Here is a 72,089-nt window from a genome sequence, read left to right on the forward strand (position 1 = left end):
CTCACCATTACCAGGAAGTGAACAAGGAATAATCTCCTATCCGGAAAACTAATATGACCACTGACATGTCTGACTCGTCAACCCTCACCTTGATTACTTGATTCGAGAACTGGAAGAAATCCAAAGAAATGCAGCTTGATTTGTTCTGGGTGCTTTCCGAGAAAAGAGTAGAGTTACAAAATTGTTACGAAATTGGGCTGGGAAGACTTGGAAGAAAGAAGACGAGCTGCTCGACTACGTGGTATGTTCCAAGCTGTCAGCGGAGAGATGCCGTGGAATGACATTAGTAGACGAATTAGTTTGAGTGGTGTCTTTAAAAGTAGGGAAGATCACAATATTAGGATAAAGTTGGAATTCAAGAGGAACAATTTCGGCAATTTGGGATTGCAACAACTTACCAAGGGAGATGTTCAATTAATTTCCAATTTGAAATCATTTAAGAAAATGCTAGCAAAGCAACAGATAGGGAATCTTCCATCTGGGTGACTGCCCTAAATGCAGATCAATATTTGTTGATTGACATTTACTGTTTCAGCAGTCACAAGTGGTTCTTGACCTTCGGGTAAACAACAACAGATGGCACTACGTGAGGTCAGAGTTCATTCATCCATCATTATTCCTGAATAATAGTCTGTGGTATGCCATGGCTCAGTTCCAGTTGAAAAGTCGTCATGGCGCATTCAATTCCAACGAAATCAATCAAAATACAGATCCCGTTTGACTGACTAATATTACCAGTTACGGCAAGATGGCGAAGCACGACACCTCAGTACTCAGAGCAATTCTCTGGAAAGGGGCAGGCTCATAGTTCGATCCTGGGTCATGCTGTGTCATTCGAGATCTGTAATTGAATTTATATAGCATATCTTCAATGTCCGCAACATGATTTATCGTGGAAGAAAGAAATTGTCTTGAAATGCATTTAGTAACTTGTGGGAACTCTATAATTTTGCAGAAGAAAATACGCAGCTCTATGATCCTTTGCGGAGCCAAGGATTATCAACGTTAGCGGCAACGTTTAATGATGCCCATGATCTAAAATTATTCGTTATAGTTCAAGTTTCACTAAATATTACCGTCAACTTGGGTGACTTCGGTCAAAAACTAGTAGGCCTACTTATGAACTAGTACTTAGATTCACATATTTATCACATAAAAAGAGAGTAATCTACCTCCAATGGAAAAAATAATATACAAATACACGTTTCAAAAATGTATTGCATAAATAGGCCTCTAATTACTTTTAACTAGTTTTTTTTTTACCGTAGTCACCCCAGTTGACGGTAGCGTTCGGTATTTCTTGTGAAGTATATCCCAACAAGGATTTATCCCTTCGTCTGAAGTAGTCTTAGTGTTTCCATAGATAGAACAATTCTATTCAAATTATAGTGCCACAGTGCTGACCGCTAGTGTTTTAGTTGCGAAAACACAAACTCCGTAATCACTCCGTCCTCCGCCAAAGGCCTGCGGGCACTTCCAAACCCCACCGCAGAGGATACGGTTTAAACACATCACATTATATCTTCACTGAACACAAAGGGATGTGTAAACCCAGCTCACCTATAGAGTGGACACAAAGTCTGTTCTTGAAGGAGTCTTAAGGGGACTAGGAATGCCACATATTGTTACAGTTGATTTTACCGTATCCACGTCCTTATGTATATTGTATCGCTGCAGCGAGCATCAAGATTTACTGAGAAGTTTCTGGCAACTCTTGTAAGATCACTGTATTAAAATTATTTTTTTTTAATTGTATGATTTGCTGTCACCTGAAAATATTTTGAAGGGAAAATATATTATACAGTCCGCCTCTGTGGTGTAGTGGTTAGCGTGATTAGCTGCCACCCCCGGAGGTCCGGGTTCGATTCCCGGCTCTGCCACGAAAATTTGAAAAGTGGTACGAGGGCTGGAACGGGGTGCACTCAGCCTCGGGAGGTCAACTGAGTAGAGGTGGGTTCGATTCCCACCTCAGCCATCCTCGAAGTGGTTTTCCGTGGTTTCCCACTTCTCCTCCAGGCGAATGCCGGGATGGTACCTAACTTAAGGCCACGGCCGCTTCCTTCCCTCTTCCTTGTCTATCCCTTCCAATCTTCCCATCCCTCCACAAGACCCCTGTTCAGCATAGCAGGTGAGGCCGCATGGGCGAGGTACTGGTCATTCTCCCCAGTTGTATCCCCCGACCAAGAGTCTGAAGCTCCAGGACACTGCCCTTGAGGCGGTAGAGGTGGGATCCCTTGCTGAGTCCGAGGGAAAAGCCGAACCTGGAGGGTAAACAGATGATGATGAACAGAAATATATTATACAGGGTATAACTTATATGAAATAATTTTAACGACTTCTACAACGAAATAGAGACGAAATGTTTCTGTACTAATGCGAAGAGATGTTTCGTTCTGACAAAATTAGACCACAGATCCATTCCCTCAGGCCATGCTCCTAAATTGCAGAGATGTGTTGTATGAATGAACATTAACACAAAATTGTGTATTACACGTATACACTAAGCACACTTGCTTTGTGACAGTACAGTTTGTGACTGTATCAACGGCGTATAAATCCTGAAACTCATGAGAGGATCATATTGTAGCAGCATATGAAACCAGTGGTTCTCAGTATTTCGACTGTCTGGAAAGAATGAGTAAGAAGGTATGAACAGCTGTAAACAAACCTGTGCAACCGTAGGCTGTGGAAGAGTAGCTATACGTGTTACTCTATACCTTGAGCCAACGGCCGTAGCCGTGTTGAAACACCGGATCACGTGAGATCTCCGAAGTTAAGCAACATTGGGCGTGGTAAAGATTTGGATGGGTTGCCACGCGCTGTAGGTGGGGGGTAAGGGAATGGAGGAGGGGAAAGGAACTGGCCGCCCTACCGTACGTAAACTCCGGCTCAGGCACACCTCTGCGGAGGTTCGGACCTACCTTCAGGCAGAATACATCCTTCCCTTCCCTTTGCATTGAGATATTCATCCCTTTAGGACAAATACCACCACCTGTTTCAAATGTTTGTATTTTCACTCTAGCCTGTTCGGTCTTCGCAAACAAAACAAAAATGTTTTAATGTGTGGCACAGGGCTTTGTCACTCTAAAATCCGAGTTGAATTCGCGAAACAAAAAGCCTCATGCATTGTACTTTGTTTTACGCTTATCCCGTTAATTTTGTAATTTCGTTCACACTCGCATAATCCCCTATTAAATCTACTATAAAGTTTATCTGATACTCATAATTCTACAATCGTTGCCTCCTATTGCTTACATTTACGTCTTCACGGTCTCCGCTAATCATAACATATGGTACATTACCCCGAACTTAACCCCAACAACGTGCGACAAAAAACGCAGTTCCAATTAAACGCTCTGAACGCCTCGAACACAACAACGTAAAGAAACAAAAGACGAACACCGTAAAAGTGTTCATAAATCTCTAGGGAACGTGTTAATTTGTCTCTAGCCATGCGTTCGTGTAACAGACACGTTTAGCCGAAGTGTTAGATTAATAACAATTGTTAAGCAAAATTAAAACAAAGCTGAAGAAATCGGGCATGAGTGTATGTTTCTCCCGTGGTTTCTCATATCACTGCCTACTCCACTACCGCTACCGGCCACAGGCTTGCACAGTCATTCTCACAACCTGTTTCAGAAGTTTTGAAACATATTTAAAACCACACATTTCCTCGAAATATGTCGCTTGCACAGTCTGTTTCCTATTGCTTCAAAGACGGCTGACCTGACATTCGTTAGAAGTATTTCAGATGCACTCTGTACCTCTCTGATTCATCATTGTCTTATTTTGGCCGTTTTTACAGGCGTATGGTGGCTGCAGTGTTTTGATGATGTCATCCTGCTACTCGCCATCGTTTACGGCATAGGTTTTCAAGTGGTTCAACGTGGCAGCCCTGGGGCTACTTGAATGACCTCCAGGGGCGCCGTGGAGATTTCCGTATTAGCGATGAAGATGATAGAAATATCACCTTACAAAGAAAACTAGGAATGAAAAAAAAAGGTTTTTTTTCGTTTTTGTGAAATTGTCACGTATTTGCATTTTGTATTTCCCCATTCAATTTCATTTTCTTCCGTCGCCTGCTCTCAAAAAATTGCGAGCCTGGCAGAGTGGCTTAAACGGTTGAGATGGCCTTCTAACCCCAACTTGGCAGGTTCGATCCTGGCTCAATCCGGTGGTATTTGAAGGTGCTAAGATACGTCAGCCTCGTGTCACTAGATTTACTGGCACGTTAAAATACTCCTGCAGGACTAAATTCCGGCACGTCGGCGTCCCCGAAAATCGTAATAGTAGTTAGTGGGACGTAGAGAAAATAACCTTATTGCGAGTTTGTGTACACTGGATTGCACGTGAGGTTGCTTCGGTAACCTGAGCAAAGTGTTGATTTTAAATTAAGTCCTGCAAACTGTCATAAATGTGGTGAACTTCACTAAAACTAGACGTCATAAAACTAGATTCTTCAGTACAATGTGCCAAGATACGGAAGATGAGCATACGTCTCTCTTATTTTATAGCAGCACTCCGGAGGAAATATATTACCGTGCGTTTTTTGAACTTCGGTTATAATTCTATTCTTATCAGGAAGAAGAAAATAATGCCAATGCCATGTGCTTTCTGGACACTGACTTTCTGTTGAACGTTGCTTATTTTGCAAAATTGAACTCATAGGACAAGTCTCTGCAAGAAAGCGCAACTCATTTGATTCAGCTTTATTTTTTTTGCTTTACGTCGCACGGACACAGATAGGTTTTATGGCGACGATGGGACAGGAAAGGGCTAGGAGTGGGAAGGAAGCGGCCGTGGCCTTAATTAAGTTAGAGCCCCAGCATTTGCCTGGTGTGAAAATGGGAAACCACGGAAAACCATTTTCAGAGCTGCTGACAGTGGGGTTCGAACCTACTATCTCCCGAATACTGGATACTGGCCGCACTTAAGAGACTGCAGCCATCGAGCTCGGTGATTCAGCTTGTTATGAAGTTTCGGCGTTCAAAAAGAAGCTTCTTCTTTGGAGGAGGAAACTCAATGAAGGGAAGAGAAATGGACTAGTTTCGAGGTTTGCAACATTTCATAACAGACAATGAAATGAAATGAAATGAAATGAAATGAAATGAATCTCTGCGAGTGTGAGTTTTCAGCAGTGGCTGTCATAAAAACCAAGTACAGATTAAGACTGTGTGCAGAGAGGGAATGAGAGTACGTGTATCTCAATTAGTAGAGTATTTGACAAGCTGTAAAATAACAAGCAAGCTCAAGTGTCACAGTGATAACAGTTTCTGAGGTGAAATGTACTTTATTCATAATACTTCATTTATATTTTTTTATTCATTTTTGCTAGTTTTTAATTTTCAAAATTACGAAAGTGAAGAACATTATCTGTGCTGCTTTTTTCATAACTTTATGAAACTGCAGTTTGTGTATACGATTTTTTCTTGTAGGTTGATTAGTATATTTTTTCATACTTTTTTGGAGTAGGCTAAATGTTAAAATACGGATAGTATTACTGGGTATTCCACTGGGGAACCGCGGAAAAAATGTTGTTGTTTATAGGAGTCATGGCCTCAAAAAGGTTGAAAACCACTGGTTTACGGTGTTCAGCCAACCAGCCGGTTCGGTTGTTTCAGGTTGGTATTTAATAGGGGTTCTATGAGGTCAGTCCAGCGTATTGGCGTCCTGCCAAGTCATTGCTTCCCATTAGAATATAATGCTTGTTGCGGTCGAGTTCTACGAGAACGGATGCAACAGTTCTTTGTGTTGATCACGTTGCCGGCAGCAGATTTCAAACGTCTCGACACGATGACGGTCAGCGGAGCGTCTAGTCCATGTCTCTGATGCATAGAATATAAAGGATAATAATAATAATAATAATAATAATAATAATAATAATAATAATAATAATAATAATAATAATAATAATAATAATTATAATAATAATAATAATAATAATAATGGCGTATTGCCTCGGGAGAGGCCTGGTGCGGGTCTTTTTCTCGTAGACGGCCCTCTGTGAAGATGACGGCCCTACCTAGGATGATTTCTAATGCTGAAATACGCCACAAACACCCAGCCCCCGAGACATTGGAATTAACCAATTAAGTTTAAAATCCCCGACCCGGCCTGGAATTGAACCCAGGACCCTCTGGACCAAAGGCCAGCACGCTAACCATTTAGCCATGGAGCCGGACGGTGTGTTAATAAAATTGGTAGATATGAAGTTGTGATCCATCGTTAGCAATGACGGTAGATGTTAACTTCTCATACGTAGGCGCATATAACTGGGGCGTATTCCCATAATGCAATTCACCAAAATCTGGCGAGACAAATCAATAACTAGTACCTAATATTCTGTTTATCAAGAACAACCTACCTGGGGGATGTATTTGCCAATATCTCTGATACTGATATTTATGATATACCCTGTTTTCCCTAATAGCTTAGGTCTCACTTGGAAGTACTTCACGTACCTAAGGGATTAACTTGAACGCATTTCATAATGTCGGCGAATCTGTACTAAGATACAAATTCACATATTATTGCTTTACTAAAACCAGAGAAACTGGAACTTAAAAAACATAAAAGGAGTTATATTTTTGGAACGTACCCTTGATGCAATGAATATTTTGATTGTCTTGGTTATGAAATGAAAAACTGTTCCTCTAGATCAGCGATATAACAGCAGTCACTGGATTCTAGGATCGCAAGTTCAAACTCCGCAGAATTTTTGAAGTGCTGAAAGAAGTTCATTCGACACTCCGTGTCGTACTATATCGGCATGTAAAATATTTCTGATGACACATTTGGTGTGTTTTTTTCCCGACAAAATCCGAACTCAGCCATACATCAGCAAGAAGAGATCTAAAACGTCCAAACTGACGCGCAGGCAGCCAAAATCGCATTAAATTAAAATGTGTATCCACGGTAGCTGAGGCCATAGATTATTATTATTATTATTATTATTATTATTATTATTATTATTATTATCAAATTAAGAGGTTTATTTCAGGCTCTCTTGGTCACGGTCAGTGCTCCGGGAAGTGAATTTGATAACTTTTAGGCACGGTGCATGTATCAAACTTATATTATTTTTCAAAACTAATTCGAACTTATTTTCCAGTGCAATGTGCAATCTTGATGCAAGTAACTAGCTTGCTTGAGGGACTCGATGAAGTGTCCGTAATTTCTTCCATGTTGTCCGACAGAGCGTCTACTACGTCACTGTACTTTTTATCACCCAAACTGAGCTGCGAATTTCCTCCACGACCTTCCTACAACTGAGAGATTGATGATGTTACTTCATTAAAGTAAAATCATTAACTCAAGAAAGATGAGGGTTGATATGCTGGGGTTTCCAAACCAACCACCATTATTAATCAAGGGTGTACATAGCTTCTTACGCACGTATGAAAGTTCGAGTTTTTCTCTGTCAGCTCAACAAGCTGAACATTGTTGGTCGAGCACGGCTCCCTGAGCAAGAAAAATGACCGTCGCTTTGATGCTATCCTTGATAATTAATAAGCAACTGCTAATGAGAAGCCAGTGCAAGCACCTACTCCAAGAGGCTCCGAGCTTCATGTACTGCACAAACACATGAATTCATTAACGGGGAACAATATACTTTTTATTGATTCCTCGTCTGTACGAATAACACTTTATTTATCTATGTTTTTTGTATCAGAAAAATTTCTAGTTTACCACTGTGCTCAGGGCATTATTTCACAAAACCTCAACTAGTTCATGGTCATATAAAATGGAACACTCAAAATCATGACAGAAGTATACGAGGCCAGTTCGGGTGCGGTCCAAACGAAAAGTTGACCAAACAAACATATCGAAGTGTTTTTTTGTTGTTGTTTGAGTCATCAGTCCATAGATTGGTTTGATGCAGCATCCAAGCCATCCTATCATTTGCTAATCTTTTCATTTTTACACGACTCCTGCATCCTACATCTGCTCTAATCTGCTTGTCATATTCATACCTTGGTCTACTCATATCGTTCTTACCGCTATAATGCGGTACATTGGTATAATTAAATATGGGTATGTATTTCCAAGTACTTGCAGCAATCGCTCGGCAAATATCAACGAAAGTTCAAAATAAAGGAAGCGAAAAACTCCCAGTAATATGTGCTGGTATGGCGCACAGAGAACTTAGCAAAGCCGAGCGCAGAGAAACGTGTAGAATGGAGTAATGGCACTATTCAAATGTCATGCTTCAAATAACCACAATCAGTGCAGAACATATCCTAAGTCATGTGCCGATTGCAATTATGGGCCTTTTCCCAAGAGGAATTTCCGCGGTAGGTACATATTAAGCAAAACGAAAGGGAACACAAAACTAAGAACTCCCAAAAGCACAGGTTTAGAAAAGATTGAAACAACTTCAAAAGAATAACAAATGTTTACACAACAGAGAGTAAAAATCGGATCGTTTGATGCACCATAGAAAAGGGGAATTATACAAGTTATTGACAGGTCTTATTTTGGTTCATACAGGCACTAAAAAGGGTAATCACACTAATCACAATAAATCTTTGGTATACTCAGGTACAAGATAAGGGCCATAGGAATAAATTAATGTTCTCATTACATTCAAGTTCCAATATGACAACGTACACATAAAAACTGCGCAAAAAACAGCAAGAAATTTTGAAAAGGAACAAGTAAAAATTACGCAAGTTAAAGGGAACTTTCCAGTACCTAAAATGGTACGCAATAAAACGACATATCCCCCAAAATCTAACACACACTTGTTTAAGACAGGAAGATACTAGAACATTCGAAATGTAAACAGCAGACGCAGTGCGAAATTGGCAGAGCACAATGTTACCAAATTTCATTAGCAAATTATAAGAAAATACGAATGGGAGACGAAAAGGAGAATGGAAAGAGGAACAGGAAAAGAAAACCAAGAAACAAACAGCGGGGAAAGGGAAATGATCAGGCTGTCAAGTCCCACTTCAAAACAAGGGAAGGCAAAGTTCATGCATAACACTTAGAAGCTGAGGGCCAACATGATATCGCTAGTCCAGTACACTTCCTCCTTCACATTTCCACCACAAGTCTAAAACCAATAGTTTGGCACGGCGCAATTAGTAGAGTCCTTAAGGGACTAGAGTTCGAAATCCAAGCATTAGCCAAGCCCATACGGAGAAAGAGAGGGCATAAATTGAATGGATGACAATAATAATAATAAAGGTCTGCTCACCCAGTACGTAAAGAAGAGTGAAGTAAAAATTGAAATGCACACGGTCAAGCCGTGTACACTGCTCAAGCTTTCACTGCCGATCACAACATGTCAATCACACCTGATCGCCGAACAGGAGAAAGCGGCCAGTATATATACGGAAGCGAAGCGAGCTCGAGAAAACACTAGAACCGGGTGACGTCACGGTGATAGCGCGTGGAGGGAGAACAGTCCAAGCAGTGGCGAGACAGACTTGTAAGCAGAAAGTTCGTGAAGCAGCGCAGTGTAATGTGCACCAAAATCGGAGCGGAGAAGTATGCACAAGGTAAGCGAAGTTGAGCTCGTAACACCGCATATACTTCCCTCAAACACCAACTGCACAAGTCCTGGGTGTCTTAAGATGCGTCCTATCATTCTATCTCTTCTTCTCGTCAAATTTAGCCACAACGGTCTCCTTTCAGCAAACCGATTCAGTGTCTCTTAATACGTGATTCGATCTATCCATCTCAGAAAAGACTGGGAGGACAGGAAAACAGGACTCACTAACCATTGATAGATCTATCGTACCCCAAAGAGGGTGAAACGGGCAATAAATAATAATAATAATAATAATAATAATAATAATAATAATAATAATAATAATAATAATAATAATAATAATTCCAATTTTACCTCCTTCTAAGTACTTCTACTGTCCTTGGAAACGCTGAGGTGCTGGAATTTCGTCTCGCAAGAGTGCTTCGCGTACCAATAAATCTACTCAGATGAGACTGATGTATTTGGCCACCTTAAAATACCAATGGACTAAACCAGGATCTAACCAGCCAACTTCAGCTCGACCATATATTTTTCGAAACATAGCATTCTTTTATTTGATTATCAGCCTTAGATATAACTGCATACCGATGGTCTGCACAAAGCCAACAACCTCTTCATGGTGCAAGATTCTTTAATTTATTTATTTTTTTGTCAGTGAGTGTAGGTGAGTGTTAAGGACCAACTTTCCAAATTTCAACTTCAAAAATGAAAGAACTGTAACGGAATGAGCACGTTCCGTGTTGCATGGCAAACGCAATGCAAATATCTGTAGGCCAGAAACTGGTCGATCAATATTCACAAAACTGTGAGTGATGATTTCTCATGACTATGTACTGTATTAGTGATTACATTTATCTAGAAAACTGAGGATGTAAACAATCGCCATGCTTCCCTTAAACAGATATATTAAACTCACTGCCTTTATAATTGCATTGCTTTCGTCGAATTAGCCTACAGTTGTAACTCCTTGAATGTTACAAGAATTAATCGCTAGAAATTATACATTGTTCTAACGGGCATTATAGAATGCTACTAACAATAGTACCTTCTCAACTGACCAAGATTTAGGTTAACAGTGTCTGTTACATGTTATGTTTCGGTACTAAAACATTAAATGCTTCAAGAGCAGCACTCAAGCAACCACAAAATATTCCATCTTAATACGAGGGTCCGGGCATAGGCCATGGAAAACAAATTTTTGCTCACATTTGTAGTGTGCAACCACACAATGGTCATAATGTCCTGAAAAGCATTACACTGATAGTCCATGGATACAGCTTGAGGCGGCGGCGAGTTGACAGTTAGCATGCAGTGGATGGTATGACTTCAGTAGTGAGTCAGGCTCCGTGCACGATTGATGCGGCCAGGGCGTATGAACCAGAGTTCAAACGCTAGTCTGCAGAATGACGACGTGCAGGAACACGACGAGGGCAAAAGTTCCGAAAAAACCCTTTCACCCAGAAGCTGGTGGTCATTGTGGCTTACGACGTCAGAAGCGTAATTGTGTGTCACTTCGTTCCACATGGCACAGCGGTGACAGCAACTAACTGCAGAACCTTTCTGCAGAGAGAGTTACGTCACACAGTGGTCTAAACACCGATTCTAGCCGGCAAAATATCGATAAAATCGAAGTCAAGAAATAGCTGAAAAAAGTTTGGGAACTCATTCTAGAAACCCCAGATACCTCATATCTGCCCTACATAAAGTGCCTGGAGTGTGTAAGTGGCGAGGAATGAAGCACAAACCTGACAATTTTAAAAACTTGGAAAAAAATTAACCATTTATATCTTATTGGAACCAAGCAGGATATTGAAGAACCCCTGCTTGGAGGGTATTTGTTGAGTAAATTCACAAGGATAAGTCCTTCTGCACGCACTAAAAAGACCATGTCAACCAGTTAACTCCTCCATATTTCAGACTTCCCTGTACTCCAATTTTACGGCGTTTTCAGGGCCGGAAACCGACATTATGGGTAGTTATGTGTTACTGATTGACTTAATCGATATTATACATTATACTAAAGATTTTCCACCAAAAATCAACTGCCACTTCTTGCAACTTCTTCTTTTTTTCTGGCGGTATTTGCTTATAAGCAACCCGAAAAAAATTCACCGCACTACTTTTCCTTATCAGTGTCATTCCCCCCCTCCCACCCTCCACACACAACGCAACACCCACTGTCTGTAACTCATGGCCTACCGCTCTCCGAGCCTTTCTATACCATGGATCTGACTGTATTTCTTTACATTGAAGTTGGTTGTTTAAAGGTAGTTTACGAAATACCACGGATGAACAAAGGCAAAGTGTCAAAGACCGAAAATTCAGGAGGCTTTGTGGAAAGAGCTGGGCCTGAAAGTTGACAGCGTAGTTCAAGAGACTGGGACCACGAACACCGGCAATATATCAAGAAAAAGGCAGCGGAAGCAACTGGAGTGAGCGAAGAATTAATCATCAGATTTACTGTTATATTGCAGGTACAAAAACAGAACCCAATTCAACTATATTTGGACTTAGTTCTTTCGCTTCACGATATTCATACTCTTCTCTGGGTTTTAGGTTTTGTCCAGTGGTCATCAGGTGAACGAAGAGGCTTTCAGCGCGTACGTTTTAGACACTGCAAAATTGTACGTGTCCTTATATAATTGGTATCCTATGCCTCCGACCGTCCACAAAGCCTTAATTCATGATACTCAGGCGATCAGTTACGCCCTACTTCCAATCGGAAAGGTGTCCGAGGAGGCCCAAGAATCCCGGAACAAGGATTGCAGGTTCTTCCGGGAGCACCAAACCAGGAAGACCTCAAGAAAGTACACAACAATTGATCTTAATACACAGTATCCTGTTTTCGTCGGACGTAGTAGTTACAAGGCACCTCATCAAAGCCGAAATTCACTGGAATGAACTGGCCCCAGAAGTACACGTTTTGCTCGTGTTCGATGAGGACACAGATGAAGAGGAGGTTTCGGATGAAGAGAGTTCCGAAGAAGAGACCTCCAAAGCAGAAGAAGAGGACGTTGCAATGTCAAATACAGATGGTGAACCCAAGGGGTGATTCGTAAGGAGTCTTAATAATAAATAACATAGGGCCAAAAGGTTCACATGGGTCCACGCCCCAAAAAATAGCATTAAAAAAAACAAGTAAGATGGCTCTGAAAAATCGAAACATTTCAAATATAACGTAATATATTCATACTCTTTTTCAGGTCTCCTTCCTCGCCAAACTGGCCTAATTTTTACAATCGTTGATAGGTTTTACATCATGGATTTAGATCATTGATCCTTATGAAATTAAAATCATGACATTTGTCAAGGATTCCACACGTTTTTCTTTATAAACCCTGTTCATAATTTTATTAAAGAGTTAACGGGAGCGTAGCGCGCCGTTATCCATGATTCCATACGCGGAATACTACATTTTGTCGGGCTACTTTAAGTTTTGCGAGTTAGCGGACGCGTAGTGGATCCACTACTTCGTTAATCGAAAATCCGTTAACGGATTCGTAATCAGAGACCTCAAAAACCCCCATGTATGAATTTTCATCGGCTTTTGTGAACTCGGAAAGACGATACGTTTTATTGCCGGCAAAATTTATGTTTACTAGCATAGAGACTTATACTTAAATCACAGCGGTAGGATTTTCAATAATTAACCATTAAGTATCGCCTGAGAAAGAAAATTAACGCAATATAAAATAAAATGAATTTATTATACAAAAATGAGGTGAATCGGAAAAGTTCCTTAAAGCTTGGAGGGATTTTAGAATTTACCTTTCTGAAATTAACTGGTTCTTGCTTTATCTAATTGAGGCTCACCAATTACAACTTCCGTTGAGGTCATCTGGATTCCGTGGTTACTCATTCCCCTCTTCTCGTTGTAGAATTGGCTCCATGGACATCATTCCTTCCTTCTGTGATATGGTTTGGGCTATCTGGACTAGCACTCCCTAATTGCCTAGTCTTTAAATTAGACATTGGCCCTGTACTTATGAAAATTGATCACCGTTGATCGTAGGAAGAGAAAATTCAGAGATATGAATTTTTCCATGTTAACAGAGAATCTCAATCCAAATTAGCTATTCTACTGATACAATACAGGCTTGTACCAAATTCCGTGGACTTGAACTAAACGTAGTTCTTCGTCCAATAATAATTACTGAATACTGTATATCACAAGCCGTAAGTTTGTTTCGTCTCACCCTGAACCGACAACATAACAGCAGCTACGTACTGTGACGAAGCGACAATACACTGTATGAAAAATTAACTATGTCTCGAAGAGACCACTCACTGTCTAAAAAATAATAAAGTAGTTGTTGTTCTGGTAGTGTCGTGAGTCGAGGGCTGCTCCGCGCTAGATAATATATCCCCGGGCTCTCCCCACTCTTGGTAGCAGCTCAATACCAAATGTCAATACAACGAAGCATCTGATTCGTAGATCGTATTATCATCTCCCTCTCTTCATTCTTCACATATAACCAGTAGGCGTGGCGATGATGTAGATGCCTGGCTTGTTAGCCTCGCGCGCGTGTCGCTCTATACTACCTTTGCTCATGAGTTAAACCCGTGAGTCATCCAACTTCCCCACTTCAAGAATACTTTTCCTTGTACACAAGTATGAGATGAAATGACACCAACTCTGTCTCAACTTTGACCATATATACAGTACATAATGAATTCCTATCCTACATAATATAATAATTTAAATAATAAATGATGTTCTAATATATACAATATGATCCCAAAAGCCTTATTTACACATGATTGAAGTTAAATTAATATCTCATTATGAATAATTTCCGATGGTGGATAATCTTGATATCGAGTGATATCGCGTAAAAGGATTGTACACTAATTTAATATGGCTGGAGAAGCCTGGACGGTTACACTGTCTCCGTGCGATTTGCCCCCCCCCCCCCCACCCAAAGTGAAAGAACCCTTGCGTAGGAGACGGTTTGGGATACGGAGCACATAGACAACGATGTTATACATGAGACTGCACATTCACACATGTTGAGGTAACTGGTATTCGACGTCTTCCGCATCGTTCGCAACGTGTTGTGGGCAATCTAGGGAACTAATTCCAGGATTTATCATAAAGGTTACTGTACTTTCTGTGAATCAATATTATGTTGCACGAGGATTTCATGGATAACAGTTTCCTCGCTTTCTATCTTACATCCGGTAAACCTAGTTGGCATTATTTATACATTCCACAGCACCGTACGCACCCCTCTCTCCCTCGTCCGCATATTTCCATTTGTCTGGTAGATCCTGCATTGGTATATAAAAAGTAGTTGCCATGACCTAAGCTCCAACCCTTGTAGAGGAAACTGTGGCAACATTCTTTTACAGAACCAAGTCCTGTTCTCAATAACCCGTGAAATATAGCTAGTGAAATATATTCGAAAAGTCAGAGAATATTCTCATGACACTGCTCCTCGCTGATTTCGTCCAGACAATATTCACGGAACAATATCCAGTTACGTGCTCTGATAACGCATGAAGCTTCGTTGTAATCATCGTCACTGTTATTGGTTTTACGATCTACCAACCAGTTTTACGGTTTTTGGGGATACCAAGCTCCCAAATTTTATCCAGCAGGAGCTCTTTTTCTCACCAGTAAATCTGCCGACAGTCGCCGGTCCCGTGGAGTACAGGTAGCGTGGCTGTATCTTGTCTGGAGGTCCTGGCTATGATTGCAGGTCTGTTCAGGGATTCCTTACCCGGATCTGAGGGCTGGTTCAAGGTTCACCCATCCTACGCGATTACAATTGCGGAGCTATCTAATGGTGAGATAGCGGTCGAGGTCTAGAAAGCCAACAGTAACGGTCGAGAGGGTTCTTCGTGCCGACCACACGACACCTCGTAATATGCAGGCTTTCGGACTGAGCAGCGGCCTTCCGGCAGGCCATGACCCTTCGGGGTTTTTACGCCATATTTTCTTAACCAGCCGATACGAGGTTGCAGTAGCTGAGCAACATCAAATTCAACTGTACTGAGTTGCGATCGAATCCGCCTACTTGGGCTGCTGTCCAAGCCACTCAGGATTCGCTAAACCTCATGAGGTTAACTGAGTAGATGTCTGGTTCGAATAGTAGATAAACCTGTTATTTATGCTAATTAATACGTCTATGGCTACGCCACACTGATACACTAATATCTGAAAGCCGACTGACAATCTTCTAAGAACGAATGTCGGATATCATTCGGTCTTTTAAAATGCAATGTCTTTGGTGCAAAGAGCAGGCAGTTATGAAAACAGAACTATAGCTTCAGACCGATGCAATAACATCAGATCCCATATCCATTTTCTGCTAGAATTGAAACTGAGAATCTACGGCGTGTAAAAATGTTTCGAGTGTAACTTTCTGGAATCACCTTAGGAATTATCACGGTTTTATTTTACACTTATATGTTCTTTATGGAATATATTTTACTCTAAAAAATCAAATTGAAAATATAATATTCTAATCCGCAGTTACCGCAGGCAGAGATTCTTGTTTCTCAATATGATTTGTTACTGAGCATAGCTATTTTAACCCCTAGTTGCTTGCTTGGTGCGCAATGATTACGGGGTATAAATAAGTTCTCTAATAATAGCTCACAACCATAAAATATAACCATCTATTATTCTTCATATGCTCCGTCTATTATTTAGTTTTAGATCCATGCCACGAGATATTTCATCTCTGTTGCCGAGTGACAGCCTTCAAGGTTTATAACGTATGGGCATGGCCATGTTCTATGTATGGACAGATTTAGTTTTGGGCCTTTCCAACCAACCAGTGCGCTGCCTGCGATGAAGTCCAGTCGAACAAAGGAGGTTTTCTGACACACAAGATGAATTTGACAAGGCCTAGACAAATGTGTGCTTTGCGTGACCGAAATGATCCATTTATAAAATACGCCAATGAACAATTACGTATACCTTTCCGCATAAAAAGTGATTTATGATGCTCTGCTAAATCATGAACGTCATTGTTGATCAATTATTTTCCTAATATTATAAAATAGTTACTTGAGCTCTTAAAAGAAGGATTGGAACATTTCATAGAAGTATACTGAGTAAAGCATGCTACTCACTGACAGGTAAAGAGATGGCAATATTTTGTTGAACGGATACACTTGTTCGTATCCGATGTCCGAAAAGCGACAATTTCGTCCTTAAACAGTGAATTCCAAAATATATACGGCCTTTGCATGGACGTAATAAAGTGAGAAATATATATTCTTACCCATGCAATAATATCAGTATTTTATAATAACGTTCAGAAGCTTAAATTAAAGAAAATCAGTTAGGCACCAAGTTTCAATTTCTATTGAAATTTTCTAGCAGATGACAGAACTGTCTTCCGTTTAAAAGCGAGTGTTTGTACATTTATTATTTATGAGAAATTCATATATATTTATACATTTTGTGTGTATCAGTGATCATATTCAGTGTTGTTCTGAAGGGCAAAATGTCGCATATAGTTTCCCCATACCCGTTAGTTAGAATTTACAATGCAGGGAAAGATGTTATTGTAAACATTATTTCAAAACCACAGGGTAGACGTGGGATTATTAGCAGCCCAAAGCAGTTACTTTGCTCTTCCGCAATTATTATTCGTCTTATAAATTGTAAGTAACTTTTATCAATATCTAATAGAAAAGGTATCGTCGCCTGCTATTCCAAAATAACGAATGTGACAAGGCTCTTCCTATCGATAATTTTACTTAAGGCTGGTCACGCCTCCCAGCCGCATATTGATATGCAGTCCATCAGAACAATTTTTGTTGAGGTCGTTTCCTATGCGGGCATGTAAAGGAAAATAAACCTTAAATACATCATACTCTAAGTGCTCTATGTCATGCAGACAGACATTCCTACAGTGCAGTACAGTAAGATACATTTTCCTTTACACACGTGCATAGCAAAATGAACTCGAAGAAAATTGTTCTGATAGACCACATATCAATATGTGGCTGGAAGGCGTGACCAGTCTTAAAGGAAATAATGGGTACAAAAAGCATTGTCACATTCGTGGATTTTGCACAGCAGCGACATTATTTTGTTGAAGTCAGTAATTTGAAACGTATTGTGTGAAGTTGAAATCTCGGCGGTATGACAAAAATCAGCAGAGGAAAACAGCCCAAACTGATGATCCTACATTAACGGATAATGAAGCAATAGTAGTGCTTTCATTAGCCCTTTAATGAAAAATATTTCCAAGTGTTCTCTGCTTCAGATATAGTAATATCCGCATAGTAGGTACTTTAGTTTAAGTGTTTATCCATACGCTGTAATGGGAAATCAGCAGAGTATAGTGCAACTAAACTTCATACTTGGAATAAGATAATTCTAATACATGATAAAGTAGCTTTCGGGCTTTTGACATGTCAGGGAAACAAGGCAAAATACTGTAATTAACTTTGCTCCACTTCTTCAGGAAAGATAACACATCTGTCCGCGTGGAAGACTTCTCTAATAATGACGGTTTGAATCTGAGATTACTTTACCGTTGGTCTGCTGTGGAAGTGGTGCTCTCATTCGTCAACAAATAGCTCACTGTGCGCAAGCCATCCGAGTGGGAAGTGACGACGCCAATTTAGATCCAATTAAGAAGCTACCTTTTCAATATGTAAATGAGTTGCGAAATAGCAAGGTCATCAGATGAATCAATTTCATGCAAAGGTATTAGCGTGTCAATGTATGAACCGAGTTCTTTAGATGATACGTACAAAAGTATTCTCCTCCGTTGGCTAATGGAGATAATGGCAACTATATGAGAAATTTGTATTCAATACATCATCACTGCAATATGATGTACACGTTGATGTTAAGTTCGTTTACAACCTTTTCTGAAGTACTTGGGTTACATGCTCTCTTAAACAAAAAAAAGGATAAGAATAAGAATAACCTTTATTCTCCGTTACTTTCTGCACACACCGAGCTCGATAGCTGCAGTCGCTTAAGTGCGGCCAGTATCCAGTATTCGGGAGATAGTAGGTTAGAACTCCACTGTCGGCAGCCCTGAAAATGGTTTTCCGTGGTTTCCCATTTTCACACCGGGAAAATGCTGGGGCTGTACCTTAATTAAGGCCACGGCCGCTTCCTTCTCACTCCTAACCGTTCCCTGTCCCATCGTCGCCATAAGACCTATCTGTGTCGGTGCGACGTAAAGCAACTAGCAAAAATAAACAAAAAATTCCGCACAACCCGGTGTGGGATTGTGGGTGCAATCTGTATCATATATGTGGATTTGGCCTTGTTTTACGACCGGAGGTCTTTCCTGACTCCATCCTTATATAGAGAGTTGCTGCAGTAGTTGGTGGTGTTGTGTGTAAATAAAGAGGTGAGTATTAAGTCAGACACAAATAATAATAATAATAATAATAATAATAATAATAATAATAATAATAATAATAATAATAATAATAATAATAATAATAATAATAATAATAATAATAATAATAACACGCATCGTCTGATAAATGTGTTATTGTTGTTAATGGCGTTATGGCCCTGCAGGAGTCCTTCGACGTGTCACAAGTGAACCTTAACGAGATGTCATGTTAAACACCCTCAAATACCACTTAATTCAGCTGATGAACGTCTCAATACGTATTTTCATTTTTAAACAGAAGAAATGTCGTTCAATAATCATCGGTTCACAGAGTTTGGAAGTAACTGAGTAAAAGTAGTCTAATTAGTTATAAGGACTACTATTTTAGTAAATTTTACTTGACATCGTTACATTTTACAAAATGTAATATTTACCCTAATTTATTTATTAAGATTAAGTTTTAATCGTTACATTCTAGTAATCGTTTCGTTCTAATATAATCTATATACATCTCATGGAAGCAGAAACAGGGAAAACTTTCATGACGAAGACATTTTTAGCTCTAGTACAACAAAACCAATAGCTTCACCAGTACTGTATCAAGTACTTCCAAAGACATCAAACCTATCCTAAAATGTCCCTGACTGATAAGGATGTTTAAAAATTAAGAAATATATTCCTTTAGATGTCCCTGTATAGTGTCATTTTAGCAAATGCTAAGATGTACTTTCCCCAGAAGGTCGAGGCTTAGCGATGAAAAGTTTAAGAAGTAATTATTTTGCGAAGTACATAGCAAATTATTTCAAATGCTGGAAGTTAGCAACAAAAATATAAATTACGGGAAAATATAATTTTAAACTACTTCTTTGCAAACCTTGGTACCATTCCAGCTCCATGCGAAGAGAAAGATGCCAGTGATACTTTAAGACTTTAAGAAAGGAAAAGTAATTTGTAATAATTAAGCAAGATAATTCTCAATTACATTTTCCTTGAACTATTCCCATAACTGATGGCGGAGATAATAGACCACGGGGAAACTGATACAAAAAATGAAATCAACCCTCTAACTGGCAGTTTTCACCCAGAGTCAAATGGGAAAAGTAAGGTAGTGTAGATATGCCATAATTTAACAAGTGGGTGTACTTGCAGTCGTCCTTTTTGTTTAAAATTCTATATTCTGTTTCCTTTCACAACGGTGTGAGTGGAGGGGTAAATTTTTCGTGCAACATTTTAACATGTGTTTTTTTCTTGCTAGACAACTAGACCAGGGCCTCTCAGGGTGCATGCGCGTGGTGCATGCACTGTGCACGATGCAAAAGACGACTTGGCTTGGTTGACCAGAGTGCAGACCCCCACTCCTCGATTTGGAGCAATAGCGCTTACTTTCTCTTTCCTCACGCCTGTCTCGCTCGCTCCGCCTGTCTCCCTCTGCCCCACTTGCGCCGTAGCGCTGCAAATCCGGGCTGACTTGAGCCGAGTATAGGCGAGTTGAGCCGAGCTTAGCCGAGTAGCCCAGAGACGAAGCGTTGATCCGAGCCATGCCGAGCGGCAGCGATGCACAGTGCACGGAGCTCTTGCGCCTCTATCTGCACGCGTGAGATTTTGGGCGTTTGAGAGGCCTTGAACTAGACTATGAGACATTGAAAAAGTAACTATGATATAAGATGTTATGGGAGACCATCCTGAGGCATTTCAGCCGCGGAACTCGTGCGAAAAGGCAATACATTACTTTCCTTATTTAAATCTGCATGAAAATGTGAATTCGAGAGTTAATTCCTACCCTAATTTGATTTCCCCTGATTCCCTTTATCATGGCCCGTTATTATTCAACGGCAGTTTTCGTACTGCATGTATACAGTACCATTCCTAAGCTTAAGGCTCGCCGACATTGAAGATAATTTAACTACTAGAACTCGGTACCATACTCGTAAATGCATTCGCGTGCAAATATCACACTGAAAACTTCCCGTTTTAACGTACAGTGAAATAAGTGCTAAACATCCGATATAAGAACTTAAACTGTTCCCAAATAACATGCTACATATTCAGTATTGACTAGCGTGGCAATACTAGCAGCCATTCACTACGAAACTCTACCGCAGGTAGAATGCCTCTTACCACATTAATGATCGTGAATGAGGTTAAAATTACAGGAGTTCCGTTCACACTTCGTGGGTGGTTTATCACGAACTTATCACGGCACATTCTATGTTCAGGGCAAGTGGCAACGAAACAGACAGGACGGAAGTGCTGCACCGCTGCATACCAAATTACAAGCGACCGCCTCCACACAAGTATAACAACAGTTTTGTGGGCTGAATAAAGGATTTCTGCAATCACTACTCAGTTCGTGGATGCCAACTCTTTGTGGAGGAAGTCGCCCTGAGAATGGGGAGGCTAATTATATGTCGACTAAAAAATGTTCACATAATAGCTAGCTTACTGGTAAGATAAAGAGCAACGGGAGTGAGAGGAACTGATTTTGAAAGTATTAATTCATAATTTTTCGCATAGGGTGAAGAATTCATTATTGTTGTGTAAATTAAATGAGAAAGATTGCGTAACGTATTTGGTAGAGACAACATCGCTGCACTCCGTCGTCTTTTAAAATCTATAATACTTAAGCGATATTGAACACCTGTCATTATTTATTATTATATGCAACACACAAGGACGGGAATATATTGGCAAAGAGAAAAAACGTGGAATTAGGAACTTAAACATTAATCAGTATTAACATAAAATTACATTACATTTAACTAATTAGGCGAAAGTAAAATTATAACGTGACCAGGGCTGATTTTGAATACACTGTATGGTACCGCTCATGTCAATTGCATAATAAAATGTGTAAAAAATGGACCAAATATGAAGCCAATTTTCAGCCGGCAATTTTGAAGTTTTAATAAATTAGTTGTTTGATGTATCTTGAAGCCTTCTAAATGTGGTACATCCGTGGATCACTGAAGTTTCGCGGATAGAAAATGTGTAACAAATACATACATACTGTAGGTAATGCAGAGAGTAAAGCAGAAGAGATCGCTGATAGATTTGATTTGCAAAATACATCTTTCTTGGCCACACCTTACGCCACACCTCACTCCATTCTCAGCTGATGACAGTTATTGTGGAAGAATTCATTAACGGAAAGTGACCTCGAGGAAGACTAAGATAAAATATCTCAAGCAAATCCAGGAAGTTACCTGAATGGAAAACTGCGTAGAAATGAAAAGCACTGCTAACAACCGTGCAGCTTGGCATCATCTTGTGACAACAGACCAGTCTGTAGACTTATTATTATTATTATTATTATTATTATTATTATTATTATTATTATTATTATTATTATTATTATTATTAAACTAGCGAATGTACCCGTGCTTCGCTACGGTATTCTACATTGTATTCGAATATCGAAGTAAATAGTGTGCATGCAGTAAATAAGATTGTTTTAAAATTGCATGTCTCTTAGCGTTATCCGAGAAAGAGCATGGGGAGGTCCCCGTACGTTGTTTCCAATGTAAAGTGTTTGTTATGGATTTTTGATATAACGGCAGGCTCACTTGCCTACTGCCATTCACAATCGAGTTGGGAAGTTTACATTATAATTGCAGGTCCCATTGCCTACTATGCGGACAGAATCGATTTGGGGAGTTTTCGCTAAAATGGCAGCCCCCCTTTCCTACTTCCAGACAGATTAGAGTTTTTATTATAATGGCAGGCAATTACCCTTCTATCACTCGAAATTGAGTTGTGCAGTTATCATTATAATGCCAGGCCCATTTTCCTACTTCCAGCCAGCTTACTGCCAGTCACACCAAGTTGGTGAGTTTCCATCAAAATAGCAGGCCACTATGCCTAATGCCAGTCACATTTTAGATGAGGACATTTCTTTATAATGGCGGGCACCCTTGCCTACTGCCAAACACAATCGGGTAGGGGAGTTTTAAACAAAACTGCATGCTCGCTTGCCTTCTGCAAGTCAAATCGAGAAGTGAACTATTCATTACAATTGTAGACCTTCCTTACTAATGACAGTTACACAGGAGTTGGAGAAGGAACCCTTTCATACTGCCAGTCAAAGTCGGTGTGGGGAGTACTGATTACAATAGCAGACCCACCCTTTCTCGATCGCTACAAATCGACATCAGTGAATATATATAGATCGACATACGAAAGTATATGCGTGTTTACAATATTGAAGACCTTCATTTACAGATTAACTGCTACTAAACGTACGTCATATCGACAAAGGATTATACCATAAGACACGCCGGATTTAGTGGCCTAAATGGCTGGTCCTATGATATGTCATCTATTCTTGGGTCAGATTGAGTTAGAAACGTGGAACAGGGTAACGTTCTTGTAAGATTATCTCACATTACATTACTTTTTGGATAATTATGTGACAGCTACATACATAGCATTTGGTTGATATATGGCTACTGGGTGGGCCAATTTTCGTGAAGAGTTTGATGATTCTGTATTTCATATAAGTAATCGAAGGTATGAATTATGCATGTGAAAATTCCAAATTGACTTAACATCCATTAATAGAGAAAAATCAAACGTAAAAGGGATACAGATACGGCAAAAAGTCATAATACCAAGGTTGTAGATCATTCCAAATTGAACGGAGATTGTGCAATCCGTTATGTGAAAGGAATTTCCGAAGGTCTGCACCATCATTAAAATTGCCTGCATATTTCGATATTTTTCGGGGATAAAAAGTAAAAAAATGTATGATCTTGGATGTTTTCCGTTCGTTACAGGCTAAAACGTATAATTTTGTCTAATTTCAATTATCTTCTTTTTCTTCTGGCAGATTATGCCGCAATCTGGATTTTGGCGCGAGGCGGGTAAAAATTAGGACTTTCAGGAAACTAAACCAAAAATTATGCAGATGGTCATTATTACCCCTTAAACGGAAAGCTGTACGAAAATTTCGCCAAAATAGTCAGTGTAGAGGCACACAGTCGTTACGATTTGATTTATGTAGATAAGGAATCTGCTCCATGTAAAACACCTTTTTGGCTATGTCCGCTGGACTTAACCTGCAAAACTGACCATTCATGATATCTCCCTTATTAATCCTCCTGACGAAAAAATGCACATGAAAAAAAGGTTTAGAGGTGGAATTCCATCACGTTTGGTAGATTTCCAGTCAGGTTGGTCTTGTTCTGTATATATTGTGGAAGAGTAAAATCACCATTTCGGTTCCCTATAAACCACCAGTCCATTCCGGAACATGAAATGTTATTTACGTTTAAAACCTACCTCTGGACAGGTGGATGCTAAATATGAATTTTGGTTCGAATGTCTTCAGTACTTTTCAAGTTGTAAGGAATACGCTTTACACGCACCCGCTCGTGAGTTAAGTCCGATGGGACTTGTACAAAAAAACGGTCCGTTAATGATATCTCCCTTATTAATCCTCGTATCGAAATGATGCACATGAGAAAAAAAGTTTAGGAATTAATTTGTACCAAGGCAGGTAAATTTAAATTAACGTTGGTTGTGTATATTTTGTGGAAGTGCAAAATCACTGTTTCGGTTTCGTATAAACCCCCAGTCAGTTCAGGGATTTAGAAACAATATTTGCCCTAAAACCTATCAAGGACAGGTGTATTCTAAATATGAGTATTGGTGGAAATACATCCAGTAGTTTGTAGCACTCGCGTACATACGGCGTAATTAAGGAAGAAAATAATACAGTTAAGAAAGTTGAAAGTAATATAAAATGGATTATAATTGAGGACAGCCGAATAACGACAAATATGTAAATGCCAAGTTAATGTATTGGAAAATCAAATGCCCCTCAATAAATTATGCTAGTGTGAGTTATGGATATAATAAAGCGGTAACAGAGGAGAAATTTAGGTCCATTGATTCCTAGGTAAACAAATAATAAGAAGATGACTAATGGTGCTATTACTTAATCTATTCGAAGGCGGTTATAACATCCAACGATATTCCGCCAATATCCCGCAGATAGGCCGATTGACGCCTCTCTTGCCTTCTACCTAAGGAACAACCACGAATTTAAAAGCATGATGAGGAAAATGGCAATACGTTACTTCCCTGCTGACATGCAGTCAGAGACGTTGCCATCGTAACCTGTAGGTTCGTTGTCGGTCTGTCGGTCACTCAATGCAGAGCATGGTACCAGCAGAAAATTGTAAATTTCTCCGTCATCTAAAGAGTAAGGTAAATTATGAACATAACGAAAGTTGTTTATAATGAAGAGACGTTTCACGTACGGTAAACGAAGTTTACAGAAAATCAATAGTATAAGAGAAAATGGAGGAAAACCATTCTGGTTTTCCTATAAACCCCCCGTCTATTCAAAGATTTTAAAATGATATGCATATTCAAACCTTCACCGGGATGAGTATACTCTAAATATGAAGTTTAGTTGAGATCTATCGAGCCGTTTCGACGTGATGGTGGAAAAACCATTCTGGTTGTCCTATAAACCCCCGTCTATTCAAAGATTTTAAAATGATATGCATATCGAAACCTTCCCCGGGATGAGTATACTCTAAATATGAAAATTGGTTGAGATCTATCCAGCCGTTTCGACGTGATGGTGGAGAAACCATTCTGGTTTTCCTATAAACCCCCGTGTATTCAAAGTTTCTAAAATGATATGTATATCGAAACCTTCCCCTGGAGGAGTATACTCTAAATATGAAGTTTGGTTGAGATCTATCCAGCCGTTTCGACGTGATGGTGGAAAAACCATTCTGGTTTTCCTATAAACCCCCGTCTATTCAAAGATTTTAAAATGATATGCATATCGAAACCTTCCCCGGGAGGAGTATACTCTAAATATGAAGTTTAGTTGAGATCTATCCAGCCGTTTCGACGTGATGGTGGAAAAACCATTCTTGTTTTCCTATAAACCCCCGTCTATTCAAAGATTTTAAAATGATATGCATATCGAAACCTTCTCCGGGATGAGTATATTCTAAATATGAAGTTTGGTTGAGATCTATCCAGCCGTTTCGACGTGATGGTGGAAAAACCATTCTGGTTTTCCTATGAACCCCCCGTGTATTCAAAGATTTTAAAATGATATGCATATCGAAACCTTCCCCGGGAGGAGTATACTCTAAATATGAAGATTGTTGAGATCTATCCAGCCGTTTCGACGTGATGGTGGAAAAACCATTCTGGTTTTCCTATAAACCCCCCGTGTATTCAAAGATTTTAAAATGATATGCATATCGAAACCTTCCCCGGGATGATTATACTCTAAATATGAAATTTGGTTGAGATCTATCCAGCCGTTTCGACGTGATGGTGGAAAAACCATTCTGGTTTTCCTATAAACCCCCCGTGTATTCAAAGATTTTAAAATGATATGCATATCTAAACCTTCCCCGGGATGAGTATACTCTAAATATGAAGTTTGGTTGAGATCTATCCAGCCGTTTCGACGTGATGGTGGAAAAACCATTCTGGTTTTCCTATAAACCCCCGTGTATTCAATGATTTTAAAATGATATGCACATCAAAACCTATCCCGGGAGGAGTATACTCTAAATATGAAGTTTGGTTGAGATCTATCCAGCCGTTTCGACGTGATGATGGAAAAACCATTCTGGTTTTCCTAAAAAAACCGTGTATTCAAAGATTTTAAAATGATATGCATATCGAAACCTTCCCCGGGATGAGTATACTCTAAATATGAAATTTGGTTGAGATCTATCCAGCAGTTTCGACGTGATGGTGGAAAAATCATTCTGGTTTTCCTATAAACCCCCCGTGTATTCAAATATTTTAAAATGATATGCATATGAAAAACTTCCCCGGGATGAGTATACTCTAAAGATGAAGTTTGGTTGAGATCTATCCAGCCGTTTCGACGTGATGGTGGAAAAACCATTCTGGTTTTCCTATAAACCCCCCGTCTATTCAAGGATTTTAAAATGATATGCATATGAAAACCTTCCCCGGGATGAGTATACCATAAATATGAAGTTTGGTTGAGATCTATCCAGCCGTTTCGACGTGATGGTGGAACAGACAAACAGACGAACAGACGGACAAACAGAAACAATTTTTTTTATATAGATTAGTAGGTCTATCATTAAGAATGCACTTGGAGTGCCAATTGACTGTGCGTTGAAGAGATCTAAGATGATTATGACGACACAGAGAATGAGCGCGGAGAGAAAGAACTACTGTGGTTTCAGTTTTCATGACTGAGAATCTCTAGAAAGTAACAAGTTACTGGCAACATTCTTAGCTTGTACTCAGCATGAAAGAGCAGAGGGTGCACTAAAGAACAAGAGACAAACGAGTATAGTAATTCGAATAACCGACTCTATAATGGGTAGTGTAATCATCTAGGGACTCGCGTCCCATGCATAAAGATGTTGGATCGAATCCTAGATCCCGTGACGAGTGAACTTACGGGAGCGAGGACGAGAAAATCTTCTCTTCTTTTCTTAATCCGTTTACCACCCAGGGTTAGATTTTCCCTCGGACTCAGCTAGGAATCCCTCCTCTATCGCCTCAAGGGCAGCGTTCTGAACGTGAGACGTTGGGTCGGGGGATACAACTGGGCAGGCGGACCAGTACTTCACCCAGGCGGTCTCACCTGCTATGCTGAACAGGGGCCTTGTAGGGGGATGTGAAGTTCGGAAGGGTTAGGCAAGGAAGAGGGAAGGGAGTAGCCGTGATCTTAAGTTACCATCCCGGCAATAGCCTGGAGGAGAAGTGGGAAACCGCGGATGGCTAAGGTGGGAATGGAACACCCCACCCGCGCTACTCAGTTGACCTCCCAAGGATGAGTGGACCCCGTTCCAGCCCTCGTACCACTTTTAAAATTTCGTGGCAGCCGGGAATCGAACCCGGGCCTCCGGGGGTGATAGATAATCACACTAACCACTACACCACAGAGGCGAACACGTGAGAATCTAATAAATCTTTAATAATTTCGAAGTGTTTTTACTCAAATCTTAATGTTTATAAAATGCAACACCCTTGTTGCAAAGTATCCCTTCAACCTATTGTTTTAAACATAATTGATCAATAGTAAATGTCTTACTTTTTTATAACCAGAAACATTAATCTACTTTTCAAAAATGTCAGATCTGGAAGGATTCTTAGGTACACGTTTTTCAATAATTAATGAAGTTATACGGAAGTTCACGATTAACACCACATCACATCAACATATCATTTCTGTAAATGTTATTAATCTAAAACCCTAAATAATGGAAAAATAACAATATTTTATACTCAAAAATTATTGTACATTTTGCACTTATTTACAAAATGAAATGCTTTCAACTAAATTGGTTGATTTTTTTATAAGAAATAGAAAATTCCAATACCTATTTTCCAGTAGGCTAACTGGGTATCTATATAGCAGGAATACTTCGAGAGATAAATGCACTTTAGGTTGCAACATATTCATTTTACAGTAAAGCAAAAGGAACATGACTGTTCTCACAACAGTAGTTGACGTAGTTAAATTGAAATTGCATGGGTTATAATACAGGATGATTTATAACGAATCCTACAACGCTTAGTATGAGGTTACTGGAAGAAGTGTTGAACATACGCCCATCACTTTAATGACCCGTGGGAAAGTATGGCTGCCGACAGTGGGAATGCAATCCACTATCTCCCGAATGCAAGCTCACAGCTGTGCGCCCCTAACCGCCCGGCCAACTCGCTTGGTATAAAATACGTGTTGCTGCATTTGTTCTGAATCACTCTGTATAATGGAATATTAGGTATTTTTTTTATCGAGCAAAGTTTACACATAGGCGATAAAACTGCTCATGATTGACGTCTGGGTCTCCTTAAATGTAAGAAATTATTGTTATTAAATAACCTGGCTTAGCGTGAACTTGAACCACTCCAGCATGTTTAAAATATTTACCAGTCGAAGGGAAATAGCAAAATAAAAATATTACTGATAATAATCTTCAGTGAGATAGTGTGTTTAGAATGCGTAATCTCCGGGTATGGGCCAGAATATTCCTTTCATGAATTTTGGCCTCACCCTTTGCTTTGAAATACGAAATTAACATTGGTACGAATGATGCTAGTTCACTGTGCGGTTGGATGCTGGGATGAGTGATGTGGAAGTATCACTTATAGGGTCAGATGATGCATGCACTTTAGCTGATTGGTTTTGTAACTGTTTCTGGCTCAGTGAGAAAATCAACGGAAAATTATTTCATTCCTGATTTTTCTAGTAGGTTTATTTAGTTATGGCAGCTGTTGGAGGCTAACCAGCCTTCGGCATGAGTACTGATGATGATGATCATGTTTCTTCTTCAAAATATTCCCACTGCATAGATGCTTCTCTCTACCCAAAACTAATTTTGCTTCCTTATGAGATTCTGTCGACAGTAATTTCCTCACTCAACACATGAGAGTTCGTAAGGAATTTCACTCCCGTCCTCCATAATTCACATCATCTTAGTCATCGTTTTTCACTTACTGAAATTTCCCACGATGATATGTGTCATAACAGCTCTACTATGTACCTGCTACACCTTCACCGTTACGTTGCTTTTTATTTTTATTTTTATATGCTTGTTTTCATAGGGCAAATTTTCACGTAGTTGAATTTTCCTATTTGCCAGTCAGAAATTCATTTAAGTTACAAATAGCTCTTTCATACTGATTTACTGTTTGTAATCTCAGTATCCATACGAAAATGACTGAATTATTATTATTTCCGGCTCGTTGGCTAAATCGTCATCGTAGTAGTATTCGGATCAGAGGACCTTGGTTTCGATTCCCAATCGGGTCGAGGATTCTAATCTTGTCTCGAGGATTGGGTATTTGTGTTGTCCCCAACACCCCTGCAACTCAGACACCACACACAACACTATCCTCTTCTATAATGAACATGAAGTTTCTCATACACGGCAGAAGGTGCTCATTCTCGTCGGAGTGTCTGCATCACAAGGCTAGCAATATCCACACGAAATTATTGTTATTGCTATCATTATGATTATTATTGATCTTAGTCGGCTTCTTGGCTGAATCTCAGCGTAGTGGCCTTCGGTTGAAAGGTCCATGACTTAGATTTTCGGACCGATTGGGGATTTTAACTTTGGTTAATTCCTCTAGCTTGGCTGATGGATGGTTGTGGTCATCTTAACACACAGCTTCATTTAATTAAAACATATCACACTAATAACTACCACATAACAAGAAATAATGAATACATTCCTCCACACAGGGTTTGGAACGGTGCCTCTGGTTCAAATCTAGGTCACTTCATGTGAAATTTGTGCTGGACCAAGCGCAGGCGCTGTAGAATTTTCTCCGGGTACTCAGACTTCCCTGTCATCTTTTATTCCATCAACACTCTCCAATATCATTTCATTTCATCTGTCAGTCATTAATCATCTTCTCAGAGGAGTGCGACAGGCTTCGGCAGCCGACACAATTCCTATCCTCGCCGTTAGAGAGCGGCTTCGTTCATTCCATTCCTCACCCAGTCGAATGACTGGAAACGGCCTATAGACTTTCATTTTCACATACGGTTTTGGAGACAGGAAAGTCATCCAATCGTAAAAGTACACGGTGCCAACCCCAGGTAATTGTGAAGAGGCCAGAAATAATAATAATAGCAATAATAATAATAATAATAATAATAATAATAATAATAATAATAATAATAATAATATCCTAAATTCATCACCTAGTCATGAAGATGCTTATGGATACGGCTATTCATATAGAGCATCAGAGGGAAAGGAATTATGAGAAAATTGTTTAATGATATCCTAAGTTCAAATAAGGCACACACGAGTAGATTTGCTAGGTGAGTTTGACGCGCGGCATAAGTTATTGTAAGTGTGAGATTTTCTTCCGAAGATGGTGGATTTAATTCCATCGTTCGTAGTACCAAGGATGATTTTCCGTGGTTTCCCATATTCACCACGCTGTACCTTGATGAACGCCATGGTCCCTACCTTTCCAATCCTTGCGTCGTTGAAAACCTTCTGTGTTAGTGCGATGTAAAACCAATGGTAGAAGAAAGGAAATGAAAGGAAAGAAAAGGAAAGGAAAGGAAAGGAAAGGAAAGGAAAGGAAAGGAAAGGAAAGAACATAAAAGAAAAGAAGCGACATAGATTCTGATCCCTTCCGCGGATGACTGCCCGATACTGTTAAACATAAATACAAAATTTTGATATTCGTTGTGTTTTAAACTATGCTATGTGCAGCGACACACTTGCCTATCTGTGAACGTACTAACGTCAAGGGAATATGATTTCCTCGACAATGAACCATCGCTAGAAAAATTGTCTTTTCTCCCAGTGGTTTGTACAACTTATTCTAAGCATTCTAAAAATACCTTATGGATTCGAGCGGCATCCGCTCCATCTAAGAAGAGCGGAAGAGGACTCCCTAGAGGGACGGCCCTACTGCAGGAAGTGACGCGCCGTCGACCGGAGATCTTCCTTCCGTATCTTCAGGTGCACCCGGTTTATTCGCGACTGAACGTAATCAAGTTAGCACCTCCAATGTCTCTCAGCTTGTGCATGTCGGAATGTCCCCTAGTTTTTGAAGAGCCGAAGAACTGTAAACTTTCCAGTGATTACTGCAAGTATATAGTAGACTTTCTACTCTCTGTAATTCAATAAGAATGACCTGTAGGCCTATATGTTTTATATCCCTTCAAGTACTATTTGCCTTAAGATACGATCAAGTGTTGGAATTTTATGGTGTAAATATATCCTTTAGAACACTAGCAATCTGTGCTAGTGGTTGTCTAACTTATTGTACCCAAGATTCCGGGTTCGATCTCCATGGAGAATCGGCTGACAAATTTTTCAGATTTTAACACTTATTTCTCTCTCATCACAACTCGGTACGGTAATCTAACCGTCCCGGATGTGACTACTTAACTGTTATGTCCCTTGTGAAAGAAAGCAGCACCATTTAATCGCAGATGATCACGTGAAATTAAGGAGTCCGTTGTAGAGTCCTATAATAGTGAAGCAGTGTACTGGTAATCCGCTAGGAAACTGTAAGGCACCAGACAGTTCTTGTATTTTGTTTTCGTTCAGACGATGTCCACAGTAGTAAAACATGATACAAAGGTAAATCTAGAACGGAACTCTGGACGCAATTCACCAAAGCACATATTTTGAAATAAGTTATAGAACGAGAAACAAGGAATAGCCGTGTCTTACAGTGGTTTTGAGTGACGATGGGAGAGTACACGGCAACAGGTACAGCCCCTGCGTTAGCCTGGTGTGAAATGAGAAAATATCTTGAGGACTGCTGACAGTGAGGCTCGAAACTCGGTCGCTAATTGTTTCAAAAGTACCTGGACAAGTACTGTAGTCATTTATAAAAGAAAGATAGAAGTCTGTTAAACACTGAATGAGAAATAAGGAAGTCCGTATAAATGACAATTTTTACCTAAACCTAGCAATAAGGTGCTGATCATTCATTTCATATTCATTAACTCCTCAAGTGAGGTTGACCTTAGAAAGGGAATCCGGCCGGAAACACATGGCATATAATTTCATCTCACCTCATCCCCGACCCTGCACCAAGAAACGGGACTAAACAGTAGACAGAATAGTAACACGGAGCCGGGCACAATATAATCAAAAGCGCAACTTTTACTAGATTATTGTACTAACACATGATAGTATTCTGATAGGGGTTACTAATAGTATTCATGGCTCTTTAGCAGATCAATGCACTAGTAGCGACAAGCAGGGAAGTTCCGTATAACGTACACCCGTAAATAGTGACGCTTTCTTCTGAATAATTTGTCGGGCTGAGTGACTCAGGCGGCTGAGGCGCTGGCCTTCTGACCCCAACTTGGCAGGTTCGATCCTGGCTCAGTTCGGTGGTATTTGAAGGTGCTAATATACGTCAGCCTCGTGTCGCTGGATTTACTGGCACGTAAAAGAACTCCTGCGGGACTAAATTCCAGCACTTCAGCGTCTCCAAAAAACGTGAAAGTAGTTTGTGGGACGTAGAAACATCATCATTATTATTATTATTATTATTATTATTATTATTATTATTATTATTATTATTATTATTATTATTATTCAATATTTTTCGGAAACATAATTCTACATGACTCTTGATATCGTGACCATTTCTACGAGACTTCCGTTTTATTTGAAATTCGAACCACAGGAACGTGACTTGTCATCTCAAAAATCCAACATGCAGTGACCGCATTCGAACCACGGCTGCCTTGTTGAGAAGCCAGAGACTATGCCAGTCGACCATCACACACCCCTATTTCGCGATTTGCATGTTCCTGAATACATTATACTGGTGTACGGATATTTCTCTTCCCTGCGGCAGACACAGCTCATTAAAGGACCCCGCCCTTCCCAGACGGACATTCTGCAGATGTTGAAATTTCAAATGATCAACGTGACGACTTCCTCATTCGTGTGGATTGGCTCGCCTGACTAGATACGTTACCTCGCAAGTCAGATAGCTACTCACTGAGTGAACCCTGTGCATGCCCTGAGTGTCGGATTCGAGTCCATGAAGAAGACGGGTATCGAAGCCAGTGCCTCTAGATAAGAGCAGGACATGCCACGCTTACACCACCGGGTTGGCAATGATTCCCTGGCCAATTCCTGGGAAATTTGGTATCACCCACCTTCGTAGACAGCGTTTAACTCACGGTCCACAGGATCACTGAGGAGCTGTGCCCTGAAGATATCCAAAGATTTTGTCGCGACGCAGAGAGGCTATCCTGAGAGTAGCATGTTCCCAGGAAAAGATCCGTGTTCCAAGACGGAAGGCAATCCAAGGCACAGGTAGTTACTCATACTACTCATACTCATGTTAAATAGTAACAGGTAAACCAGAGCCAGTTGGCTGTGTGGTTCTGACCGTGGAGTTGTTAGTTTTCATTCGGGAGATGGTGAGTTCAAGCACTACTGTCGGCCACCCTGAATAGAGTTTCCCTTGATTTTCACACCAGACAAACGATGGGGATGTTCTTTAATTAAGAACACGGTCACTTCTTTCCCAGTTCTACACCTGTCCTATCATATCGTCGCCATAGAACCAGAATCGATGCATCGTAAAACCATTAGCAGAAAGTAAACAGATAACCAGTTTCTTCATAACACATAATCGTGGCTGATGACAATAAGGATCTAAGGCGTGGCAATCAACAAAACAGAGAAATGAGACTATTTTATTATATTTGTAATAGTTACAGTTCTTCTTCAGATAAAACAAGATATTCGTGATTTATCTTACAGGGTGATGAAATATAAAGGCGGTAGTAACTGGTACGTAACTAAATTTTACTATTTAATGAGTAGTGAAGGGTTTAATTATAATGAGAATGATAATCGAATAAAAACGACTCGAAGCAGCAGTTTTCTTTATTCATGTTCAAAATTCAAAATCCTGATCCTGATGTTGTATATCCCACGGACATATTAGTTGCGTAGTGACTACAAAACCTTGCTATCCTTCAATCTATCCTCTACGATCTACCTTGACAAACTCTCGTTTTCTTCCGACCGTAATAGCATAAAGTTTGCAAGGCTGGTTGAATCCCCAACAGCTCCACCATCAGCTGTAACAAACAGCTTGGGGTACATGAAGGGGTGTACAAAGGGAATGAGTTGTGGATATTATAATGACCTTGTAGGTGACACCTCCATACCATTCAACACAGGGACTGAGTGCCTAAAGAATGATGTTGGTTCCGATGCTCGTACCTCGGTCACATTCATATTGTTAAAGTAACACATTTATTTTTGCTTGTATCACAAGAGAGTGCGATTTAAAACACTAGGCGCATATCTTACCAGGAATAGATATGATCTTGAAAGCCTTTCATTTTCCCGTCCTTCATGTATTTTCCTCTTTCTAGCACGGTTTATGTTCAGCTGCGGTGGTACTCCGGTTCATTTTTTCCTTAGAATAACAATCATCAACATCACCATCTGCCTATAACACTACCGAGCTCGATAGCTGCAGGCACTTAATTGCGGCCAGTATCCAGCATTCGGGATATGGTTGGTTCAAACCCCACTGCCGGCAGCCTTGAAGATGGTTTTTCGTGGTTTCCCATTTTCAAACCAGGGAAATGCTGGGACTTTACCTTACTCAAAGCCACGACCGCTTCCTTCCCACTCCTATCCCTTTCCTACTTTACTATCTCATCGTCGCCATAAGACGTGTGTCAGTGCGACGTTGAACCAACTTGTAAAAAAAAGAGCTAAAGGCAGTAACAATTGTACTCTCACCGTGTTTAAAGAAATGGCAATTTTTTATATCACACAGAAATCAAAATTGCTAGGAAAATCTTCAAACGGTATGTACGTCTACCGTTTAGTCCTGTTTCCTGACAGGGGGTCGGGGATGAGGTGAGATGATTTTATATGTCATACTTTTATTGCCAGATTCCCTTCCTGACGCCAACGTCAGCTGAGGAGCTAATGAAGATGAAATGAATGATGGTGACTGAAATTGAGTAAGGAGATGAAGGGATCGTCCTATGAATAGGAATTGTCCCGAAATTTTCCTGGAACTGGAAATAGAAAACTGTAGAAAATCATCTCAGAACAGCCAACGGTGAGGTTCGAACCCTCGAATCTCCCGAATGCATAACTCGGTCCATAGCCGTAACGCGTTTACACGTGCGGGAACTGAGTACGGGTTCAATCGATGAGAACACATGTAAAAGGACTCCTTGTGAGGTAGTGTGGTTCACTCTATGCTTGGCCAGCTTTTCCCCGCAGAAATTAATCTATTACTCATTTCTGGCGTAGGCTGGGTGAACTATGTGCCTCTCCAGACGTGAACGTCTCGTTTCTACATATTTCGATTTCCGGGTGGAAAATCAAACTTACGTCGCGTCGTTCCACGTGAACCGAGCATGTCCTTTCTTTTCAGTACACGTAATCAGGAAGTAGTGAATGAAACAGACTAATACTTTCTCAGAACTAACTTACCGTAACACGATATCAAATTGATTAATTTCCAATTAATTCTATATTTATATCAGATTAGCTGAAGTATCCCTTGTTGACAGGATAATTATTTAGCCTGGGCATGGTTGTTTTTTTGTCCACCCCTCACGTTGTTCCACAGATTCTGAGGCGCATAAAGGGACATGCGTCTCCCTGTTAGCGGCTTGTCGTGACGTACTCGCACCCATGCTCTCTGTGGCCCTTTGGAGCATAATATTTTGTATTATTGCTGATCTTGATTCGATCTTTCCCCTCCGGTATAAAAGATAGCTAAGTATGGGGTTCCGAAATTGTAGGCCTTCACATCTTATTTTCTTTTGATTATGATATTAGGGCATCAAATGTAAAGGAAGCCCTTCCTCCTGCTTTCATTACGTTCCTTCACGACATTTTCTCATTTAGATAGTCATCTTTACAATTCATGAATATTTCTGTTATCACAGCCTGTACGGAAAATATATATAAGACAAATGATCAGAAATTTAAATTTTTGAAACATTTTTACGTAGTATTTATCGATAGGAGCACTAATAGCACAGATATTTTTGGCTTCACCAATTAGCCTTCTCCACCTTTTTCGATCAGTGTATTCTTCTTCGGTTATTCCCATTCTGCTCATATCCTCTCTGACTCCATCTATCCTTCACAATCGTGGTCTTCCCTTTGGTCTTTTTCCTCTGATGTTTACTTCCACCACCTGCCTGGTTATCTGACCTTCTCGACGCATCACGTGTCCATACCACTTCATCCTCTTCTCTTTAATCACTACCACAATAATATCTAACAATTTGTACAATTCCTGAAGTTCTAGATTTCCCCTTTTCCTCCATTCCCCTCTGTCCTTCACTGGTCCAAAAATCTGTCCCAGCACAGCATTCTCAAATGTCATGAGTTTTCTTTCTGTCTTTCGGATCAGAGTCCAGGTCTCTGCTCCGTATAGGACCACGGGTTGTATTGTAGTCCTGTAGATCCGTATTTTCGTGTGTCTCGATAGAAGCCGGGACTTGAGCAGCTTTCCGACTGCAAACTTTGACCTATTCTTGCTTGAGTTCTAGCCATTGTTTGTTGGTCTATCTCATTCCTCTCCCTGAGTACTACCCGAAGATATTTAAATGCTCTTACACTTTCAATGATTTCTCCATCCACATCTAAGGGCTTGTTATTGTTTCTCTGCACACTACAAGGTATTTGGTCTTTTCCATATTCACCTTTAAGCTCACACTAATTGCTTCTTCACTTAAAACTCCTGTCATTTTAACAAGATCTTGCTCATTCTGTGCTATCAGGACTACATCATCCGCATATGCCAGGGTGTTGGTTCTTCTACTAAGTTGAATTCCTGTCTCTAGGTTTGTTACTTTTCTCAGTGCTTTTTCTAGTACCAGATTAAACAGAAGAGGGGAAAGGCAGTCTTCCTGTCGCACTCCAGCCTTCATTTCGAACTTTTCCGAACTCTTTTCATTCACATGCACTGAGAATGTTGCTTTTAGTTTTAGTAATTTCTTGGGAACTTGTGCCCTTTCCAGTTTCTGCCAAATTGCTTGGCTGTTTGCACTATCATATGCTCCTTGGAAGTCCACAGATAGACAGCGTGCATCTCTGCGAAATTCTCAGCTCTTTGATAATACTTGCCTAATTATATGCAGTTGGTCAATGGTTGATTTTCCCTTTCTGAACCCTGCTTGCTGGAATCCAAGTACTTCCTCGACGTATGGTGTTAATCATTTAATAGTAACATGCTCAAGATTTGATATGCTGTACATAGTAAGGTGATTCCTCTGTAATTGCCGCAACTCATTGGGTCTCCTTTCTTAAATATCAGGCAGATGATAGACTGTTTCCATTCTGCTGGAATCCTTTCTTTCCTCCAAATTACACAGATCAGGTGGTGCATTCTGTCTTGTAAGATATCTCTTACCTCTTTCAACATCTCTGCAAGTACTCCATCTGTTCCTAGTGCCTTCCATTTCCTCAGCATCTTTATGATGTCTCCTACTTCTTCTCTGCTAGGCAGTTCATTCTCCCCTGTTTGTATTGTCGCTCTATTTTACCTGTATATTTCTTCTTCTATTTCTTCCTCTTCTGCATCTACTTCTATTCTTGTAGCATTATTGATGTCTTCCTACACATTCAGGAGATTTTTGAAAGTTCTTCCATTTCTCCATAGCTTTCGTCTCATCTGCTATCATTTGTCCTGCTTGATCTTTGATGATATCTACCCTTGCGGTATATCCTTTCTTGAAGTATCTGACAGTTCTGTAAAAGTCTCTCGTATTATATAACGTTCTGTCCTCTTCCGCTAGGGTTATCTTTCTGTTTATATACTCACGCTTTTCTGTTCGGAGGACTTTTTTCGCTTCTCTGGTTGCATCCATGTATTCCAACCTCATTCTTTCATTTTCTTCGTTTGTCATCCACGACATTTTGGTCGCTCTTCCTCTTCCCTTCTTGATAGCATCTTTGCACCTATCGTTGAATCATCCTCTGCTCCTCCTCCTGTTCTCTAACGGTTTCAGCACCTCCTCTGCAGCATGCTGGACTCCGGTCTTGAGTTTGGACCATAGTTAGTCTACATCATCTTCCTCATCTTCTAATATGGCAATCTTGTTTCTAATTTCAAGAGGGTATCTTTCCTTAATATTACCTTATCTCAATAGATCTGGATTCATTTTCAGGTCTGCTTCTCTTCTATTGCTTCTCTTGCATTCCGTTGTTTCACGGATAGTCGTCACCACCAGATAGTGATCTGATTCTATTTCTGCACCTTTACAAACCGATTTTCATTTAATTCTTTTTAGCCATTTATTCGGGATGCGCGTACATCCATACATGAATACATACATACATACATACTGTACCAGAAAGGCATAGGTCCTGGCATGAGTTATAAAATCTTTACTCATGAGCAAACGGCTAAGTCACGACGTACGAACAGGTGTGCGAGATAATGTTCTCGTCCCTATTGCACTGCGTGAGGGAGACAGCATAAGTGGGGCAAGGCCGAGTGACATCAGCACTACTTGTAACTCACCTCCCCGCAGAAACGTCTCGAAATTATTTTTTAAGCTTTTCAACGACTGGAACAATAAATATGAGACTAACATCAGATTGTAGCTCACATTTTAAAAATACAATGCAAATTTGAGACTAATCTGTCCAGTGGTTTCAAAGATATGATGAGTTGAAGTTTGGGAAGTATTAACCCCCTCCGTCACCTGATTCAGAGTGCGGCTCCCAGCCGGATATAAATAGGTCGACGAACCTAGGGTATAGTCAGTGTATCTTAAACTCTACGATTATGACAAGACGTCAGTATGCTCCGTCGCGCTTCGGCAGAGACATAAAAGTTACACTCTAGAACTTCGAAAGTGCGCGAAGGCGTCGCAAGAGAAGTTTCAGCCGCTTCGAGGCGTGTGAAACATTATAAAATTTTCTCCGACTACACCAGCATTGTGTAAGGTTTACGAGTGTCTTAACTAAGTGAATTTGCGATAGAGACTGTACATTGAAGTGTAATTAGGAAGTCAAGCGTTTAGTTTACCCGTTGACGGTATTACGGACTTTGTCAATCTCTCGTAATTTTGAACTTTGACATTAATAGTAGCAGCATACTAGGACATTGCGTGTGATAAACTGAACTTCCAATTTATGACAATTTGATTGATTTTGAGACGCATTTCTCGTATGCTAGTACGATTATGAACTGTGTGAAATACTATTCCACTAAATATTCAACAAACAACGGGACTAATGTGACTATTTCTTCACGTATTTTTCTCGAACTTGCGATTATTACCCTAAAAAACTAACTGAATGTTAAGGACATTTTATGGCAATATTAGTTCATACGAACTCGTGTCATGTAAATTCAGTCATAAAAACGTCTTAATCTATGAACACTGGTATTCCAGAGACCGTTAAAGAAGTGATATTTATGGAATTTTCTCGAGTGTTTCATGGAATGTAATGATTATTATACGATTGAACCTAAGACATAATAAGTGACTATTATGAACTGTGACAGTGTTCAACTTTTATTCAATATACTGTGATTGAAAGACTGTGTTCTCCATTTTGAAAACGACTGTAGGTCATTACTGCATTAACTTGACTTATGGATCACACCATAGCATAGACTGTGATCTTCTGAGTCACGTATTTAACATCGTAAAACAAAAAGTGTGAATTCGAACTTGTGTCAGTGTAAAATACCAATCTTAATAATAATTAAGAGTTCTTCAACCCATTATATTGTGCCAATTGAACGTTCCGTGTTTCTACATTTCTCCTTAAAAAGAACATCGGAAATCTTGGCGAAGTGTCGTGATATTACACTGCGCAGAACGTCATTTCCAGCGTGGAATTAAACGTGGTTTCTTCAATCATGGAATCCAGCGAGGGAATGATCGTGATTTCGACGAGGGATAATAAAGTGGTGTCTTAATTGAATGGACGTTTCACGCTGCTGGTGATGAGTTCGAGTCTTGGCTGCACGCTGCAGAAAGTTCCAGTCACCAAGCCGCAGGATAGTACTTCATCAATCCTTACAAGCAGATTACAGGTGACATCAGTGTTTTTCATATATTTTTTGAGTGAGTAATTCCTCTTAGACACTAACTGACTTTTAACACAGCACTCAATCATTTGTACTGTTACATTCATCCACAGAAAAGTGCTTCATGTGAATTTTACTATTCCTTATAATTCAAGGAGACTCCATGTCTTGTTTTGAACTGTAGATTTCTCTTTAATTTTTTTTATAAATTGAAGCCATTTCACTTAGACGAACGATAGGGTTTGCCATAAAGCAAGTGCACTATTTTCTTTTCTTATAAAATCGATTTAGATGAACTGTAGGAGTATACAACAAGTGATGGAAAACTTTTACTTGAACTATCAGATTATTAATGGAAGTGTGTGTTAATATTATGTTTAAAAATTTTAGGAAACTGCAGGTTTGCATCACAAGTGATGGACTTGGGTTTTACGCAATTTGGTAAATTTAAGTACTATGTGCAAAGTGTTAGTTTGGAATTTGATTATATATAAGAGATCCTAGATTAACTGTAGGGTGTTTATGATCTCAGAAAATTGGTATTCCTTTTGGACATTTTTTACATCAAGTGGATGTCTCAGAATATAAAAGCGCCGAAATTTTATTTTTGCATTATGAAAATATTGACTGAATTTTTTTTTACAATTCAACTGCAGGGTGATTTACATGAAAATTTCAATAAATATTGTCAAAAGGATTTTACCATCTATTATTCGCCCTGCGAAAATATCCTTCTCTGTACCTGCTCCAATAAGTAACCGCACACTACCTGAGATCCTTCCCATGCTCTGGCCTATAATCATTTCCCGGTACAATACATACATACATACATACATACATACATACATACATACATATATACATACAGAGAAGACAGAATTGTGAAGTGGAATTCCTTGTTACTGTGAACACCACAGATACAGAGATACCGTTCTTTTCATATTATGTGCAATGTACAGACAAAACTCGTATTTTATATTCAGTAAACAGATTTCTATGGTTCATTGTGTCGGTTACTGTAGTCACGTCATAGTTCGAGAACCACGCGCAACGCCTGAGTGGCCTAGTGAGTGGTCCTGATAGTCGAGATACCAGTTGCTATGGAATGGGAGTGGGCAACTCGGACATATTCTGAGCCATGGCCCTCCTTGTGCTCGGGTCGCTGGGACCATACAATGCACCGGTGGTCTCTAACCCCTTAGAGGAAGGATCCTCACTTGGACTATGTATAAATAGGGTAGCATCCTGCTTCATGAATTTAACGAGCTCAAAACATTTTAAGAAAGCCTCAGGCCTATGGGAGTAACATAGTCCCACTCCCATTTGACAGGCGAGGGACTCCTTGGAAACAATTTCGCGAACGAAATGGAATTCGATGTGGAGCTATCAATATTAATGGGGCTCATGAAAGAAAGAAAGCAGAACTGGCTGAGTCAGCAAAGAAGATGCATCTGAATGTGCTAGGAGTAAATGCTATTCAGGTAAGGAGAGATATTGAGGAAGAGATAGGAGACTATAACGTGTACTTGACGGGTGTTCAAAATGGAAGGCAGAGTGCGGAGTTGGGCTGTTCATCAGGAATGCAATTGCAAGCAACATAGTTTCTGTTAGGCACGTAAATGTGCGAATGATGTGGGTAGATTTGACAGTTGGGGGAATTAGGACGACAATTGTCTCCGTGTATTCACCATGTGAGGGTGCAGATGAAGATGAAGTCGACTAGATTTATGAAGCATTGAGTGACATCATAGTCAGGGTCAACAGTAAGGATAGGATAGTGTTAATCGGCGATTTCAATGCGAGAGATGGAAATAGAACTGAAAAATATGAAAAGGAGATTGGTAAATGTGAGGAATATCTGGAAGCTATTGGGAATGGTAAGCGTTTGCTGGACTTCTGTGCTAGTGTGAGTTTAACAGTTACGAATACATTCTTTAAGAATAAGTCTATTCACCGCTAGGGGTACCAGATCCACAATAGGCTATATCTTAACTGACTTCGAATTCCGAGATTTCCGGGGATTTTTCGCTGATATAGACCACTATCTGATCTGTAGTGAACTAAGTATCTCTAGACGTAGAATAGAGAAAGTGACATCTGTCTGCAAACGAATATGGGGAGAAAATGTCTAGGATGAGGAAATTAGACAGAAGTACATGGATATGATTAGTGAGAAGTTTCGAACAATTGACAGTAAGCAGATTCAGGATATAGAAAGAGAATGGGTGGCATACAGGGATGCTGTAGTTAAAGCAGCAAGGGAATACCTAGGAACAACTGTGTGTAAAGATGGGGAAAAGTGAACATCTAGGTGGAATGATGAAGTGAGAGCAGCTTGTAACCGTAAAATGAAGGCTCATCAGAAAAGGCTCCAAATAAGGGCCGATGAAGACAGTGAATTGAACGTAGATGAAAGAAGGAAACAAGTAGTTGTTAAAGCCTAAAATAAATCGTGAAAAGATTTTGGTATTAACGTGGAAAGCCTAGGTCAGGCAGCAGGGAAACCTTTTTGCACAGTGATAAAGAATTTTATGAAGGGAGGGAAAACGGAAATGAACAGTGTTTTGGGTCATTCAGGTGAACTAATAACACTGGATATGTGGAGGGAATATTTTGAAAATCGTCTCAACGTAGAATGAAATCTTCCTGGTGTGTTGCGAACAACCAAGCTCATGGGGAGGAGGAAAATTATGTTGATGAAATTACGCTTGAGAAAGTGGAAAGTGTGGTAAATAAACTCCATTGTCATAAAGCAGCAGGAATATATGAAATTAGACCTGAAATGGTGAAGTATAGTAGGAAGGCAGGGATGGAATGGCTTCATAGAGTAGTAAGGTTAGCATGGAGTGTTGGTAAGGTACCTTCAGATTGGACAAAAGCAGTAACTGCACCTATCTATAAGGAAAGGAACAGGAAGGATTGCAGAAATTATCGAAGTATCTCATTGAATAGTATGCCAGGCAAAGTATTCACTGACATTTTGGAATGGACGGTGCAATCAGGGGTTGAGATTAAGTTGGATGAAAACCAGCGTGGTTTCAGACTACAGAGGGGCTGTCAGAATATTTTCAGTATGCGCCAGGTAATTGAAAAATGTTACGAGAGGAATAGATGTTTGCGCTTATGTTTTGTAGATCCAGAGAAAGCATACGATAGGGTGCCGAGGGAAAATATGTTCGTCATACTAGGCATGTATGTTGACAATTGGGCTGCAGTGAGAATTGATGGTAGAATGAGTCCTTGGTTCAGGGTACTTACAGGGGTTAGACAAGGCTGTAATCTTTCACCTTTGCAGTACATAGTTTACATGGATCATCTGCTGAAAGGTATAAAGTGGCAGGAGGGATTCAGTTAGGTGGAAATGTAGTAAGCAGTCGGGCCCATGCTGACGACTTGGTCTTAATGTCAGATTGTGCCAAATGCCTGCAGTCTAATATCTTGGAACTTGAAAGTAAGTGCAATGAGTATGGTATAAAAATTTGCCTTCCGAAGACTAAATAAATGTCAGTATATAAAAAGTTCAACAGGACTGAATGTCAGATTGGTAATACAAAGCTGGCACAGGTAGAAAATTTTAAGTTTTTAGGTTGTGTGTTCTCCAAGGATGGTAATATAGCAGGTGAGATTCAATCAAGGTATAGTAAAGCTAATGCAGTTACCTCGCATTTGCGATCAACATAGTTCTATAAGAAGGATGTCAGCTCCCGGACAAAACTATCCTTACATCGGTCTGTTTTCAGACCAACTTTGCTTTACGGGTGCGAAAGCTGGGTGGACTTAGGACATCTTATTCCTAAGTTAGAAGTAACGGACATTAAAGTAGCGAGAATGATTGCTCGTACAAACAAGTGGGAACAACGGCAGGAGGGTAGTCGGAATGAGTAGATAGAGCTTAAGACAGGAATGAACTCGATGGATGAAGCTGGCTTCGGTGGTGGGGTCATGTGAGGCGAATGGAGAAGGATAGGCTACCTAGGACATTAATAGACTCTGTTATGGAGGGTAAGAGAAGTAGAGGGAGGCCAAGACGACGATGGTTATGCTCAGTTTCTAACGATTTAAAGAAAAGAGGTATAGAACTAAATGAGGCACATCACTAGTTCCAAACAGAGGACTGTGGCGACGTTTAGTAAATTCACAGAGGCTTGCAGAATGAACTTAAAAGTCATAATGGTCTATAATGATAATGAATGAATGAATGAATGAATGATAAACAGATTTCTTTTAATTATACTCGTAATGTTAATATTTTATACAATAATAAACGCAATCAATTGAGACTTACACTTCACTAGACTTACAATATTTCGAGAAATCCGAATGTCGTAATAGTACTATTCCTCTTCTTTTCGAAATTCTCAGATAGATTGACTGGGATTCGAGTTGTAGTAATCGCGGTGGAAAGTGTACAACAATATTCCTGACCTATCACTAGAATAAAACCTTGAAAATGTAAATTTATAATGTAACTTGACGCAATAAAATAATATGCAACAAGCAACTTGTAAATATGTGATTTTCAATTTCCTCCTTGAAGTGAATGAAGCGGAATTCCGAAGGAATAAAATTAAATCCGTTTCGAAAAAAATGGGAGATTTGAAACAAAACCTGATATTAAATATCTAATGACTACTTCTATGTCATTATAATCTGACATCCCTTAAGTCAATAGGTTATGGTCCAGATTTTTATCCCCATTGAACAATATGCAATCATCAAAATGTTTCAATAATACCTTTTTTACTCTATATATAGAATGAAAGTACTGACGGTTTGTGAAACTGAAAAATGCTGAGTAAAATTTAAGTCTAAGGGAACTCGGTGAAAATGTAGCCCAAATTTTTGTTGAATACAGATCTCACGCATCAGGGTACGCTTTGCATGGCAAATATGTAACACTAACTGTATTACATAAAATAAACTTCATTATAAAGCCCGTATTGTCGTGAGTATACGTTGAAGGTTAGGTCAAATGTTCCACCTTTACAATACTAAGATTCTTTATTAACTAAATATTTACATGATTTTTAATTATATCGGGACGTGTTTCGTCTACCTTGTAGACATCATCAGCCATAAAAACTTTTGAGAAAAAGCTACAAGGACAAGGACAAAGTAACACATTAAAATAATTCGGGTAACCGAATATGTCATTTAAAATGGTGAAGAATTCAGAACTGTTTTGAGCACAGCACTTAAGAATATCGTTGACATTAAAATTAAAATTGTCCACATGGGATGATACAGTAAAAACTTGCGTTAAAATTCTTCTTTTTTGTGTGATGTGTTAATATATAATATTCTGTTATGTCGTGAAGGCTTGATAATGAATTGCACAATGTTCATTCCAATAGGATAATAACGATGTATAAGAAATACAGCGAGCATATGTTAAAGCCGTCTTATTGGTGTAGTATTGGCATTTTCTGTTGAGAAGTTAGGTGGAAAATTTGAACGTGATGACGTAATGTGGAATGTGCAGTAGAGGGCCCTAGAATAAGAAAGATAGCTGTTGTTAGTGTTAAAATAGGCAAGTTTTTGTGTCTTGAGATGTAAAGTAATGAAAATGAGAAGTGCGGCACATCTGATTACTTACGTTCTCGCCTGTCTGACAGCGACTAGTTCAGTGTGGAAGCCTGTGGTTGACTGAGAGCGAACTATGGAGGTCGTGTGTGAAGGGAGCCGCCATGAGGGGAAATTAGGGGAAGGTTAGGATCAGTAGGCGGGAAGCCGTCACATGGAAGCTTGTTATTGGATTTGTTAAAGTAAGAACTATTGAGCAATGCCTCAAAAATTACGTTCGCAGTTTCGGAAATTTCATTTAAATTGTGAAAAGGATTGCATTTATGATCTATATTAATATAGATGTTTTCTAAAACATTGAGTAAAGTGCTTTTATTATGAAAATAAAGAATTTTTAAGTCCTGTTCTATGGAAGTGAAGGAATGATTGGATTCTGTCATGTGAGTACTCATGGCGGAGTACCTTCTATGTTTAGCGGCGTTGATATGTTCCTTATATCTAACTGAAAAGCCTCTTCCGGTTTGCCCAATGTAGCTCGCGGAACATTGGTTACACTTTAACTTATAAACGCCTGACCTATTATATTTATTCGTAGTGTTGTTAATTTTATGTTGGTTGTAAAAAAGATTAGTATTATTGTTGACTGTTTTAAAAGCAATGTTGATCTTATGTTTCTTGAGGGTGTTGGTGATATCATAAATCTTACTATTTGTATAAGTGAAAGTGGCATATTTGTCTGTTTTTCTTTTTGTTTCTCTAAGTAAAGTTGAACTGGATTTGTTAGTAACTTTATTGATTATCCTGTCAATGAAATGCCTGCTAAAACCATTTTTACTCGCTATTAAGCGGATAAATTCAAGTTCTTTTTTACGATTAGCATTTGATAAAGGGACGTGAAAAGCTCTGTGGATTAAACTATAAAATGTTGCTCTTTTTTGAGATTCCGGATGCGTTGAGTCTTGTCGAATAGTATTAATAGTTTGGGTGGGCTTCCTAAATATGGTATAAGAGAATTTGTTGGAGCTATTGTTAACAGTGACATCTAAGAAGTTTAATGAATTATTGACTTCCGCTTCGGAAGTAAACTTGATCCATGGATCAACTGCATTCAACTGTTCAAGAACGATATCACCGTTGGAGACGTTGTGATCTATTAAAGTAAATGTATCATCAACAAAGCGTGTCCAGAATACGATACCTTTAATTTTGTTAAGAATTTTGGAATTTTCCAAGTGGTCTAAATAAATTTCTGCCATTATTCCTGAAGCCGGGGAGCCCATAGGAAGACTATCCTGCTTATAAATTTTCCCATTAAAAGTGAAATAGTTGTTGGAAGTTACAAATTCTAAAATATTTAAAAATTCTTCTATTTCTTGTATGCTTAATTTTCTGTGTTTTAGAAAATTATCCTTGATGATCTTTAAAGTTTTCTTGACTGGTATATTGGAATACATGTTTTTAATGTCAAATGAGTACATTTTTTGTTGCGGCTGTAATTCTAGGTTTTTTGTCAAATTACAAAATTCTATAGAATTCTTGATGGAGTTGGGATTTTCAAATTTGTAGTATTTCTTCAAGAAATTATGAATAAATTTGGAAGTTTTGTAAGTCGGGCTGTTCCTGTAGTTAACTATGGGTCTTATGGGAATATCTATTTTGTGGACTTTAGGCAATGCTTTAGCTGTGGGGATACTGGGATTCATATTAATGAGTTTTTGAGAATCATGTTCAGTAAGAATAAAGGACGTTTGTTTCAATAATTGTTTTAAGTTTTTTTGGATATTGTTAGTAGGATCTTTTTTTATCAGTTTAAAAGAGTTATCAGAAAAGAAGGTTTCAGTTTTTTGCACGTAAGTTTCTTTGTTCATAATAACTGTGTCATTGCCTTTGTCCGCTTTCGTAACTATTAGATCATTTTCGTTAATCTTCTTTTTTAACGAGTCTATGGCTTTTTTGGGAAATAAAGGAGCTGTAGATTTGCTGACTTTAATTAAATTAGAAATTTTTTTGCGAATATTAAGTCTGATTTCTGTTTGGCTGTCAATTGGTAGTTTTTGTACGGCGTTTTCAGTTTCGGCAGTGATAGTAATGGCATCTTTCAACTTAAAAGCAGTAGGCCAATTGAATTTAGGGCCCTTCTCTAAAATTTCGATATCCGAAGCGCTAAGTTGGGCATTAGAAAGATTTATAACCGGATCATGGAACTTCACGTCTTCCGAGTCGGAATCGTTGATGTGCCTATTGTATGGAAGGAAGTTTTTATTGTGACTATTATTACGCAAAAGTGAGTTGAATTTGTTGTCTAAAGTGGCCTGTTTTTTGACAATTACATTCTCTATCTTCGTAAGAGCGAATTTCTGAAAAGAATCCCATTCTAGAGGGGTTAGGGAGGACGAAGCAAACAGATGTGCTTCATATAACTTTGTGTTAAGTAAAGATTTTTTCCTGTGTAGAAACTTAATTTCATTCCTGATCCATAATGAATTAGACCTAGATTGGGTTTTTCTGTGCCAATAAGAACTGTTGTTCTTATTTTGATTGAACTTCAAAAAATTTGGAATGAGTCCATTATGTAAACATTTCTTCAAGAAAGCAATGTCCTTGCCTATTTTTGATAGCTTAATCTTAAAATTCAAGTAGGTGTTAGCTTTGTTTGCCTGGTTGGCATTATCATTACATAAAATAAACTTCATTATAAAGCCCGTATTGTCGTGAGTATACGTTGAAGGTTAGGTCAAATGTTCCACCTTTACAATATAGTAACACATTAAAATGTATCATCCCATGTGGACAATTTTAATTTTAATGTCAACGATATTCTTAAGTGCTGTGCTCAAAACAGTTCTGAATTCTTCACCATTTTAAATGACATATTCGGTTACCCGAATTATTTTAATGTGTTACTTTGTCCTTGTCCTTGTAGCTTTTTCTCAAAAGTTTTTATGGCTGATGATGTCTACAAGGTAGACGAAACATGTCCCGATATAATTAAAAATCATGTAAATATTTAGTTAATAAAGAATCTTAGTATTGTAAAGGTGGAACATTTGACCTAACCTTCAACGTACACTAACTGTAAGTACTAACCAGAGGCCTGTTGTTATTACTCACTCTAGTGATGGTTTAACGACTGGCATTACTCATATTCTGCACTATTGTCTATCGAAATGCTAATGAAAGCAGAAAGTCTAGCGTAATGAGAGCTTTTGGAGCAACGTACACGTAGGATAGAACAACGAAGAGATAGAGAGAGAACACATCAGAATATAATATTTCAAGGTATACTTGGTATTGGTAAGAACACAATAAACAGTACAAGGATATGCAGTATGTGTCTCTGTTATTCGTACAGGCTTCAATTTCTTATCAAGTCTCGTATATTCACATTCACGATTGAAAAAAGTAAAATAAAACGTACATTACGGGTAAAAACATGGTTCGTCAATGACATTTCGTTAGTGAAAACCATACTCATTTACATACAGGCAAGAAGATTTGATATTAATGTGCCTGCATCGACAAATGGGTGTATCAGTTGTATTCGTACACATGGACAGGATGATGCCCACCGTTTGGTTGCGATGCACGGAAAAGTCTCAGTGACGGCATACGACTGAAGTGCTATAGTCTCCTTCCTAGTGTATCTGTGGTGGACATCGGTAGAAGTGTAGATTTAAGTACTAAGCTCAAGCAACTATACTTAAACTGGCACTTAAAGGACTTTAATTACAAAAGACTGAACAACTGGTCAATAGAACACATTCAACGGTGCAATATGTGGTTGATACATTTAAATACAAAGGCACTAGTAAGAACACACCAAGGAAACCCGACAGAAAGTGTTTAACTGAAAGGAAAGAACGGCTTGTTGTTCGGCTTATAAAGTCAGATTCCGAATTAAGTGCACCAGTATTGAGGCAACTCCTGGAGGAACGAACTGGAAAGAAGATCAGCAACTCCACCATCCGTCGGATCCTATATCGGCATGGGTACTATGGAAAAATCCCTCGGAAAAGGCCATATGTAAGTATAAAAAACAGACGGCTTATACTGACATTCGCTAAGGGGCATATAAATAAGGAGAAAGAATTATGGAATGATGTTATCTGCTCTGATAAGACAAAAATAAACCTTTCTTGGGTCAGAAAGCATCCACAGAATATGGAGAAAAATTGGTACGGACAATGATGTGGCGAATACACTCCCAATTGTAAAATACGGTGGTGGGTCTGTAATGCTTTGGGGCTGTATGTCAGATGGAGGTGTGCGTAACATACATTTCATCGGGGGAATAATGAACAAGGAGGGCTATAATGCAATCCCGTGGACAAACGTGAAGCAGAGTGCCGAAAATATCGGGATGCCACCTGTTTATATATTCCGACATAATAATGACCCAAAACACACTGCTGATATTAAAAAGACATGGTTGATCTGGAACATTCCTAAGCTGCTTAGAACACCTTCCCAGTCTTCGGATTAAAATCCCATCGAACATCTTTGGGCTACGTTGAAAAGGAATCTCCGTAGGCAACGTATGCGTACGAAGGAGGAACTTAAAAGTGTGATTATTCAGAAATGGCAGAAAATCAGCCCCGACATGTGAAAGAAATGAGTTTATTCTATGCAGTGACGATGTCAGGCAATTAAAAAAAGTCTTGGGGACATTCCACTAGATGCTAACATGTTCCAGGAACCCTTTATTTTTTGTTTATATTTAAGTGTTCGGTTTGCTTGTACGAATAGGAATGATACAAGATTATGGGCGCGCTTTTCTTTATTAGAAGCTGTATGTTTGGTTAACATGATTGCAAACAAATACAGTATATATATGTTTTCTGAAGGCTTTGTTAAATGTAAGTCCAGTGAATAAAATCCTTTCCAGTTTATTATTTTCTGGCAGTGCGTTGAAGTACTAATGCGAACAGCCCGTACGAATAGAATAGGTACATACTGTATATTGCGCAGAGTAGCTTGAATGATTAAATTTAACTGAGATAAAAGATGTATACCTTTAGGGATCCAATGTGATATACATGATTTCTAGGTAGGGTTTCAAAACATTTCATTTACCATATTACAGTATCTTCGCCATTTCCTGATTCTTCAATATAAGTAAAACAGTAAAATCAAATGTGTAGCGTAATGTGTAATGGAATGAGAATGTAAATACGAAGAATTAATTAAAAGTGCAAATATTTTTGAAATAATAATTAGAAAATGGTTGAGAGCAAATTGTATCAGTACGTTTCATCATTTTCCAGTAGCAGTTTCGCTTTTGCGATCCTCACTTGGACTGTTCACAAAATAAGTGTTACGGGTAATAAGTATAGGTTGATTGATAATAATAATAATAATAATAGAATGTTAATTGATGCGATTTACTGTCTTAGGAAATAATACATAATTTGGAGTCGAGCGCCTCAGAGCTTCGCGGTGTATTTGGCCGTGGCTGTTGTGTCCGTTTTTTTTAATGGACTGTATGTGTTTCAGTGAGAGGTGGTAGACCTGGATGGTCACCCATCCGGGTATTGACCATGTCCAATGTTGCTTAACTGTATTCGGATCCGTATAGCATCGGAAGGCCCTGTCGCTATTTTCTATCAATAATGTAATTAATTCTCGTGTGTCAGTTCTTATTGACACTGTAAATTTTGGAAAACGTCAGCATGTAGAATTGCAGCCTGTGTGTGCGTCCCGCCTCGGCACTCTGGTGGTTTCCAGTGCTTCGGTAGTGGTGGTGATGATTACTGCTGTTGTGGGTTTGATGTTTGGTTTGTTGAGACATAAAATGTAAACAAGTTGTTTACGCGGATATCGACTGAACCATACGGAACGTCGCATGAATTTGTGCCCGCAGCATCTGTACTGACACGAAGATGATGACGACTTCTTCCTGCACGTAGTGGCCTGTAACAAAACATTGTGTCACATATTAAACCATCGTCCAAAGCCTTCAGTATGCAATGGAAATACGCCGGCTTTCAAACTCTCGAAAAAAAGCTCTGAAGTTTATGCTTAATGCTACATTCAAACACCACTGGACAATTAGTATTAATGCATCAAGAAGAAGAATCTTAGTATGTTTTCGTCTGGTGTTAATATTCTTCAACCGGGCGAGTTGGCCGTGCGCGTAGAGGCGCACGGCTGTGAGCTTGCATCCGGGAAATAGTAGGTTCGAATCCCACTATCGGCAGCCCTGAAGATGGTTTTCCGTGGTTTCCCATTTTCACACCAGGCAAATGCTGGGGCTGTCCCTTAATTAAGGCCACGGCCGCTTCCTTCCAACTCCTGGGCCTTTACCATCCCATCGTCGCCATAAGACCTATCTGTGTCGGTGCGACGTAAAGCCCCTAGCAAAAACAAAAAATTCTTCAGGGCCACGCGCACCCACATTTGCAAGGAACGTGCAAGGGACATTAGTGAGTTTCCTGACCACTCAGCGTACAACTCTGTCCTATTACTTTGTGACTTCAGTCTCTTTGGGCTTCTCAAGAACTTCCTTAAGGGAAAATGGTTCCACAACAACGATGAACTGAAGATTGCGATGCTGGAATGGTTTAAGCATCAAACACGATCCACCTTTTCGAACGATATCCGACGCTTGGTGAAGCAGTTGGAAGCGTCTCTGAAATAAGGTGACTTTTTCTCCTAATATCATACTCTATTTCTATTCCTTAAACGTTGCTGTTTCGGATTGTGCTTACGTTTACCTTATAATCCCATTGCATTAGTTCATATTAATAAAATCAGTTGCTGACACCTCCAACATGGACGGTAATTGGGGCTATCTACCCGCCATTCGGACTCTTCTTTCCAAAATATATCACTTTTTAGTTTTTGTTTCTTGCTATTTGCTTTACGTCGCACTGACACAGATAGGTCTTATGGCGACGATGGGATATTAAAAGCCTAGGAGTTGGAAGGAAGCGGCCGTGGCCTTAATTATGGTACAGCCCCAGCATTTGGCTGGTGTGAAAATGGGAAACCACGGAAAACCATCTTCAAGGCTGCCGACAGTGGGACTCGAATCCACTATCTCCCGATTACTGGATACTGGCCGCACTTAAGCGACTGCAGCTATCGAGCTCGGTGATATATCAATTTAGAAAGAACTCGATTCAGTATCTCTTCATATGTGATCAAACATACAGATATTTCATTTAACAGATGTAATTCAATACATGAAAATCTTCTGATCGCTTTCCGTACATCCGTTCAACGAAGTACCATGCCACGAACAGTTCTCATGATAAGAGGAATGGCGCGCACATTGCCAATTGAAATTACACAACTTATTTTATGGTATGTGTGTAGTGTGATGGGATCGATCCCTTTTTTTAGTTTACCGATAGAGGTTGGATAGGAAATATAAAATAGAAAAGACTGGGATTAATAAGTGTAAGGAATACCAGAGAAAGCTGGTATCTCCTGTACGGCACTCCAAGCCCTAAATTTTGAACCGTCGGAAAATAAGTATGCAGTGTCCTAGTAAGCTTTCACTGTAAGCTGATAAAATTTGTTGATAAGCTCCACTGTAATCTGATCAAATTTGTTATGTTGAAAATATTGACATAATTTAGGATTCTACCCAATGAAGACTACACACAATCTCTAATATTTCATTGTTAACGACCCATTTCTTTCTGTACGGACGATGGAGGACTGGAAAACTCTCACTTCACGGACAATGCTACAAAACCATCCGCCAATTTTATATCTCTTCCTGATATATAATTTACAGGTCTATAAAATGTCCCACAGATTCACGACTCAGCTGAGAATACGAGCAGTACCCAGTCTGTGATTTCTTTCTCCACTAAGCTGGCATCTGAGGTTACGTATGAGCTTGTGCTGGTAATAGCAGCTGTAGTCTCAAAATTAAATAATTCATATTAAATAAAAATATGAGGTAAAAAAGTTACAAAAATTAAATTCTGTATTGGGCAGTATCCAAACAATATCAGTAACTAAGGTGTGAAACATAGGGTGAGTTAACTAAAACTTTTACATACAAAGGAATCATTAAATAGATCGAATACCGAGCTCGATAGCTGCAGTCGCTTAATTGCGGCCGGTATCCAGTAATCGGGAGATATTGGGTTCGAATCCCACTGTCGGCAGCCCTGAAGATGGTTTTCCGTGGTTTCTCATTTTCACACCAGGCAAATCCTGGAGCTGTACCTTAATTAAGGCCACGGCCGCTTTCTTTCCATTCCTAGGCCTTTCCTATCCCATCGCCACCATAAGACCTATCTGTGTCGGTGCGACGTAAAGCAAATAGCAAAAAAAAAAAAAAAAAAAAAAAAATAGATCGAATTCTCCTGTGGATGGGGCGGTAAAATAACACCCACGGTATCCCCTGCCTGTCGTAAGAGGTGACCTAAAGGGACCACGGGAGCCTGTATCTTGTAGCGTGGGTTGGCGACCACGGGATCATTAGCTGAGTCCTGGCATTACTTCCACTTACTTGTGCCAGGCTCCTTTCTTTCATCTATCGTATCCGACATCCCTTGGTCAAATCTTATTCTTTTCCGACCCCGACGATATTATAGCACTCGAGGCCTAGGGAGTTTTTCATTTTCATGCTCTTCATAGCCCTTATCTTTCTTTGGCCGATACCTTCATTTATCGAATTGTCGGTTCCCTTCCATTTTTGCCTAGTTGTACTTCCTCTGAAAACAGCAATCACCACCACTACCGCCACAACCACCACCAGCACCACCACCACCACCACAAATAAATCGAAAATCTGCTTGCGCTGTAACCAAGGGACTCCTAATCTTGCTCTGTACGTTTCCACGATATCAATATTATGTAAGGTAATTACCTCAAGTATTTTAAATGGAACTATTCTGTCTTCTACACCTGTCATAACAAATACTAACACTGTAAATTAAGAGATTATTTTCAAGCGGAGAAAATGTAGAAAATGGAATGTATTCCAAAGTGCTTAGTTCACCAGCCATGAAGCCTATTCAGATTTATCACTAAACAGGCTGCCAAGACACGGGCTACGTGCAGAATTCATTCAACTCTTCCGACTGCTGTCTTCTTCCTCCTGTGCACGTAAATACACTATGAATGATTTAAAAGCTTTAATATCACTGTTGGTAAGAGGAAAGGAAATCCGGATATATGACAGCTTTCAAGGGACAACATTCCTTCGAACAGGATGATCCAGGGCTCCAGGACTAGTACTGTACGTTTGTAGACATTCCCTTTTCTCGAAAAGTACTTGTCTGATTTTAAAAATGCCTGAATCTGTAACGTCATCTAATACAAGATGTGGAAAAATGTATAGTTCTATTTAAGAAAATACGAAATACCGTTATTTTACCAAATACTGACACCGTGTATTACAAGGCGATTATGAGCCCTTTAGTAATGTTAATGGAAATGAAAACAGATTCTCGATATCTTTGACGGCTTACGATTATTTTAAGTGAACCTTTTAGCTGTCTGTATGTTAGAGTTTGTAGACAGCATAGTAATATACTGTTTACGAAGATGCCGGAGACAATACTGATAATGGAAGTGGGATACTGGCGATACTTCTGTATGCTTATGTTACAGGTTATGGATAGAAATGCGAACATCAGGGAACGAGTCAACACAGCAAACCACCATCATTCACACCACTGATTCGAAGAGGTTGAAGTGCTATGGACACATGAGTCGAATGGAAGACAACAGAGGTAATAAGATATTGGTAATTTGGATCTCTTATGGAAGGAGACGCAGAGAGACGCCATGCAAAACCTAACATGAGATGGTTACGTATGCCGTTGCACAAGAAAATAGACTCGTTTCCTGATGTTCGTATTTCTATCCATAATCCGTAACATAAGCAAAATAAGCGACTATTGAATCTAAAATGCAATAATTACTTTAATAGTATTATTGCAAAATACAGTTCGTTCCCTTTCGTGCTTGTGAATGCAATATTACCTGTCACGATCATGTTCCGCATTCGATTCCCTAAAATTGTGAAGATTTACATTTTAGTTTGATGGTTGTAATGAAGTAGCCTATGTTCTGCTTAAGGGGACAGATATCAGGAATAGGGTCAAATAGATGCCAGTGAAAACAATCATGAAAGCCAAAGCCAAGGGAGTCATGCACAGATCACATAACAGTATGGTACGTAATCTATATAAAACTTTCTGGACACTAGAGTGTTTGATTAATAAGAAGCTTCAGGAGCTCTAAGGTCCACGTCCTCACAATTTTTAAGGCCGAATGCTTTAAAAGGACCCTTTCTATCGGAACTTTCAAAAATTATTTGTCGAGTCTCTTTTGACTGAACTTTGTAAGGCGATGGAGTGGTGATTATTTTTGTTATAGGAAGTACAACATGATAACCATCGTCAACCTTGACCTGCGATAACGACTGCTGTCTAACCATATGGCAGCATATTCAACTTCTACGTGGTTAATTTGTAGAAGTCCTCAGCCGTATTATTTGCAGATCGTGACCGGATCCGCTATCTGTTATATCACATATGTCCTTGGTTAATCTCAAGAGGATGATTGAACCATGTTCCAGCCCTCAATCCAGAATATTAAAATCCTTAGACTAGTAGCAAATTGAACCAGGAGCCTTCAGGTAAGGGGCAGGCATGCTATCCCTAGCTCATGGCGCTGGCCCGATACAAAACAATGGTCTCAAAACTAAACACTATCCTCGTTGTGATTCTTTCGCTTCAGGATCTTGGTATACCGTAATTAGAAGAACCGGCATTTGTTGCTTGTTTTAAACTGTGCCTTACTGTAGAGCGTTCTTTTGTCATTATTTATTATTTCCAAAGTATCATTTTGGCAATGACAAAGGCTTCATCCTTTCAATATCTAAATTCTTCTGAGAAAAAAATCATTGAAAGAATGACTGCCGTGAGATTCAATCACCCCTCACCTTCTGTCACACAAATGCATGGGTACTTCCCAAACTGATCCTTGATCAACTGTTACTGCAGAATATTGTCTTTAAATATGAAATGTTAAAAATCATAAAAAGTAAGGAGCATTTTTTGAAATTAACAAAAAATTTCTATATCCCAGCTTGGTGCTTTAATATTCAGCGTAGTTGGAATCATACGGCAGGGTTCGATTACCCGCTAGGTGGAGAATTTTGGCAGCATCTGGTTAATTCCTCTAGCTCGGGAATTAGGAGCTTTGGTTCGTCTTAAACATATATCACACCACCTTCCACCACAGAAACACGGAAGAGTAATACATCTCTCCACACAGGAAAGGTATCAAAAATTGTATCCGCCGCTAAACATAGCTTAATCTATATTAGTACCGACTCCGGTTATTTGAAAAAAGGACCAGAAAATAACAACAACAACAACAACAAAAATACACTAACAACAAAGGTACTGTCTATCAGAAGAATGCTTGATTCACATGTTAAGACGTGGGCTCGACTTCACATCAGGAAGTCAACATATTTGGAGACGGGACTCCGACAATCTGTAGAAGTACACGGCCCTGGGGTTCACTTACAGTACTCAAAAACAGAAATAAATAGCAGAATAGTTCAAGGGAGCGAAGGTATATGGGATTAAAGCTAAACAATTTATTCCACTTACAGCCATAGTCGGACTGAGAAATTCTTACTGTCCTACTACCTCTTCCTCCTCACAGGTTCCTCAGACATTTAGGGAGACTGATTTCTTCGAAATAAAAGCTTCAGAATGTTATTTTTACAACATAGGAGTGTAACGTATAAACAACATCATCACTAGTTTGTTACCAAGGTGATTGGAGTTGAAATCTCTGTCAATGTATTTGACAGTTTTAGAATGTTAATTCCAGTGTCTTGGTTCCAGCTGTCTTGTTAAACTGGAAAGATCGTGTTTTAGGATCACAAAATTCAGAGTCACTTAGAGGTTAAAACTTGCTTAAGTTGAAAAGAGATCTGCAAAGCTCATTTATTGTATCTCCGACCTACTGAGTCACAACTTGCATTAGTGAATGTATAGAGAGACACTCCGTTAATGGTTTAATACGTTAAGTGGAGTCAGACGAGATGCTAGTCACATATCAGTTTGCACTTCAGAGAACCAGAACTCTGTAAATGTTAAATATAGCTCCCACGAAATGCGAGCAGATAATATGCTGATGTAGGACGCGTGACTATTTCTGTCTTGATGTGAATGAGGAAAGCTATTACAGGTGAGAAGTAAGGGAATTGCACAGTGCACACAAAGTAAGAAAACAAATCTGACTTCTAGAAATGATTTCTGTTTCCTTTAAGATTTCCCTCCTGATGAACACGAGATACTAATTTATGAAAACACTAGTAATCAACTGAAAAATCCACGGGCAGCAACTCAATGTTGAAAACAACCTAGGGATATGAGCTTCGAGTTTAGGTCAATAAAGTATGAGAATATAATCTTTATTTATTTCTAAACATTACAATCCTTTTCTTAATCATCGTTATCCGGTCGATTAGATTAGAAGTTTGCCTTTTTCTACCACTAAGAGCGCTAATGTGAGTCATTGCATTGCTTCACTTAAGCACCACTACGAGCGCTAATGTGAGTCAATGCAGAGTTTCACTTAAGCCTTTGTAACTACATTCGGCGTGGCCATTTTTCAAAAATTCAAAAAAACTCCTGAGGATATTGAACCAAGGAGCCCATTACAGAAAGAATTATAAGTTAATTTGGCTAGGATGGGAATCAAAAAGAAGACAAGTAAAGAAACAAGCGAATTTAGGCAGATTTTTCATAACTGCATTTACGCCGAAAGTTATTTCCGAAATCTTATTTCCTTTAGTTTGATGTAGCTATTCAAGGCTCATAATTTGAAATATTTCCGGGATCTTTAGCCCTTCAAATTTCGGCACAATTGAGGAAATTGCTTAATATTACGTTTTTCAAAGCATGGGTACCCCTACATTGTCGGCTAAGAAATTTTTAAAAATTAAAATTAAATAGTAATAGAATGGCATGTTTATTTCTATAAGAACATCCCCAGATTCTGTCACATCACATATACAGTACATCCTGCGTATACAAGGTGTTCTGGAAAGACACTTTTTCCCTGCTGGCCATTGATAGGGTCCTAGGATAGACTACATTTGACGTCAAAATAATGTCTTATTTAAAAAAAAATGAATTTGAAAATTTGAAAACAGAAACTAGGATAGTTTTTCGTAATCCGGACTGTGCGCCACTCAAAATATATTAGCACACCGGGGGATATCTCAATATTTTGTTAAGAGTCTATCGGTACAGATATTTCAATGTCTATTATGAAGGCCTACGATAGCCCAAACTGTTTCCAGAAGATCTCAAAGAAATGTCAAATGGTCTTTCTGACACCAAACATCCCGAACACCGTAATGGCTCCCAGTTTTTATCTTCATAATACCCCGTCGGTGGCTATATTTTGAGTCTCTTCTCTGAATCTGTTTCTTCACGTTGGCTTTCATGGGTCTAAAATCCACAAGAACTAAATCTTTTAAACATCGTCTATTTTGATTACGTATTTTCAAAATATTTCTCAGGCAAATAACAAGGAATGAGGGATGAAGATACAAATTATAGATTCTATGATTACTGTCAGATAGAAGCTGAATAATAATTAATTGCTGTTTAGCTCATTATACACACCAATGCGAAGAACACTGTCACCCTGAGATGTAACGTACCTGAAATTAAAAAAAAAATCAGCATTAGGATTTCATACCACAACGTACTTTAGAATATTTTGATTGAAACAATCATGGTAGATCAGATCACAAAGAAAGAGATACTGTGCAAACTGGTAAGAGGACAACGATTTCGATACATTTACCAGACAAAGGCATAGGCTACAATGGCAAAACAGACATTATTTGATTTTTTTGGGAAGTTCACGGGTTAAGATTGGTAGATTGAAGTCAAAGACATGAATATGACAATCAGGTTCAATTATTTGTTGGATACAGTTGTAATGGAGCAATGAAGAGGTTATGACAGAATAGGGTGGCATGGAGAATTGTATCTAACCAGCCTATCGACTAATAACGCAAAGGACGGTACACGTTATGATACATACATGTATATTACAAAATACCAAATAACAAAACCCGGGGGAGTTGGCCGTGCGGTTAGGTGTGCGCAGCTCTGACCTTGAATCCGGGAGATAGTGGGTCCGAGCCCCGCTGTCGGCAGCCCTGAAGATGGATTTCCTTGGCTTCCCTTTTTCACACCAAACAAATGCTGTGGATGTACCTTATTTAAGGCCACAGCCACTTCCATCCCAATCCTAGGCCTTTCCTATCCCATCGTCGCCAAAAACCTATCTGTGTCGGGGCAACGTTAAGCACATTGAAGTAAAGAAAAATATACCAAAACAGATGATGAAGTTCGAGGGAAAGGGAGAGAGAGAGGCAGATCTAGAACAAGGTGGATCGATTCAACGAAGAGGAGTTCAATGATGTTAAATGGCGATGGTGGTGGTTTTTGTCGTGATTATCTTAAGGTCAAAACCGCGAGGTCATCAGCCTGCGTCGACAAGAAAACTGTGAAGATGATTATCAAAATGAGAAAGAAGATCGGGAAGGAAAGATCTCGTTAATAGTAAGAAAAGTAGGCGTCATGAAAAGCGGAAGATCTCCCTTTAAATTGGATGCCCTAGTATTACAGAATGCCTTTGCTGGCAGGACCTAGTGTTTACAGTGCACTATGTCTTCTCTTATGGGCTAGAGCAATTTTGTTACTTTCATTGATCTGTCTCTGTCTTATCCTTGGCTTTAACAATATGAAAGTGACTGAGGTATGAGCGATGCTAGTAATGCCATTCCTTGTGCAGTCAGTCCCTGCTATGAATGGTGTGAAAATGTTGCTCATAGGGTCAATTGTGCATACATTTCAGTAGGCATGGCAGACTGATATGCAATAAAAACTTCCGATTCAGGGAGGAAAGCAACAGGAAACTACATCATTTAACTATTACGCCTTTTCAGTGATGCCTAGGTCATATATGACAGCTCATGGCAGAGCTGTTGAGGATCTAACCAGCATCCTCTCCCCTTGGGCTGGAAGGGGTGTCCTGCCGCCCCCCCCCCCCCCCCCACTATTTGATAAAAGCAGAAATAACTTTTAAGAAACACATAATCTTCACATACTGTTGGGTAGGCAACCCGCTGATCGGACTTGTCTTGTCTTATTTTTCACCCCTTGGTGCCGAACTACCAATCAGATTTTGTTCAAACCACTTCATAATACCTCTCAGATGTAATAAGAATAAACTGTAAAAATGTCAGCGAAATCGGTCCAGTAGTTTTTGAGTCTATGAGCTCCAAACATACCAACGTCCAATTTTATATAGAATATACAGATTACAGAGTCGGAAGGAAATATGTAGACCTGCAATATAGAAAGCCCATAAAACTGATCAACAGTAACATTACATTGACTACTGCACGTAGTGATGAGCTCAGTCTCTTCAGCTGCCACTCATCTCTGACAGATGATATCACTGCTGCGTGCAGCGTGAGTTAAAACGAATAACGACCTGCCTGAATAGTGACGGGAAGTAATTGGAGAGTTACATAAATTTACTTTTTAGCATTCCATTCCTCTCGTTCATACATGTTGTAATAACTATTGTCACGAAACACTGGTTCATCGTAGTCTTCCAGCTATTCGATCACTGCTATGAGGCGCTGATAGGAATGGGGAGTGTACATACTTAACGAAAAACCCCAGAGCGGTGCTCACCTCTGTCTGTTGCCGGATCACTCCAGCTCGGGAACTCGGCACTGTTGGAACGCCAGCGTTCGTGAAAAGTGAAAAATTGCGTCATTTTCTTTTCGTCGAGCATTCCATACGATAGCATTGCGTTTAAACGCGATATTCCAGTCGGTTAACATAGTAATCTGACAAGCATACTAACGTCATTGTAATGATCTATGTCAAGTTCAAATTAATATTTGTTACAGCATCGCGAGAAAATAGATCTGTAGATTTTAATAAATCTTGCTGTTTCAGCTTAGTATAAGGTCGAATAGGATCTTAGATGCAAGTTGTTCAAAAACTTTGAGCAGGAGTGAGTGTTTCATTTATTGAAAGACATATTTATGGTCATTTGATTTTCCCAAAGGAAAATTTGACACCATTTTTTTTATATATGGTCAAGTCATTTGCCGAAGTTCGCTTCTAAGCAGGCAACATTTCCTGCCAAAACAAATACCATAGGTAAATAATAATGCTTTTTACCAAGGAAGTTGACCCTCTTAAAAAAAGGCATTTAGGCACACTAGAGAGGCGAGTATTTATGATTTTATGATTTTACAAGCTGCATTGATGTTAGAAAGCTTTGTACAATTACTAGAAGTACATTATCGGATCGCATTGCATGTTCCTTTTGCAATTTTCAACCCAGTTTACAAATTACTGTGAGAGCATTTGAACTAAGAACTAGCCATTTTGAGTTTTTCCTATCGGCAAGCACGACAGTAAAGCATACAACTGGATGTCTCTCCCTTACGGTTGGTTTTGCACGAAAATAGCTCATGGCTAAAATAATTGAGAATTTTTGTTCTATACAATTACTTGATACAGTGAAAAATAACGGAAATATCAGTGGCACCTGTGTGAACGTTCAAGTCCAAGAGCCGGTAACTAACTCCATATAGGCCTACTGTCCGGCCCTGCGGTGTAGGGGGCAACGCGTCCGCCTGTCAACCGGCGGCCTCGAGTTCGATTCCCGGCCGCGTCAGTGGTTTTTCATTGTAATGATTAATATCCCTGGCCTGAGGACTGGGTGTTTGTGATGTCCTTAATCTCACACACAACATTCCACACTACCGTCATTCGAATTACACGCAGGTTCATACAATATGCTGCCAGTAGGGACAAAATATCCACAAGGGTCGACGCCTCGAACAAATAGCATTTTAAAAAATACTGTAAGGAGAGTTACTATGGAGTTCAAAAATGTTATTGGCCTTACGTACCACTAACTACTACTTTTACTGTTCTCAGAGACGCCAAGTTGCCAGCATTTAGTCCCGCAGGAATTCTTTTACGTGTCAGTAAATCTACCGACAAGAGGCTGATATATTTGAGCACCTTCAAATACCACCGGACTGAGCCAGGATCGAACCTGCCAAGTTGGGATCAAAAGGCCAGCACGTCAACCGTCTGAGGCACTCAACCCGGCGCTATGGAGATCGTTCCCGGAACATTTCAAAGCCCTTGAATATCTGTCAATATCTTTTATATATTGACCCGATAATTGTCTTCGTGCTGTCAGTTAACGACGGGTATTTACTTCATTGTTAATTTGAATTATCATTAAACTAGAAACATCGTGTGAAATGGAATCGTAACATATTATAAAATTACTGCATGATACTATGTCATATCCTAGTCCGGCCCCACGGTGTAAGGGGCAACGCGTCCGCCTATTAGCCGACGGCCGGGTCAGAGGTTCTTAATTGTAAAATATTAATATCCTTGACCTGGGGACTGGGTGTTTGTGTCGTCCTTAACGTTCCTTTCCTCACATTCAACACTCTACACATCCCTAATTACACTTACACGCAGGTTCCTGTCATGTGGTGACACCAGTGGCAAAAGATCTACAAAGGTCGATGCCACGAACAAATATCATTAAAAAAAATGCCATATCCTATCTATAATGCAGAAATTATTCACACATGTACAACGAAATGTTTATATTTTAATAATTCATATCATTTCAGAATTTACTGTTTTTAAAGTTACAAAAAAGTTATATCCTTTTAAAACAGTTTCCTAATTCGAAGCCACAGAATTTAGTCACACTAGACGTAACTCAGTAGTTTACTACGAGAAACGCCTGTGATGCGTTCCTAGTAACCAGACACGGAATTAGTATACGTCAACTAAGTTCAGGGTGCAGATGACTTCTGAGACACATTATTACATAAATGAATTCAAGATATTTGCTTTTGCACTGGTGGGTGCAGCTGTTTAAGCCTCCGATTGGTACTAAAATGTTACCGAGGCCTGAAAGAAACGAGATCCGCAAATTGTCACCTGAGGTCATCTTCGCTGGCCAACAAAATTTTTATACCTTCCTATTTTCTTTCCCTCAGTCTCCCGCTACACAGTAACCGGGTACTAAAGTCACGATTGTTGAAGTTTCTTACTTCATCTTATTCTTTTTCCCTTCATTTTCAATGTTACTTTCTTTTTTCTTCTTACCTCTCCGTACCCATTCTCTTTTACGATTCCAATATTTCCGTCACTACCATCTGCTCTCCCTCTACTCGATCTCAGCCATTAATTCAAGGAACAAGAGAATAACGCAATGCGGGCAGCCAATCACCAAGTCCTTCTCCAGACTACGGTAAACTGGGAGTTCCCTGTCCTTCAACAAACATCGATAGACCCTAATTTGATGGCCAATGGGACATAAAACTATGTTGATTCCAGAGAAGAGGAAGTCGTCAATCAAATGCAAATAAATGAAAATGTGTAAAAGTTCGGATTGATAAGATGAAACTCTATTCGATGCGTGAGGTGGATCAGTGCACGGGGAAGGATTATTCTTTCCTAAGGGAGGCATGAAAGCCGAATTTTCAAAAGTAATATTATTATTTATTTTATTATTTTCTTTTTCGTTTCTTCATCATCCTGTACATTGGCCGGATTTTATCGATGGTTGTAACACCGCATATCATAGGAAGGTATCTGAAAATACGTACTCAGAAAATATGGAATGAGGTACTCAAGTGAGGGGTTTGATAACGGCTCAGCCCCATAGTACTTGAAGGTGTTTATATACGCCAGCATGACGACAGTCGATTTACTGGCATGTAAAATAATTCTTGAAGATAAAACTCTGGCACATGGGCGTGTCCTAAAACCGTAAAAGTAGCCTAGTTAGTGCGACGTAACACAAGTAACATTATTAAAGGGTCTCCCGCTGTTAGGATTACTGAGCCTATTGCATATCAGTCAGTCCAGCCCATTGAAATGTATTCACAAATGGACCAAACCAGCCATTCTTTCATATTTTCCTTAACAGGAACTTGTTGCAAAACAAATGTCGTGTAAATAATAGTTCGTAGCTCAAACATTCCCATACTGTAAAGTCAGTGATGAGACACAGAAAGAGCGATTAAAACAATCAACAGACCTGAATATATTGTGGAGTGTAAATATTCTCACTAGAGATGATGATGACAATGATACATAATAATAAGGAGGAAAAGAGGCAGGTAACTTGTGTAACCGTAGTCCACAGTTGGGTGTATCGAAATAAATAAATAAATAAATAAATAAATAAATAAATAAATAAATAAATAAATAAATAAATAAATAAATAAATAAATAAATAAATAAATAAATAAATAAATAAATAAATAAATAAATATAAATAAATAAATAAATAAATATAACTAACTAAATAAATTAATTAATTAATTAACTAATAAATAAATAAATAAATACATAAATAAATCAATAAATAATATTAATAATAATACAACGATTTCAATAACATCCTAAAATTCGGGTTAGATGTACGCCTCTTCCTTTTATTCCTATTAAAATGGACCAATTTCATAACATGCATATCAAATTTGATATATAGCCTTCTCCGTACAAGTAATGACCTGTGTGTGTGGGTGAGACGTAAAGCAAATAGGTGTTTATATATATACATTTCTTCAGAATAGTGCACTCAAAAATGTTTGTAGCTTCTTTGCACTAATATAATGACTTTTGAATAATACATTTACGTAATTGTGTTATTCTGACGAAGCTGAAAGGCGATATATTTGGTGATGGCTGCTCTTCGTATTAAAATATTCCGCTGTTCGGAAACGGTCGAGCAAATATTAATCAGCCGATACCTATTTTTCGTAAGTCTTCGGCATAGTTTCGAGAGAAGTTATTGCGTCACCGTTTTAGACATCTTCCCTTGTACTATCAAAACTTCAACAATAACAATTAAGGACAGTTTTAATTTCTTTTAGCACGTAGTAGAATAATAATTATAATTTAAGTACAATACGATAATATTAGTATCATTTTAATGAAAAATGGGCTCGTGCAGTTACCATTAAATACTTAACCTTAGAAGGGTACAACTATCCACCAGTCGAAACACATACTACTTATTTATTTTGTTAAGAATGACGTCATTTTTTCAGCGTCGACTCGATTAATATTGCTTATACCAATTACACTTATAACTGCTCATGTTTTACAGGTATTTATGCTGTTATAGGTGTTGTATTGGTGTTCAACAGACTGTAAATCTTACAATATATATCAGTGTAATAGTAGTAATCACCATCATCACTTTGTAAAATTTGAACGGTTAGCTATATATATATCAGTAAGAAAATATAGATTATTAACAACGTGGGGAGTAGAGTATGTAAGAATGTGTCAATGAACACCAGTAACAGAATAATAAACTTCATACAGTGTAGAATATAATGAAAACACATTAGCATGTATACGTATTAACCCGAGTGAGTGTCATTCACTTCAACCATTAATTATTGCTACGCCGCTGAGTGTAAAATCTCCTATTAAAACGTCCGAGGGATATATATATCTATTGCTTCTTTGTGTTATTGCTTTGACATCGTGTGATTTATGACCATAGGGACAATCTGGATTGCATGCTTTAATAAACGCCCCAAATATTTTTCGTCAGTGACTCACTTCAGTACACACATTCATCCAGCTTCGTAGTGCCCAGAGCACTTTACAGTACTACTAACTCGGTAAGTGACAACAAACCCCAAGTGAATAGGTCTTCTATTATATCTCAAATTAAAATTACTAATCTGTGTAACTAAGAGTCTTACTAATAATCCGGCTAAATAGTTAGCGTGATGGCCTTTGGTCACAGGGGACCCGGGTTCGATTCCCGGCAGGGTCGGGAATTGTAACCGTCATTGGTTAATTTCTCTTGCACGGAGGATGGGTGTATGTGTTGTCTTAATTATCATTTCATCCTCATCACGACGCGCAGGTCACCTACGGGTGTCAAATTGAAAGACCTGCACCAGGCGAGCTGAACATGCCCTCGGACACACCCGAAACTAAAAGCCATACGCCATTTCATTTCTTATTTTACTAAGATATTTAATACATGCAAGTCCACCGATAATATGTTGCGACGTTGTAGTATTTTACTGCTGTAGCGTTAATTTGCACTGAGATAATTTCTCAGCAGCTTATGATTGTAAAAGTAATTTCTTTAGGAGCCTCTTCATCAATGTTTATTTCTACCATCATTGAACATATCGACTTTGCGTCTACAAAAACCGCTGAGTTAATATACAAGTATCCAAAAGTTAAGCATAAGTTACGAGTAAGCAGGGCAAGAGGAAATGATCACAAATCGCACGATATATGCACCTACCAGACTTACGTGTTCGCTCTATATAGGAAAGGAGTTTTCCCTGCTTTGACTAGCGGCGTAACCGCATGGTAAACACAGCCAGTGCCTGCGCCCCATATTCCCTCAGTCGTGTTTGCCCTTTTATAGTGTGCAGAGTGTAGGCTCGTCGTGAACGTGACAACATAATGGTACAACGACTCCGTTTGGACCTCGTTTTGCAGGGTAGAATACTCGGCCACCTGGAAGCAGGCCAGGCACTGACCAAAGTCGCCGTATCCTTGAATGTGCCAGAAAGTGTCATTTCCAGGCTTTGGAGACGATTTCGAGACACAGGAGATGTTAGTCGTAGGCCAGTACCAGGTTGACCAAGGGTAACCACCCCACAACAGGACCGATATCTGGCCTTAACTGCCCGACGAAATCGGAGTGCACCTGCAACACAATTGTCGGCGGAGCTTGCAGCCGTCTCAGGGGTGACCGTTTCCCGGTAAACTGTGTACCGGTGGCTCAGAACAGCACAGCTGTTTGCCCGACGTCCAGCGGTGTGCGACCCGCTCACTCCAGCACAGAGACGGGCCCGTTTACTGAGGAGCTGTCAACATCGAAACTGGACCATGAATGAATGAAGGCATGTGCTCTTCACAGGTGAATCCCGCTTCAGTTTGCAGAACGATTCCCATCGCAAATTAATCTGGAGAGAACCGGGTAGCCGATACAACAACAGGAACATCGTGCAACGGGACCAGTATGGTGGTGGTGGCGTCATGGTGTGGGACGGCATCATGTTCAATTACCGTACGGGTGGTTCGAGGAAGACTTAACGATCGGAGATACAGGAATGAGGTACTGAGATTACATGTTCGACTCTTCAGAGGTGCGGTTGGTCCAGACTTCCTTTTAATGGAAGATAATGCCCGACCGCACCGCGCTGCTCTGGTGGATAAATTTCTGGCTGGGGAAGACATTCATCGCATGGACTAGCCAGTGAGGTCTGCGGATCTGAATCCTATGGAACATGCCTGGGATACATTGGGGAGGCGAATTGCATCCCGTCAGCCTCCACAAAGGATTCTCCAAGATTTTCGCATTGCCTTTTCGGAGGAATGGGATCGACTGCCACAAGAGCTCTTGGACCATCTGATAGAGAGCATGCCACGTCGCTGTGAAGCATGTGTGGCCGTTAGGGGTAACCATACACCCTATTAACAGCATATTTTGTTGTGGAAGACATTGCCAAATTTTGTTAGTTGTCAAGGTGGACCTTAGCTATCAGAACTCTTCTGACACTGTTTTTTTGTACAAGTAGTGTGACATATGGTGTGTGATTCAGTTCCGTTTGTTCAGCAATCCGTCTGATATTCTTATCAGGCGGTATGGTCTCGTTTAGTGATTATGCTTAACTTTTGGACACTACTGTTTTTCAGCTTAGAACTCTAGCCCTAAAGTTCTGTCGTCTAAGGTTTAGTATTGCGTGAACTTTATCAAGGAACTTTTAAGTGATACATGTTCTACGAGTCGGTATTTCACCCCTCAGTCCGGCTCCATGGTTAAATGGTTAGCGATCTGGCCTTTGGTCACAGGGGTCCTGGGTTCGATTCCCGGCAGGGTCTCGAATTTTAACCATAATTGGTTGATTACGCTGGCACGGGGGTGTATATGTCATCTTCATCATCATTTCATCCTCATCACGACATGCAGGTCGTCTACGGGAGTCAATACAAAAGACCTTCACCTGACGAGCCGAACTTGTCCTCGGACACTCCCGGCACTAAAATCAATACGCCATTTCATTTCATTTCTCCCCTCAACATTGTCCCATAACGGTATTTCGAGACACGAGGACGATATACAGGGTGTTCGAAAACAACGTGAACCGGGTATATGAGAGTTACAACGTTGGTCATACTGGTACGTAATTTGAAAAATTCACGTCGATATCTCGCGCCGTTGTCTTTTTATCGGCTGTTGAAGTTAGCCAATCAGATCGCTTCGCGGGTGATTTCAGATTGGTTTTGCGAGGAGGTGTTGCTAATTCTGCATTTGGCTTATTACCGGCTTGGTAGCGCCAATAGAATGAAGGAACTTCTCCAGTGCAGGGACTTGAACAAGGACCTTCATGTTGATAGGCTCGGCCCATAGCTAGCACGCTACGGTGGCACTGGCAAAACCGTACAGTATGTTAGTGTTTGATGCTCATTTCTCGACATGGCTCTCAAGCCTGACCAAGCCACGTGGAGAATTTTTTTTTGTTGCTGCTGTCCAGAGGTGAACAGTAGGCCTCTCTACTGATCTGTACCATCGGAGTTTCCGAAAAATCGGAACAGCACCAGCACGGCAATACTCTAGCGGGGGAGAAAGCGATCTGTCGTAACAAAAACTAGTTCGCCACGTCAGAGATGAAAACCCCCTGTTCGCTTTCCTGTTAAAAATCGAATAAACTAGTGCTAGGAGGCAAGGCAGGAAAACATAGGTGTTAAATTTTGTGATGTTGCTAGAAGAAGAAGGCAATTTTTATAATGGAGGAGAGGTTGGCAAGGCGATAGAACTTGACGGGATGCGTTACTGGACAATTAATTGTCGGGTGGGTATGGCTGGGACTTGGGGTGAAAGGTGGGGGGGAAGAAGGCTAAGAAGAAGATGGATGAGGGTGGAAGTGTCTTGCCTGGTTTGGTGGGCGGGTGGGAGGAGCGGCGGAGGAGTGGAGTGGTTGAGAAGTGGTGGTGGATGACTTTGGTGGTTTAAGTGCCTGGAGTGCCTGTAACGTGCCCTGATGGCTCTCTTGATGAAAGGGCATCCAGCAAAAGAGGCAGCATGGTTTCCCCTGCAGTTGCGCACCTCGCCTGGTCACGAGGCTCCTTACAGTCTGTATGGCGATGAGGGTCGCCACACCTATTGCACCGGGTGCAATTGGTGCACGACGCGGCGGTGTGATGTAGCTGAAGACAGTTGAAACATTGTATGACCACGGAGGGATGGGGACTGGTGGGGGATTTAGGCGGGGTGGCTGGTTTGGGGAGCGAAGTGGGCTTCGGAGCAGGTGACCGGCGTTTTCTTCTTCGTCGTGTCTGGGTGGCACTGGTGGTTAGGTTGGGAGTGGGGTCTGGCATCGAAGGGAGGGTGGTTTGGGTGGGCAAAGGTGGCTGCGTTGGAGTGGGGGGGGGGAGGTGTGGGTTCGGTTTGAGCTCCCTGGGTACTGCTAGGAATAAAGTCGGTTCGGGTTGGTATGATGTCAGTGATTGGAGCTTGGGTGCTGTGGTTGAGAGTGGCTTTTCGGCATGAATTTTGGACGGGGTTAATTTGGATGGGAGGGGGGATGTCGAGATGTTGGAGTGATCTGAGGATGATGGGAATGGATTTTTCTTTGAAAGGTGTGATGAGGAGGTGGTTATTATGTGCAGATTTAGCAACACCGCCTCGTGTCGTAAAGCCCGTTTGAGTTCGCCCGCGAAGCGATCTGACTGGCTAACTTCAGCAGCCGATAACATGACAACGGCACGTGATATCCACGTAATTTTTTCAAATTACTTATCAGCATGACCAACTCTCCAACGCTCGTTTACTCAGTTCACATTGTTTCCGACCACCCTATATAAAGGTTAATATACTCTATCTTCTTCGGTTGACCTAGTTGTACGGTACCCCTTTAATTCGGCGCGATGACTGTCATAGTACCTACTATACACCCCACGGTCATTTCTTTTATCATTATAAAGCAAGTTATGCACAGATTAATAAACTTATACGTGTCCCACAAGTATTTTTGTTAACATACTACCTTAAGACGGAGTAATCAATTATCCTAAAATTAAAAGGAAAATATTTTATACGAGTCAATACCCTTACGAACCTTTGGGCATTACCATATATTGTATTTTTGAACACTATTTTTTTATGAGGGATGTAGAAATGACTAATACCACACCTCTCTTAATCCTAGGTTTCGATATACTGAGTGGTGTAAATACAGTAAGTTATTTAAACGCTCAGAATAGCCGATAAATTATTCGTGATATCACTTCATGTAAAGATAGACGAGAGAAATAAATAAACAATACATTTGTGTTTTTAATGTCTGCTTAATTGCTAAGTTTTTTAAAAGCTGTTGGGATCACTTTGCAATACTGAGAAATGCTTTAACGTTACTGACATCTTTCACATTTAAGTAGTATGCGCCTACTGAATACCAACCGGAAATCGATCCCGTAATCGTTAGCATAAAACGCAGCCGATCTTGGGTAACAAAGAAAATAGATAGATTGACTGAATCACCGATTGATTGATTGATTGATTGATTGATTGATTGATTGATTGATTGATTGATTGATTGATTGATTGATTGATTGACAGAAATTACCTGTTTAAAATAGAAGAATAAGAAGAAGAAGAAGAAGTATAAGGATGTTCAATTCAGGATGGTTACTTGAATTTAAGATACACATTTTGCATCTTTAACTTGCAACACACAAATGTTACCATCAAGGAATATGAAATTGTTTGAAGTGCATTTTAAAAATTTAAATAATTTTATTACACCCTGGTACAATGACATCACTTAAAATTCCATTACACTCCCGTATCAGTTTCTGTGATGCAGTGGATTTATGCAGATGTGACTAACACGTTGGTCTTGACGCTGAATATTCTCAAATCCACTTTATAATCTAGCTTATTGTAACGGAAAGGAAAGACAACTTGCTGAAGTGAAACCTGCAACTTAGATTCGGCATGACTTACTTAAGCAAACAAAGAGAAGCTCCATTTTGGATTAGTGAAATCGTTCGCACTTGAAATGTTTCCTTCCGAAAGTAAACTCCTGTGATATATGGGCCATGGAGAACATCGATTTCTACGGCATCTAA

The sequence above is a fragment of the Anabrus simplex genome, chromosome 1 (assembly GCF_040414725.1).
Source record: "Anabrus simplex isolate iqAnaSimp1 chromosome 1, ASM4041472v1, whole genome shotgun sequence".
In the NCBI taxonomy this organism is placed as follows: Eukaryota; Metazoa; Arthropoda; class Insecta; order Orthoptera; family Tettigoniidae; genus Anabrus; species Anabrus simplex.